The sequence below is a fragment of the Crinia signifera genome, chromosome 2 (genome assembly GCF_055691185.1).
Source record: "Crinia signifera chromosome 2, ASM5569118v1, whole genome shotgun sequence".
Taxonomy (NCBI): domain Eukaryota; kingdom Metazoa; phylum Chordata; class Amphibia; order Anura; family Myobatrachidae; genus Crinia; species Crinia signifera.
The window spans coordinates 213194582-213255222 of NC_139218.1; the positions used below are offsets into that span (position 1 = coordinate 213194582).

General features: G+C 44.2%; 1 protein-coding gene across 1 annotated transcript; it reads left to right on the forward strand.

Annotated features, from left to right (window-relative positions):
• The first annotated feature begins 914 nt into the window (after positions 1-914).
• On the forward strand, positions 915-56347 carry TINAGL1 (tubulointerstitial nephritis antigen like 1). Its single transcript, XM_083173683.1, has 12 exons — positions 915-1174; positions 15775-16111; positions 23624-23687; positions 31472-31564; positions 32256-32370; positions 35945-36065; positions 37583-37733; positions 39226-39409; positions 41964-42009; positions 43360-43483; positions 52668-52713; positions 54032-56347. Exons 2-12 carry the CDS (start codon positions 15799-15801, stop codon positions 54173-54175), a joined length of 1401 nt encoding a protein of 466 aa, XP_083029809.1. The 5' UTR covers positions 915-1174; positions 15775-15798; the 3' UTR covers positions 54176-56347.
• Positions 56348-60641: the final 4294 nt, after the last annotated feature.

The window sequence follows — 60641 nt, forward strand, 5'->3', positions numbered from 1 at the left end:
GATGTGTGGCCAGCATAAGTGTACCGACACCTTTTACATGGCTCACTGCAATTGCCAGGCTTCGGCCACTATTACATTATCCCTCTATGCCCACTGGGATGGTAAAGCAAGAACATGCAGAACCGAATTTCCCATTAGGCACGTGCCTAGGGGTGGCACATGTTTGGGGGCGGCACTTGGATGCCTGCGATAGTACTGTCAGCCCAATATGTACCAATAACTGCAAAATATCCACTGTACTATATTCCATCTTAAATAGAGTGTAAATGGACAGGACATGCAGATACTGCCCCTGTAAACTGTCCTACTTAGTAAATATGTATTCATAATTCAAAAGAACATGTCACAGTTAGTGGCTTTTTTTATAAATCCATTATATTGGCTATTATCAAATGAGGGCTCATAAGTAATCAATGTTGTGCCTAGAGGTGCCCTCATCCCTAAATCCGTCCCTGGGGGGGGGGGGGGGGGGTGTCAAAAATGAGGGGAGCGCTCAAAAATTGTGCCTAGGGGCGGCCTGACCCTTTAATTCACCCCTGAGAACATGTCAGTTTAAAAATAAAAATCATGAAATACTCATCTCAACACTTTGCCTGTCGACTAATAGTGGTCAAACTATTGGCTGTCAACCTTATTACTGTCAACCTAACGACCGGATCCCACTCACCTCACCCCTGTCACCATTTCCTCCTTCAGGATGCCAGCATCTTTAGTCTGACCGCCAGGCATCCCTATGTATGGGGCTGGACAGGCACACAACAAGGCATGAGGCTATGGGGGGCGAGGGGGGTTTCAATCTCACAAGAACAAAACTTTGCTTCACACAGCTCAACACACAAAAAGTTTACACGTATGAACGTTCACCAAACATGGCTGACGTATATCAGCATCGGACAAGTGCATGTCGGCTGTGTCGTTATTGCACCATCTTCACCTTACAGATATTCGTGCACAAGCACGAGAGCAGCAGCGGGCGGCAGGGCGATGAGTCAGGGAGGTGGGCACAGCTCACACGCAGCAGGACACCGGACAGGACAGTGGGAGTTACCGCCTGAGCCCACGCTGCCGCCTCGCTCGCTCGCTCTGTACATAAGGAGTGTCCCAGCTGCCAGTGAGTGCGCACACACAGCAGGAGCGCTGCGTATACCGGGCTGTACCCGCCTCTGACAGACAGGTAAGAGAAGGGCTTTTGCTATTTGTGTTATTGCAGTCTCTGCAGCAGCTGCCCTGTATGGCTAGTGTACTGTTAGGAATCCACTAGCTGTAGCTACAGGGGGTGAGAGCTGCGGGACTGCCACTTGTTAGGCAGCCTCTGTCACAGCAGGAGCACAGTGCCTGCTGCAGGTGATCTACCTCTGATCATCCCACCCTGTACGAGGCTACTTACAGAACGTGTCTAATGGGGTGTCTCTGGCCCAAACCTGCAATACTAATGGGGTTCTGTAAATAAGCAACAATAGCAGAAAGGGATTTATTAGACCCTTTCTTGGCAATTAAACCTTTATATTTTTATATCAGCCCTTGTTAGTATCAGGGCGATTTCCACCCACTTTACTGTAAACTACACCTTGTCCTAATACATAGAACAGGTCGGAATCTCCTACATGTATACATTATAGTTTGTATTGCTATTTTAATAATGCAGTGTTACCTTATTTTGCTGTGAGATAATATTTTTGTTTTTCTAAAGCACTGATTGAACTCTTTTACAATCTTGTTACCTGTGCTACTACAAGATGCTTTTAAATGCAATTAGTGCACTATGGCCCTTATTCTAGTTGAATCGGGCAGATGCGTATTTCGGACAGGCACTGAGTGATCTTAGCCCCACCTACTGTACAGGTTGCTCAAACCGCCCGACTGCGGTAAGACGCCGAGTGAATGGACCACGAGTGGATGTTTCATGCGAACACCTCCCCCATCTGTGGGAACCTCCCCCATTCTCCGATGGTCGCCGACCATCGAATGATGGACCGAGCGGTCACGCAGCACCGAGTGCTCCAGACCACTAGGACATTTTTCCGTATGAAAGCAGGGATATGGGCGGGCAGCTGACATCCGGCTATGTCAGATGTCCGCCCCCCACACAAGCTTCGCGGCCGGATTACCATACGTACGCCCAGCGTTTTCATGGGAACGCCCATGAAATGTGGGGGGGGGGGGGGGAGTAAGCATATTGTAATGAGCCCAAATATCCCTTCACGCCCCTCTCCACCCTCTGCTCGGATGGTTCCGACCGATCATTTTCAGCACGGATCTCACTCTGTGTTCGGACGTGCGAGGCGTTCGCACATGCGCAAATAACAAACATCGTCCGTACACGCAGCCATCCGACTCAATCAGAATAAGGGCCTATGTGCAGTGTAGTTGTGTTCAGTAGTTAAACAAGTGTGAAAAGCAAAAGTACATTATTTTCTCACTGAGAAAATACTTTTTGGTGGGTATGTAAATACTGAATGCAGAGGACAGTCATTGTTTTCTATCTGTGATGGCATTCCAATATATGATGCAAAGTGTCCTTAATGTACATTGAGCAATCATATTAGTAAAGTCTGCTATTATACTAACATAAGTTATTTACAAACAAATGTCAATGTACATACCTCCCAACTTGAGCAGAGTGGAAGGAGGGACAGAGGGATGCACACCGCAGGCGCGCCAAAAATTTAGGAGGCGTGGCCTAATCAAAGGGGCATGGCCTATACTCGTGGCTCTCCAGTGAGGCCACGCCCCCATTTTGCCGCTATGGGGGCATGACCCAGAGGCTCTGTGAGCCTCTAGCCATGCCCCCAGCCCCCTGGCTGCGGGAATAGATGCTGTGCGTGCGCACAGCATTTATTCCCTGCTGCTCAGCAGCCGACAGGGGGGACTCCCAACAGCCCCCCCCTCGCAGCGGGACACTGCTGGCAGAGAGAATGTCCCCAAAAACCGGGACATTCCCGTGGTAATCGGGACTGTTGGGAGGTATGAATGTATTATATCCTTTTTACCTGCTGGAAGTTTGGAATGTATAAAGTCCCTCATCCACTAATGTAAAGGTGCGTACACACGTACAGATTTTCTGTAACAAAATCCTGGAAATGTATGGGAGCATATGACAATCAAAAATTTCCAACCAAATGCAGGAAAACCCAAAAAAATATATGCTTTGATAAATTTGTTATATCAGAACGATTAAATAATTTTGTCTGACTGATCACTGTCTGTTTTCAAGCGTTTGGGAACAATTTTTTGATTGTCAGTTGCTCCCATACATTTCCAGGTTTTTGTTCCCACCAGATAGATCAGACAGAAAATCTGTACGTGTGTACGCACCTATTTGGCCACTTTTCATCCGATCCCGAGCTTCCAGAGCTGCCGGGTAAGTTGGAGAGGTATCTCATGCTATACATTGCGCTAGCGAATGGGGGCCTTACCTTTTTGGATAAAAGATGATTTAAGATTAGGGATGCCAATCCCGAGGCATTCTTTTACAATCCCGGGATTAAAAAAATGCTCAATCCCAGGATCCTAAAAAAAAAAACGCATCTTCAAAAGAAGCCTTGCCACACAGATTTACTTACACGTGCATCTTGAAGGGGTTGCCGCTGAAAGCGGGCACCTGCACAGCGAGCTCTACTGCACATCGTGGTCACGAGAGCCGTACGCCAGGGTCAGGATAGAAGGGCAGTGTCAGAGCGGGTGCTCAGACGCTGCCTGGCATTAGACTGAGCATGCATGAAATCCAATTTGGGGGCAGATCCCGCCGATCCTGTGATTGGCCACCCTACTTGATACTGTGACCCATTCTATCTAGTAGAAAACGTTTCTCTTCTTGACTTGTACTTACCAGTGATGAATAAATTAATTGCTGAAAATAGTAATTTTATACACTTTTATTAATTCAGCAAAGGTATTTACAGTAGAAGATTAATTGGAAAGGTTGGGAGCAAAACAATTGGTAGTGAGTGGAAGGAGTTATGTTGGAAAGTCTGTTATTATTATAATAATGATTAGAGGTTGTTTAGATGACCCTGAAGTTCTTGGTATGCAGTGCAAGGACTTGTAATTCTGAATCAGTTTCTGTTTTCAACAACAATCTCATTCTTTCTTTAACTGTCGATAAGAAATAAGAATTCAAAACATTGTCTATAGTCTGGACCATGATATTCGTTATATTGCTATAATATGTAGGCAATTCCCCCTTATGATCTGGTACGCTTCATGGACGCCTCAGGGTTAGGTCACAAACATAACAGAAATCCCTTTCTGTCCCTTTTCATGTAAATGTCACAGCTTCGCCCTACTGACGGGTTGGGATCGTTTGGTCTACAGCAAGTTTGTTGACAAGCGTTAGGTCGACATGGGTTTAGGTTGACAGGTCACTAGGTCGACACAAGCAATAGGTCGACAGAGTCTAGGTCGACAGTCAAAAGGTCGACATGGGGTTTTTCACAGGTTTTTTACCCGAATGTCAACACAGTCGACATGGACACAGTTTCCAAAGCACCGCTTCGCTCGCAGTGCTTCGGGCACACTATTTTATTCTCCCACCTAGTGGATGGTAGGGCATAAAATACCTCCTGTCGGCTCAAAATCCCATGCTGACCTTTTGACTTTCGACCTAGACCATGCCGACCTAATGCTTGTGTTGACCTTGACCAATGTTGATCTACACCCATGTCGACCTAACGGTGTTGACCAACTTGCTGTAGACCCAATGACTGTATCCCCTACTGATATAGGGTCTCATTTACTATTGGATTGCATGTACGATGTGATCTGGACGGAATCTACTGCCAAGGATCGCATTGCAATGTGGATTTATCTTCCTTCCAAAAAGAGCCCATTCCCTGCTGTGTGTGTGTGTGTTGTTTGTCTGTACAGCCTGACCATGAGTTACCCGTAGGATACAATGAGCTACTGCATTCTGGATATTGCCAACTCCTCCATCATAGGTTTCTATGGGGGAAGTGGCTGTGAGCAGGGCAGGAGGTATTGCAGCAGGTATCGGATATTCTTGCTGCGGTCCCTCCTACATACATTCTGAAGGTAACATTCCCCAACAACATGTGTTTTTGGGGAATTAGCTGCAAATATTCAATCGTAAATGGGCCCCAAGACATTGCATCTTTGCACACAGTGTCTTATAGTGTTCACTCTAGGATGGAGACCGAGCAGGGCGCTGGGGGCGGTCCCGGACCACCGGTGTCATGAAAGGGGCGTGCCCGGGCAGCCAGTGTCATGAAAGGGGGGGGGCCCATGCCCCTCCGAAGCCACTATGCTGCAGGGGAAGCGACGCTGGGCTTCCCCGTGAGGCTGTTTTAGCGGGGCGCTGCAAGAGGGGTAGGGTGCATTTTGCCCTTTAAAAATCGGGCAGGGCGCAGCGCCCCGCTAAAACAGCCTAGTGGGAACACTATCTTAAAATTTGCCCACTGACAATACCTTCGATGACAAGTAGGGGGTCCAATCCGGTCCATTTTTTTTTTTCCAATCCGAGGATTCAGGAATGAAAAAAAATCCCTGGATTGACTTGGTTGTGCAGCAGGACTCAGTGGCTGCACTCTCTCCCAATTTCAGGATTGGCCACCCTAGTCACAAAGGTTACTGAGGATGTCCAGCTAAGGCCAGTGCAGCTGCATCCTAGGATGCAGGGACTGGCTTTGTCAGGCCCAGAAAACAGGTAAAACCATGTTTCCTGTTTACGCCCCAATTACAGTAGCTGCAGCATGTTAATCATGATCTACAGCAAGAGGCAAGCCTATTTAACTCGGATTGCGGCTGTGTAATTACGGTTTCAGTCTGTTCACTATTGCCATCTTAGGATAGCAGTATATTTGAATAAAAAATGGTTCAAGATATTTTTTTTCATAACAAAATGTTATCCATATAATTTTTTTTTTACTAGTAAGTGCTTTCAGGTTTACTGCAAATATGTGATCAAGGTTAGGCATGCATTGATGTCTCAAGATTAGCCTAGTGCCGAATCACGCAGCTGCATCAGCAATTTGTACGCATCACTGATGCATACAAATATGCAGGAGCAAGACCTGTTCTACACATGTGCAAAGAAGTTCTTGCAATATTGCTTGCAGTCTCCTGTCCGTCGCAGCATGATTGACATGCTGCTGCATTGGGGGGCAGTACCGTTCTTCAAAACGGCGGGTACAGGTTTTCAGATCTGGCGGCCAACCTGAGTAAGTTGGTCAGTGGCCAGTGCTTAAAATTATGGTTTTAATGGCGACCTGAGGTTCCTCGGATACTGCACTCAGATCCTTGTTAATGCAAGCAGGAGGTGTCTATCTCCTACAGACGCCTCCTGCTGCATTTGCATTTTAATGACACGGAATTGCGATTCCTTAAGGTGGCCATACATCTACAGATCGATTGTCAGATCTGGCTGGTTGGAACAAAAACCTGGTTATGGATGAGTGACAGTTTTTGGCAGTTTTCCAGCATTTCAAAGCAAATGGTCAACTGTCATTTGCCCTCATCCATTACCAGGATTTTGTTCCAACCAGCCCGATCTGACAATCGATCTGTAGATGTATGGCCAGCTTTACAATCATGAATCCTGCCCATAATTCAAGCAAAGCCACAGCTGATAACAGCTGCCCATTAATTTTGTTTTGAATACAAGTATTTAGTCTAAACTCTAATACCCCTTTCACATCGCACTTTTAAAACGGTATATTGCCGTTTTTTTCCCTTTTTAAAACGTTTAAGGCTGCACTGTGAATGCACCACAGCCGATTTACCGTTTTAAGTTAACTGGCATTTCGAACCGTGTAAAAAGCAGAGTCCTACACGGTTCCTTGCCGTTTTTTCTGCAATGTGAATGTGTACAGTTTGTCTGAAACGGTATTTCAGGCAAACAACACAAGCACAAGCACTGATATCCTGTGTGATAACACTCACTCGGCACTTACTTCCCAGTGATGAACTGACTCCTGGAGGGGGAGCAGATCGGCTGCACATAGTAGTTCTCCAGCTTCCCTGCGCAGCTAATCTATCCAGTGTCGTCCTCGTTAGCCGCATTGCCTGTGCCCGTCGAGACTTGGCAGCAACAGCAGCCGGAGGTGAGAGGACACACTCCTTCTCCCAGCAGCAGCAAGGGGACAACCGCAGCCTGTGCCCGGCCAGCCTCCGCTCCCAGCTCTACCTGTGCCCGGCCAGCCTGCGCTCTAAGCTCAGCCTGTGCCTGAGCAACCCAGTCCTCCATCCAGGTGGGGTCCAGGGAGAGCCGGAGAGCCCTGCCCGCAGCCAGGCTCACCCCCCCGGCCGTCCAGCACAGCGAGTCTGGCCAGAGCCCTGCGCCCCGGAGCTCCCCGCAGATCCAGCAGCACAAGCCGGAGACTGTGACACTCTTCCTCCCCTCCGCGCTGCTGCCGAATCGCACATCCTCCCCCCGCCCCCCGTGAAGATACTCAGCGGCAGCAGCAGCACGGCCACCGGCAGCAAAAGGAGGTGAGTGTACACTCTCCTCCCCCCCCGTGCTGCCGCCGCCGCCACATCGCACATCCCCCCGCCACCCGTGGAGATACTGCCCATGGAGCAGGTGAGCGCCGGGGAGCCCCCCCCGCCCAGGGCGCTCCGGTGCTTAGCACCGGCCCTGCCCAGCACAGGTATCCGTAGGTCACATAATGACAGGCAATGGTCACACTCTGCCTTGAAACGTGTTCAGAATGAAACGTTTCAACTGCAATGTGACTGAAACCTGCATTTAAAACGGTAATCTGGCCACTATTAAGGCTCTGACCCGTTTTAATTACCGGTTTAAAATACCGGTTTTTAAAACGGGTCTGCGATGTGAAAGTGGTATAAAGAAGCCCGTGTCAACTGATTGTATAAAAGATTTATTTCTTAAACCCAATAAGTATTTGTTTGTGAAGGTAAGGCGGAGCACCATCACTTTCTGAAGTAAGCTTGTGCCTACAGCTTATCTCCGTAATTAACCCTTTCCTTACGGCTAATGTAACATTCTATAATATGTCATTTTGTCTTTGTTGCCCCAAAGCACAAATGGCTGAGAGTTTGTTTTTGGATACACAAACTCACTAATGCAGTTATGGATCTCTTAATTTAATTGAACATATTTGAAAATGAGAATGCGAAGAATGTAACCTTTACGATTGTCCATAGTGTTAATGTATAACTGGATCATGGGACAAGGCGTGCTCCTGTGTTGCTGTTTCCGATTCAGCAGTACTAGAATATTCTTGCAGTCTAGTCATTCAGTCACCAGGTGACAAAGGCTGTATGAAACTCCCAGTACCAATGATATGTACTGACTGCTTTTACAAGTCTATAAAATATCACATTATCAGACATGCATGTTTGTATGTTTGCATTGTTAATCCTAAAGTATTGCCTCAGGGGAATCTTCATATTCCCACATAACATATATGTGTTCTACATTACTTTCTTTCAATAGGAATGGTTGCTTATTTAAGACACCCACTCATGTCATAATAAAACATTTCTTACATACCTTTTTTTTTTTTTTACTGCAATCAGTTTCCTGGCAGAGATAGAATCAGTAAATGTTTGTACCTGCTGTAACATATCTCAGAACTATTTCCCAATGTGTGGTATGTTGGCCACTGGTGGCACTGAAGCTTTTTCTTGCTTGTGTGGTAAACATCAGTGGTCCTATAGTACTGCAGCTTGATCTTAAGCTGTTTCAGTGAGCAGCATGATGGGTGAACACAATTAAATATGTAAATTCTAGGAGTTCCAGTCATGTTGCAATTGGTCTCATTTATTTTTTTGGTACTTTTTTCCTAGCAGGGCGCCCAGTTTTCCTACGTATGCTACCATAGTGAAATGTTATCGCATCGCATGGGGCGTTTTAGTGCCATGCCATGCCATGCGATGTAATTTTTTAATGTAATTTATTCACTGCTCTGTTGGCCCCAGGGCATCGCATCGCACCTCCCGCAAAATCGCATTGGATTTTATAGGGTGCGATGCCATGCCATTAGCTATACACTTGTATGACATACAATGAGGTTTTACTGACCCCCCCACTATCCATGCCACCCTGAAGCGTGGCGAGCGGCGGCGGAATGCGTCTTCCTGACCTTTTCATACCCCCACTATCCATGTCGGTGTGGAGTTGAATTTATATAGTGTGGTGAGCGCAGCGAGCCACCGAGCCCAAAGAGTGTTGCGCGCCATGAGCCCAACGAGGGGCCACGGAATACATGTAAAATAATACGCGTCCCCTCATTGGGCTCGCTGCGCTCAGCAACGCTTGTGGCTTGCTTCGCTCGCCACACTATATAAAATCTGCTCCACACCGACGTGGATAGTGGGGGTATGGGCTTGTGGGGAGTGGATAGTGGTGGGAGGGGGGTGACTAAAACCTCATTGTATGTCATACAAGTGTATAGCTAAAGGCATGGCATCTCACCTTATAAAATCGCATGCGATCACATGCGATTTTGCAGGAGATGCGATGTGATCCCCTGGAGCAGTGAATAAATTACAAAAAAAATGCGATGCGATTTTGGTATGGAGAATAGCCCTGTACGCAAATAGCGTACTGGGCGCCCTGCTAGGAAACAAGTACCATTTCCCCCCCCCTATAAAATGTAAGCTCACCCAAGCAGGGTTATAGTGTGTACACAAGGTGAGATTACTTTGCTATTCGACTAATGGTGTGTACACACTGTACAATTTAGCCTTCGAATTTGACTATATAGTCAAAATCGAATGGGTATCGCATAGACATCGAATGATCGAACATGGTCTTTAAGCTTTCGTACCGATTCAATGCCGATGCGTGCTCCCGTTAAGCTGAAATCGAAAAGCCAAATAGACAGTTCCGCAATAACTATATAGTGCAAACTAATTCGGTATCCTGTCCCCAACAATCTCGATTTGCCATGTACTTGTCCTAAACTACCTTGTACTGTAAGTCATTTTCTTGATTTTGCTCATTTACATTTGATGCTGCGGAACCCTTGTGGCGTCATATAAATATAAGATAATCTAGTGCTCACTAAAAATAATGTTTCAGTGAGTGGCATTCACATCCACTGGTGCTCTGTCTGCTGCTTTAGGCAACACACTGGTAAAATTTAACCTAGTTGTAAACATGATTTTATGAAGTCATTTTAGGTCATAGTTCATTAACAGTCACAAGTTGCTGAAGGGAACTGCTTGACAGCTTAAGGCAACTTGTCGTACCTGTTAATGAACTACAATGTTCAGCATTCTCCAGTCAGCAGGGGCGTTTTGAGAGAGGGGGTGGCCTGTGTGCAGCCTTCTCTGTTCGGGCTTCCTCCTCTCTCCTGGTCGCACAGTAGAGTCTAGAGTAGAGTCGCTAGAGGGATCAAACTCTACTGTGCATGCGCAGACCTCTGAAAAAAATGGCACTGCGGCCATTTTGTTTTTCAGCTATTCCGGCTGCACTGCTGCCTTCTTCGCAAGACTCCTGAGGTGCAAGAAAAAATGGGTGCAGTGTGCACGTTGCACACAATATAACTATGCCACTGCCAGCCAGTGATGTTACTGAATTTTATCCTTTCAGTGCTAGCAGAGGGGATAGTTTTGTGTGAGACTTTTTGCGTGACCAGGAGGCACACTTTGGAATGTTCTTGTTGGATATTCTAAATTCTTCTACATCTTCTTGATGTGGCAATGAATTTGTTTAGACTAGATATTCAGGGGCGACAAAAAGCAGTATATCAAATATTATGGCAGTTATTCTGATTGTCTAACCTTTTCTAAAGATGCTACACATGAATTAGCACAATACTAACACCAGATATTGTGTCCGATCCATCTGTTATTCATAAATAAACAAGAGATAATGATGTGGCAGCTTAAAAACACAGTCCCACAGTAGGGTCTGGTCAACAGCGTAATGAGTACTTATTGTTTTAGCTTCAATTTCTGATTGTAAAAACTGTTAAGAGACATTTATTATTGAGATTTAGACCCCATAATTAAAATTACTAATTGCAGCAATAAGAAACTAAGGGGGTATTCAATGTCGGGTGCTATTTCCGACAGGGGAAATAGCGTCCGCCTCCTATTCATTGCTGCCGGTTCCGGCAGCATTAAAGGTAGATTTCAACAAAACAGATCCAACTTTAAAACAAGTCGGATCTGTTATGTCGTAAATGGCTGTAAATTATTGAATTCACAGCAGTTTCTCGACAATCCACAGTCGTTTTTGCCATTTCGCCCCCTTTTGCCTGTTGAGAGTCTGTCGAGCTGGGCAAAAACGGCCCGGGATTCGGCTGTCGTGATGTTCCGACATTTAGAATACCGGTTTAAATACCGCCCTATGTATTCATGTGAAATTAATTCATAAATACAGGGCTCAGATTGGAACCTCATTGCCAGGGAGTTCTTTCAGTAAATCTTAGGGAAAGTAGACTATAGGCTACAATGGCTGATGCCATCTCTAGATTGTGTTCTTTAATGGGGCCAAGGCAAAAATGTTAGCATCTGATTGGAGCTAAAGTCAAATTTGAAATCTGTGAATATTTTGACGAGCGATTAGAACTTCATTAGATTATGTCAGTTTAAAGCCGCGACAATCAAAAAATATCAACTAGTTGTGCATTAATAGAACTACTGTACATTAAATACATCGTTTTTTCATAACTTATAAAAATAAACCCCAGAATGAAGTATTGAAGTGGGGATCTGATTCATGGGAAGCAAAGTTCTAAATCCCCAAATCAGTTACTAGGACCTCTAGGGAAAGCCAGTGCAAATTACCAGGGCCCAGGCTTGTTGGGGGGGGGCAGCAGGGGCCCTGGTCCGTCCCCTCCCTTCCCCCTCCATCTCTCCCAGGCAGAAGCAGCAGCACACACCTTCAGCATGTGCTGTGCTGATAGCAGGTTCAGCATGAGCGTCTCACTGATAGCCTGCTGTCAGCACAGCACATGCTAGGTGTGTGCGGTACTTATGTAATATCTGGGCGCCCGATTTTTTTCATCGCATCGCATGCAATATAGTGGCATAGAATTCATGCGATGCGATTTTTCATTGTATAGTCACCCATGGGTGATTTCATACCCCCACTATCCAACTACGCATCCCCTCACTTCGGGCTCGGTGGCTCGCTGCGCTTGCCACACTATATAAAATCAACTCCATGCGTAGTTGGATAGTGAGGGTATGAAATCAGCCATGGTTGACTATACAATTAAAAATCGGGTCTTTACAATGAAAAATCTCATCGCATCGCCTGCCTTAAGTAGTGGCATGCAATGAAAAAATCGGGCGCCCAGATAATACATAAGTACCGTGTGTGCTGCTGCTGAATTTAGAGTTTTTAGAGTTTTCGTTCACCCCTGTAAACATTTTGGGGGCCTAAGAGAGGGAGGTGGCCACACCTCCCGCACTTAGGCCACGTTCCAACATTTTACCGGGGCCAGGCATTCCTCTTGGCTGCCCTGGGGATGGCGGGAGCTGTCGGTCGGTGACAGTGGTGCGGGTGTGCTGCCAGGAGCGGGCAGCAGAGGTGCAGCGTGCGCAGCGTGACCTATAAACAAGTCACGCTGCGCAGAGCCGCTCGCCAGGGTCGGGAACAGCCTGGCAGCATCTGAGTAGGTGATCAGACGCTGCCCGGCTTTAAACTGTGCATTGAAATCCTGGCAATTTTAAAGCCAAATCCCAGAATCCCGCCAATATCGATCCCAGGATTGGCCACCCTAGGTGAAAGAATGGCTAATGGCTGATTTTGACTAGATACACTGGAGAGTTTGACTGTTATTTTGTCTAACTAATGATAGTCTATGATTTAGTCAAAATTGCTTTGACTGCACAGTCTATCTATACTAAGAGATACTGACGTATTTACAGTATTGATATTGCTCATTATGTACTTTACACAAGCTGATTTGAGATAATTGGAGAATACAGTATGTGTTTTCTTCCTTTCATGTTGTGCATAGTACATACCTGTCTGTGTGCAGGGACCCTCTGAGTGGCCTGCACGTGCCACCTTTTACTGAGGAATCACTGCCCTGCAGCTGTTCACTGCCTAGTTGGAGCTACCTGTCATTCCTAACATTCTAAGCGCTCACCTGTACCTCCCAGATGTGACTATACACATTTTGTGTACAGTGGGCTAAGGCGCATTCTTTGTAAGCTTTTATACTAGCATGATAGCATTGCAGAATAAGCAAAGGGCCAGAAGCACAGACCATGATTTTTATTTAATGTTTTTTGTTTTTATAGGTGTATATTTTATTTGTTATAATAATTAATGTTTGCTGTCAAGTCTCAACATGCAATGTTATGCCCCCCAACAGATCCTACTGCTGGCGACAGGGACATGACCAGGAGAAAAAACAGGAAAGTGTAGCGACAGGGCAAGGATGACAGTAGGGGCAGAGATGAGGCAGGAATAGTTCACCACTAGTTCTGTAGGTGCCTAAATTCTCCTACTTCCACATTTAAAGGGACACACCCACTTCTTGGCCCTTGGCATCACTCCTGGAAAAGGCACCTGTGCCAAGTTGTGCAAATTTGTAGTTTCATTTGAAAATGGTGGAAACATTGGGGCAGATGTATTAAGCTTTAACTAGAGATAAATCCAAGGATGATAAGGAGAGATAAACTTCCAGCCAATCACCTGCTAACTGCCATGTTACAGGCTTGTTTGGAAAAAGTCAGTAAGGAGCTGATTGGCTAGACCAGGCATTCCCAACCACGGTCCTCAAGGCACACCAACAGTGCAGGTTTTGTAGATATCCAGCCTTGAGCACAGGTGACTTAATTAGTATCTGAGGGATTCTAATTAGACCATCTGTGCTGAAGCCTGGATATCGCTAAAACCACACTGCACACTGTTGGTGTGCCTTGAGGACCGTGGTTGGGAATGCCTAGGCTAGACATTTATCTCTCCTTATCACACTTATCTCTTGTTAAGGCTTAATACATCTGCCCCATTATGAGTAAAACATCTCATTCAACAAAAACAAGCATATGCAAAGTGCTAAATACTTGCCATGAAAATTACAGGGGGTGAATCAGAAGTAAACGTATTTGAAGTGGCAGCTACGATAAAGGAGAGTATTCAGGCCCTTATTCTAATTGAGTCAGACGGCTCCGATGTTTGACATTTGCAGAGATGTATCTACGCATGAGCGAACACCTCGCACGTCCGAACCCGGAGTAAGTTCCGTGCAGAAACCAATCATACGGAACCATCCGAGCAGGGGGTGGAGAGGGGTGTGAAGGGCTGTTTGAGCTCATTACCATATGCGTACGCCCCGCGTTTCATGGGCGTTCCCTTGAAAACGCTGGGCGTACGTATGGTAATGCGGCCGTGACGCACGTGTGGGGGGCGGACATCTGACATAGCCGGATGCCAGCTGCCCGCCCATATCCCTGCTTTCATACAGAAAAATGTCCGAGTGCTCTGGAGCACTTGGTGCTGCCTGACCGCTCGGTCCATCATTCGATGGTCGTCGACCATCGGAGGATAGGGGAGGTTCCCACAGATGGAGGAGGTGTTCACATGAAACATCCACTCGCGGTCCTTACGCTCAGCGTCTTACCGCATTCGGATTGGGTGAGCGATCCGTACGGTAGGCGGGGCTAAGAACACTTGGTTCCTGTCCGAAATACACATCTGTCCGAATCAACTAGAATAAGGGCCTCAGTTAATGCCGATTTATTTTTTATTTTTTTTCTTCGGGACAAACTTCTGCACCTTTATCCATTTTATAAGGTAAATGGGGATTTGCCATATTCAATTGCAGGGATGATGTTTTTTTATTTTAGCTTAGGCTAAAAATTTGGAACTGACGAAAAACATCTGGGCTGGCAAATCCTCTGCCGATCCACGTGTTTGTTTTTGCCACATTCCTGGTGAAATTGTCGTTGTTTTCACAACTTTTTAAAGGCATTTTATAACCTTGCATTTTCGCTTAAAAAGAAGAAAAAAGTGAAAAGGCTTTGGCGTAAAATGCCTTCAATAGTGTTGAAAACGGCCACAAATGAATAGTCGGGACAGATACATTTTTATTTTTTTTGCCTATGCAAAAAACTACACAAATTGAATACCCCCATAGACTTTATGCTAATGCCACGGTTGATGGGCATCCTACTAAGATGCTCACCGCCTACAGCAAGAATCTGATGATTTGTGCACAAAACAGCACCATTGATCTGATATCAGTGGCATAATGGACATTTGCCAGGAGTAGGATGACTGATCTGCAACATTCAAACTGAACAAGGCAAATTGTAATTTATGTAGTCACACATTGTAAAGGTGTGTGAGGACTCCTGTGACCACCCCACTGTGTGCTTAAGTACAGATGTAGCGCCTCTGTTCTTTGCCTAGCGCCCGCCAGATTCCTTTCAATTTTGTGCGCCGGTGATGGGGACTGGGACACGCGTCCAAATATTACGGCGGCTGGGCAGCGTCTCCCTGCCAGTCTCCGCCTTCAGGGAGAACCTAGCCAGTTCGGGGGGGGGGGGGGGCGGGGGCAGGGGGGACCGGCGGTGATGGCGGGGGAGGCGGCGGGGGGACCCCTGGCAGGCTTTGTTGCCACAGGGCGTGCAACCTTCTCGTGCGCGCGCGCGCCCCTGGCGGTAGCCGGCTGCTGGCGGGGCTGGAAAGATGAAAAGAGCTACATCTGTATGTGTATTAAGGCTAATACTGTAAAACTAGGTAATTATTTTGGACGTGGGTATAATTAAAATTGTAACCTACTGTATAGTCGTTTGCCTAATTGTGTAGCTGAAAATCCGTATGACTGTATCTTTACAGACAGTAACCTAGCACAACATCTCATGAATAATCTCTCTTTACAGGCAATTCAACAGCATTATTTGAGGATGAAGCCCATTCTCCTTGCCTCAGTTGTGCTATGCTTAGTGGCGATTGGAGAAGTGGCTGCCATGAGGTCTCGCACCCGACGAGAGCTAAGCCCTGGGCTTCACACCCTTGGGATCAGAGATGCCGGTGGATCATATTGCCAGCTGAATGGGGATTGTTGCAAAGGCAGAGATGATGCCTGTACCGTGCCGTATTTGGATACTATCTGCTACTGTGATCTGTTCTGCAATCGGACAGTATCAGATTGCTGTCCTGATTTCTGGGGATATTGTCTGGGCCTTGACCCTCCAGTGCCTAGTAACCTTAAGAAAGGTGAGTGTCACCATAAATAAACTGTGATGTGATTGCAGTTTAGGTGCATCAGGCTGCCTGTCGCAGGGTGGCTTGAGAGGCTAAGGTAACTGCACCTTGCGTCACTGTCCTTGGCCTGGGCACTCCCAGAAAAAGGGGCCACACCCCCTATTTCTGAAAAGCTGACTGCCCCTTCCTCCAAATGCCTCTGCCTGTTTGACCGGCAGATGCATTTTGTTATGTGCTGCGATTGCAGGACCTAATCTGCACATTCGCATCATCTGGAATAATGCAGGTCGGATAGCCTATGCGATCCAACCTTAATTAGCTCCATAGCCATCATGACATCATGTTAAGTAATTTATGTTATCTAATGGCCTACAGTACACTGAAGAATTATAAATAGAAATGTGTAAATTGAGTAAAAAAAAAGGTGAACAATATATAAGGAAAAATTAGAAGTAAAATAGCTAAACGTGTACATTTGCTCCTCCACAAACCATATTACAATGTACGGGCACCAATGCTTTTTTCTTATTTAGTCTTCAGCATTTGCTAGAGTTTGTTTTATTTTTATCCAGCACCTGCAATTATAGGCATGCAATCTGAGTGAAGGCCAGTGTACTGTACCAGTTTGCATACCTGTGCAGGACGTGTATATACATGCAGGTCATGGAGACATAACTCACTGACACAGACCTGGCAGGCTAAAGGCAGAAATGGACACTGGCATTCCTATTATGAGTGAAAAATAAATATCCTTAAATAGAAACACTCCGGAATGTACTCCTTTCCTGTATTACCTTTCAGCCCCTGTGACCTGAGCAAGACTATCTAAAAAAATTCCATTGGGGTTTTGGTTGAAATGATTAGTATTTGTTTCTAGAAATACTGTTTTAGACCCAAACACTTATCATCTGTGATTGTGGCTGTAAAATCGTTCATGTGACCACATCCCAATTGTTCTGGTCACTGAGACTAATTAAGGGCAAGGATGCATCTACGGTCTGTACAAGGATGGATTAATCTTTATGTATTGGTGAACTGCATGCATGCGTGGAAGCAGAGGCAGAACTCTGGGGGGCAATGGAGTCATCTGCCGCCGGGCTCCTGCTCCCAAGGGGGCACCTCTCCCCCCCTGCAAGTTTAAATCGGTTAATTAAAAGCCAACAATATCAATTCTGTGGCTGAGTTCTGAGAAATATGTATGTGCTCCCGCACACATCACATCACACAGCACAAAGTCTGTGCAGCCCGTGCTTTTAGTACTAGATTGCATCATATCTATTACAAAAAGCACGCTGCTGTAGCACATTGTATGCTTTTTGTAAGTGGGTACAATGCAGTGTAGTACAGAAAGTATGGAGTTCATCAATCCGTCTATGGGCACCTTCACTCAAAATCAGCCCTTGAGTGCCAAACCACCAAATAAGTCTAATTTGGAAAAACTGTACCCCTAGCAGATCACTTAGATCAATGGTTCTCAACCATGGTCGTCAAGTACCCACAACAGTGAACATTTTCCAGGTCCCCCTGCAGGTGCACAGGGGCACTCATTATTCACTGACACATTTTTAAAGATCACAGGTGGAGCTAAATATTTCACCTGTGATTCTGTGTGGAGATCTGGAGAATGTGCACTGTTGGGGGTACTTGAGGAACGAGGTTGAGAACCAGAAACTTATACCAAGAAACAGATCTACCCGTGTATGACATATTGAATTGGTAACCCATCTTTGTCTTTTGACTTTTCCATACATTCATCAGATTTATGAAGTTTTGAAATATTTGTTTTATGTCCCAATAATTAAATGTTTACCTTTTGATCGCACCTGCACATAGTTTACTGCAAAAAGTCCTCACTTGTGTAAAAGATCAGGAGTAAAACACCCTTCCATCCCAGCAGAATGTGTTTAGGTGCCAAAAAGTGTCACACTCGCCTAGCCCTTGGCTCCAGAAGGGGCGGACAGGGAGATGGAGCAGGGAAACGTCTGTCATTTTATCGGCATTTCCATGAAAACGCTGGGCATTCTCCTAGGAACGCAGGCAGCCCGAATACGTCGACGCTCGCCCCCCTTTTCCGCTAGCTCAGTCTGAAATAAGTCAGTTTCATGGACTTTTATTTCTGAAGGGGTGAAAAATAATTTGAATGGCGACCATCAAATATTTTCTTTCCCCTTCAGCCGCATGCGAGGGGATGTGTTCTCGTACACATTCCCATGCGGGGGATGCGGTCAAAATACCGACAGGGTCAAAATCCTGAATGGGTCATAATACCGACAAGGACAAAATCCCAACAAGGACAAAATCCTGACATTTAAAATCCCAACAAGGACAAAATCCTGACATTTAAAATCCCGACAAGGACAAAATCCTGACATTTAAAATCCCGACAAGGACAAAATCCTGACATTTAAAATCCCGACAAGGTCAAAATACCGACATATAGAATGTACAGGTGAAACAGTCAACATGACTTTGTGTTGACAGGTCACGAGCTCAACATGTTTTTTACACAGTTTTTTGACCCGACATGTGCCAACAGGCGGTATTTCATGCCCTACCATCCACTAGGGCGTGGCGGGAGAATAAAATAGTGTGCCGAGCGCGGTTCACTTCCAACTATGTCCAACTATTCGGGTAAAAAAAACCATGTCGACCTGTTGTGCCCGAAGCATTGCGAGCGATGCGAGGGGCAGCGGTTCACTTCCAACTATGTCCATGTCGACCGTGTCGACATTCGGGTAAAAAAAACTGTGGAAAAACCCATGTCGACTTGTCGACACAATGTCATGTTGACTGTTTCACCTGTACATTCTAAATGTCGGTATTTTGACCTTGTCAGGATTTTGGCCGTCGGGATTTCATACCGTATCCCCATGCAGGGGTTGGGTGTTCGGCAGGGCAGTAGGTGGCACTGAACTGTTGGCTAGGCTGCAAGTATATGCAGCCTAGCGAACAGGTCTGAATTGGACATTAGTTTGTATAGATTTCGATATATAACAATATATATTAGAATTTATCTATATCTTCCAGTAGGGGTTTGCAAATTCCAATTTAAAAGGTTGGAATAGAATTGTAATATGATATAAAACCTCCCCCTGATCTATTTCTTATTGACTAATCTTCACCCATATGTGACCATCATGAAATTGCTTGGAAGACCTACCCTAGAGGCAGCTTAGATGAAGAGGAGTGGTCTGAGGTTGGGACTATGCAATCTCTTGCTCAATTTGTGTCAGAAGTAAAGAGAACATGTACCCACTTTAATGCGGATGGCATTATGTGCCCTTCTGACTGGGTAAAATGCACCCCAACATATCTACCGTATATACTCGAGTATAAGCCGACCCGAATATAAGCCGAGGCACCTAATTTTACCTAAAAAAACTGGGAAAACTTATTGACCCGAATATAAGCCTAGGATGGAAAATGCACAGAGCAGTTACTAATACACTGGCCACAGGGAGATATAATGGTAGCTCAGGTCTCATTCTAGGGGCATAAGATAAAACCCATGACACTGAAGTGTCCCAATCACCAGATCATTGGGGTTCCACAGGCAGGAGTCTGTGGTACATAGTCAACTATGACCTCTAAGAGGGAAGGGGAGGAAGGTCTGGGGCAGAGGAGGGAAGGAGATAGGCCCCAACAGGGACACTAGTACTCACAGTGACCTGGTTGCTCACTCCGGATCCTGCAGCTTCATAGTGCTGGTGGCTGCTGCCCTGTTTCTCCACAAGTCTTGGCTGTCCCCTCCTCAGGGTGGCCCTGTCGGCATTGCAGGGTGGCCCGGCCCCCAGAGCACCAGTACTAGTGTGGTACTAGATAGGGAGGCAAAGCTGCTTCTTATGCAGATATCGGCAGTGTAGGTGAGCTTCCATTAGCGGTGCTGGGGCTGCAGGATTGACGGATGTGGCACTGTGTACGCACAGTCAGTCAGCGTTTATCAGCCGCGCAGCTCCGGCACCGCTAATTCAGGCTCACCTACACTGTCAGAATCTGCAGAAGCAGCTTCTTCCTCCTCCCTACGTGTAAGCAGGCGGCTGTGACTTTATTTCCTGCCCCGCTCCCCGCACTCCTTCCTGGCGCACGCACCGAGCTGTGAGAGGGCAGGAGAGACACTTGCAGGCTCTAACCCCGGCACGGCAGCACTGATTTCAAACAAACTACCGTATACACCTGAGTATAAGCCGAGGAGGTGCTTTTTCAGCATAAAAAATGTGCTGAAAAAGTCGGCTTATACTCGAGTATATACGGTAATAGGTATTACAGAAGTTGCGTCTCTTCGAACACAAAGATCTTGAATCTTAGGTGGAAGGTCACCGGTCTTATTTTGCAAATCTTTCAAATCTCTATTGCGTGTGACCCAAAATATTTACTCCTCCTTCTGGATCCTCCTATGATCTCAAAATAAATTTCAGTGATATATAGTTAATGCTACTACTTTCCAATTAGCCACTGATTAGAAACAGCTTGCTCCATCCTTGAAAGCTATCATATCTCTTTTATGGTACATATACCATAAGAGCATATGACCAGCATTCTGATCTATCTCCAGCATCCCAGTGTCTCCAGTTCTCTTCTGTTTCTCTAGCCATCCATTGTATGTCCAGCTCTAGCCCTCTACATTCCCTGGCTCCAACCCACACTTATGATGTGTCTTCTGGCTGCCGTAGCTCCTCTATATTTCAGTGGGGAAACAGGACCCCCTCTGCCTCTATATTTAACTATATAACTAACCTCACAAGGGAAATGAACACTCTCACCAGGGACGCTATTGCTCATTTGTGAACCCTACATTATTGGCAGTATTCCTAGAAATGGATGCAAATGATTATCAATGTGATTGACAGAGGTGCATTGTGCAAAATATGTTTTTATAAGAAATATTAAATGTCCATTTTTTTTTATTCTTCTTGTGAGTTTTAGTTCCCCTCATGCTGGGTCTTGTAGTTCTACTGCAAAACCCAATATCCTCCTTTTAACACTTTCAATAAAAAAACAACAACAATCACCCCACGGGTGCTGGGGACAGCCACAGGCTTCCGCCTGGGCTGGGGTGCCTTGGTGGAGGTAAACCCTTTATTGCGGGGTCCTCACACCCCTAGGGACCCTGCCAGGGCTGACCAGCCAGGGTGTCATGTTTTTGCCGGGGAAACGTATATAAAAAGTTTCCCCCAGCTGTGGCATTACACCATTGGCTTTTGGAGCCCAGTGCTAGTTATAGAAATATGGAGGAACCCTTTTTTTTGCCCCCCCCTCAAAGAGCTTGTGACTAGTTATACTCATGGGTAGACCCCACACAGTTTTGTTTATTTATTTATAAAATTCTTTGCCCACAGAAGCCTGCACTGATCTAACTATACTTGTGCAGGTTTCATCAAAACCTGGATGTATAATGAGGAGTGTGGACGGTGTAATGGTTAGCATTACTGCCTCACAGCACTGAGGTCATGGGATCAATCCCCACCATGGCCCTAACTGTGCAGAGTTTGTATATTCTCCCCGTGTTTGCGTGGGTTTCCTCCGGGTACTCCGGGTTCCTCCCACAATCCAAAAATATACTGGTAGGCTAATTGGCTTCCAACAACATTAACCCTAGAATGTCTGTGTGTGCGTGTACATGTGGTAGGGAATATAGAGTGTAAGCTCCACTGGGGCAGGGACCGATGTGAATGTTCAAATATTCTCTGTAAAGCGGTGCTGAATATGTGTGCGCTATATAAGAAACTTTAAATAAATACATATTTTCTGCTGAATTTGTAGCCAAATGAAGCAGTATAAATGATGATAAATGTTCCCAAGTGATAGAACTCTATGGCCATATACAGTTGAGTTCTATCTATGGTGTATTCATTCATACAGCTGAATTCGGCTCAAGTTGCCATTCGTAAAAATGTCAAATCGGCTGAATTGAGCTGTTGGTAAATTAGCCGGACACCGGGTCCTCAACGTATTTTAGATTGCATGGGTACAAATGGGTGCATTTGTACCCATTCAAACTTCATAAATTTACCCTGTAGTCTGGACATGTTTACCCCTCCTTAAAGATAATAAGCAAACAGGCAAAAATTTCAGACCAGAATTATAATGTCATCACTACATATTTGTTAGGTAATCTAGTAATAGTTTTACAGTTTGCAACAAAATCATAGGTCCCCACAGAATTCTGTGTCCATTATAGTAACAATTAGTCAGAAACGTTATTGCCGTATATAGTCACAGAACTACTTTGTGACTTCTGATATGCTTATAGTTTTCCCTAGGGGGGGGGGGGGGGGCACATAATCCCATTTGCTAAATGCATGAAAGGCTTAACAATTTAAAACTCTTCTTTGAGAAATATTTTCCTAATCGGTGAAAGTTAAAGAAACTGATGTGTTGTAAAATGAGGTGAATACCCTAAATAAGGAAACACTGAGAAGCCAATTATGGCTCATTTACAATCTGCAGATGTAACACAAGAGCTGAAGTATCTTATTTGCTATTTTTACTTAATGACCCGCGTAAGGAAGCTGATTGATGTGTGAACTGAGGTATGCTATAGTTGTAATTACGTGGGGGAAAATGTTTGCTTGACACAAGGTGAAAAAAAAGTAGTAGATATGCATGATATGTAAATTAACTAAAAAGAGTTCACTTCGTAGTAAATTGCTTCAATAAATTGGTGCAGGAAGCATTGCATGAACTTTAATCTAGACTAGTGGTGTTCTCTAGACTACATGGATTCTCACAAGTACTGTAGGTCAAAATCCTAGTCCAGCAAAGGGATGAAAGTCAAAAGGTTGACACAGGAAAAGGTTGACATGCATTAGGTCGACATGGTCAAAAGGTTGACCCAATCAATAGGTCATCATGGAAAAGGTCGACATGAGGTTTTATTTTTTTCATTTTTTTTTAAGTGTTTTTTCATACCTAACTATCTAACTAACTATAGAGGGAGAATATAAAGTGGGCCATGTGATAGGACATGGTCCACAACCCACATAGAGGTAGAAAATAACCTGTGGCAAGGTGCACCAAGCCTGCGGCGTGGCAAGCTCTGAGAGCCCGCAAGGGGCTTTGTAACACATTTAGCATAATAATAGCAGCGTAATATGGATAAGGTGAAATCAGGGAGATTGCTAGACTCTTCAGGGAGATTGCTATTATTTCAGGTAGTCTCCTGCAGAATAAAGGAGGGTTGGCAACTATGATGTGGGTAATGTATTTTGACCCATCTGCTAAGATCTTTCCATTACATCGTGCAGTCTTCTTTTCTTGGCCCCAGATCCATATGAAAAATGCTGGTGCATTCAAACAAAGGGGAACAGAACCACACATTGATGTATCTATGTTAAGTTTTTAATACACTGTATTTATATTAATGTTGGCAAGACTATCTCATCTAGTTTGAAACATTGTCAAGGAGAAATCTCATGACACAAATCATTTGCATATTCTCTGCAGTCTGAATTTCTTTATAGATGACTTGCCAGTACATTGTTTAAATGTCTATGTCATCACATAATCAAAATCTCATTTTTCCAGCATGCGTTAAACATGGTCAGCACTATCCAAATGGGGCTACATACCAAGATAACTGCAATCGATGGTAAGTACATTTTATACATAGTTTTCTCAAATATATTTCTAGATCTTTCTATAATCTTTTATCGGATGCGATTTTCTGGCAATTTTGCATGCTATTCTATCCTTGCACACGCCCACTATCCAAGTCAGCCCGAAGCCTGGCGAACGGACACGGTAAGCGTCCTCCCGACTTGTTCATACCCCCACTATCCACGTTGACGTGGAGTTTATTTTATAAAGCGTGGCAAGCGTAGCGAGCCACCGAGCAAGAAGGGGGTGACGCGGAAAACGATACCAAAGCGTGGCCAGCGGACATGGATTACTTCACGTATATTCTGTGTCCCCTCGCGGGGCTCGCCTCGCTTCGGGATGGTTTTCCACGTACGCTTGCCACGCTTCGGGCTTGGTGGCTTGCTGCGCTCGCCACGCTTTATAAGATCAACTCCACGCCAACGTGTATAATGGGGGTATGAACATGTCGGGAGGGCGTGTACCGCGTCCGCTCGCCATGCTTTGGGCTGACTTAGATCGTGGGGGTGTGCAAGGATGGAATAGCATGCAAATCGGCAGGAAATAGCTGAAAATCGGCAGCTAAATCGCATCGCGGATCAAATCGTCCACTAAATCGTATGCGATATTGTATGCGATTTAGTTTAAATCGGGCACCATGATAATACACAAGTACCACAATGCTTAGCCCCAAATAGCGGGACTATCTGTGACTTAACCATGTCAAAGTACACCAATTCTTTGTACACTATGGCCCTTATTCTGATTGAGTTGGACGGCTGCATGTTCGGTCGGACGGCTGATGTATTGTGTTTGCGCATGTGCAGAGGCGTTTCTGCGCATGTGCGAATGCCTCACGCGTCCGAACACAGTGCGAGGTCCGTGCAGAAAAGGATCGTACGGACCCATCCGAGCAGGGGGTGGAGAGGGGCGTGAAGGGCTGTTTGGGCTCATTACCATATGCGTACGCCCCGCGTTTCATGGGCGTTCCCATGAAAACACTGGGCGTACCTATGGTAATGCAGCCGTGACACACACGCTTGGGGCGCGGACAGCTGACATATCCGTATGTCAAGAAAAAGGAGTGAGTGGTGCGCTATCAACAGCGGCTGGCACTGGGTTGTCAGACCCAAATGGTGTATATGGAAGAAAAAAGTAGTGTGCCAGCGCTGGCTGAATAATTAGAAAGACCAGACGGTATCTCAAAAATAATACAAATTTAGGTACTTGTGAGTTATCTGGACGCCCGATTTTTTGATTGTATGCCTTAAGTTAAGGCATACAATCAGATGCGATGCGATATCGCATCGCATCGCATCGCATGCGACCATCGGATGCGATGACCCGATTTTTCCATAGGAATCAATGTTAAAATGATTCCTATGGAAAAAGGGGTCCTTTTCATACCCCTACTATCCAAGTGGGCATGGAGTTGGATATAAACCTGTGGCGAGCGTAGCGAGCCACCGAGCCCGAAGCGTGGCGAGCGAAGCGAGCCCCGCGAGGGGACGGTATTCCGTGTCCCCTCGCGGGGCTCGCTACGCTCGCCACGCTTCGGGCTCGGTGGCTCGCTACGCTCGCCACAGGTTTATATCCAACTCCATGCCCACTTGGATAGTAGGGGTATGAAAAGGACCCCTTTTTCCCATTGAATTCCATGTTAAAATGGACTCAGTCCATTTTAACATTGATTCCTATGGAAAAATCGGGGCATCGCATCGCATCCGATGGTCGCATGCGATGCGATGCGATGTGCCCGATCCGACCCGATTTTGAAATCGGGCGTCCGGATAACTCACAAGTACCCAAATTTAATTTACACATATATAGAAACAATCAAGAAAAATAATAAACACATAAAATAATGATAAAAATAGGGTTATAAAATGAGCACAGGATGCTTGATGAGTATTGCGGAGCTCCACACTTGTGGAATAAGAAATACAAGTTAGTAATATTACCATCTGTAGGTTGAGGTGTGTTGGATGGAAACACCAGAAGGATAGTGATGAAAAAGTCCCATTGAAGATGACCTGAATGAGAATGCAGGTGGAATTCTCCCTATTTGGCGTCTTCTCCTTATGTAGACTGGATGATTAGGAACTGGCTGAAGTCCCAAAAGCAATTTGTAATCCAATAGAAGGTTTTAGGAGATGATGGACGTCTGTGGGAGATAGGGCATCACTTGGAGAGATGGAAGATGGAGATTAAATGCAGCTCAACGCGTTTCCCCGGATGTTTGCTGTCCGGCTTCCTCAGGAGCAAGTGTGGACTTCAGCCAGTTCCTAATCATCCAGTCTACATAAGGAGAAGACGCCAAATAGGGAGAATTCCACCTGCATTCTCATTCAGGTCATCTTCAATGGGACTTTTTCATCACTATCCTTCTGGTGTTTCCATCCAACACACCTCAACCTACAGATGGTAATATTACTAACTTGTATTTCTTATTCCACAAGTGTGGAGCTCCGCAATATCCGTATGTCAGCTGGCCGTCCATATCGCTGCTTTCACACGGAAAAATGTCCAAGTGGTCTGGAGCACTCGGGGCTGCCTGACCGCTCGGCCCATCATTCGATGGTCGGCAACCATCGGAGAATGGGGGAGGTTCCCACAGATGGGGGAGGTGTCCACATGAAACGATCACTCGTGGTCCGTACGCTCGGCGTCTTACCACATTCGGACAGTTTGTATGATCCGTACGGTAGGTGGAGCTAAGAACACTCGGTGGCCATCTGAAATACGCATCCGACAGAGTCAACTAGAATAAGGACCTATGTGCCTAATTCAGATTTGTAAACAGATGTACAAAATATCAGATTGCAATCGCAGAGGGGGGGCGGAGGTGCAATGTTGCGGACACATGTTTTCCTGGTAGCTCCCAGAAAATACTAAGTGTGTCTGGGCCACTCCGAGGGTGGGTCGCAGTGCCTGTTTGATGTCACACTCAGCCTCTGCGACATGAAACATGGCCGGCCTGCGCCTGGCTTCACAGCTAGGCTGCGCAGCCCAGGAGCTGCTGGTCATGAGTGTGCGTGCGCTTTGTTGTTTAGCATAGAGGGACTTGGCAAGCGGGGTTGCCTTGCCTGATGCTGGCCTGCCTCCCCCGCAGAATATTGCTGAAGGTTGCAGTTTTCCAAAATTTGCATAGTTGCAACCAGCTCTGAATTTTGAGAATTTGACATAATAAATACAAATTTTTCTAAAATGTTATCTAGTGTGTACCGCTTTATTTATGTTTTTGTTTTTTCTGTGTGCCACAATTCTGGGGATTTTGTGTAAACTTAAGTATTTTCAAGGTAATGTTCTCAGTGTGCCCTTATCATGTAATGTCACCTGGAAGATCCTGTAAACTGGATGTTTAGTAATCATTTTGAGGCTGTGTAAAAGTGGAAGCCTGAGAATGGATTGAAACAAGAGGTTCGCAGTATGTTTCCTTTGCTAAACTTAGACTTCTGTTTGCAGCCTTAAAAGGAAGTTTAAAGTCTTGAAACACATAGCAACGAACAACTTATAATCCTATAACCCTGGAGTTTGTCTGCTGCATAACCGTCTGCATGCAAACTCAACATGCAGTGTATGCCTTCTTCACATTCATTAGCACGCACCTCAATGCCTTGTACATCAATCACCCATAATGTCAGGGTATATATGTATGCATGTTAAATACCAAGACAATCACGCTCTACACTGGAATCGCTGCCTATTCTGTGCACTGTTTGCATATATGGCCTGCTGTAAAGCACAGTATAATATCCATACACTTTATGTTTACTGTACATACACTTTGAAATATGTTACCTGTATTTGTAGCCAACTTTCCAAGCATGTAATGCTGCTATTTCATTATATGTTGAGCAGTCCTTTTCTTATTTGGCTTTTGCCTCTCCCTTCAGCAAACAGTCACAAAAGGTTTATAGATCAACTTGACCGAGTCACTCCAAGTTTCCTGTTAGTGTCTTTCCACCTTTTCAGCCGGGTGCCGGACAGTTTCCCGACAGTCGGGATCCCGACAGTCATTACCCCGATGTGTAGATCCCGACAGTCAAAACCCGACACTCAGGGTCCCAACAGCCACCAGCTATTCTCCATCGTGGGCAGCGTGGCGAGCGCAGCGAGTCCGCAAGGGGCTTTGTCACGCTTGCCCCACTGTCTGAGTCCGGCCAGTCGGGCTAATGACTGTCGGGATACTGACTGTCGGGACCATATACCACACCCTTTCAGCCTCCTGATGGTTTGTATGTAATGGTAGTTCAGATTTCAAATTACACTACAGCCAGATTGTATGAGGAAATTTGCCACAATTAAATTTAAATAAGTAAAATATCTACCCCTTGAAAATGGATCCAAGGACCAGTGCTCATTGCGTAAGTAATTTTTTTTTTTTTGAATCACGTCACCTTGGGGTCTCAGGATATTTTTTTTTTCATCGATTGCAGAAAATATATATGAAAGTAAATTGAGTTTATGTCACTATTAGGTTCTGTTATGTGGTGATGGACAGGCTTCACTTCTGTTTGTCCCCATATTTTATGATTGACAGCCTCAATTACTGGTTTAAGCTATTACAATTAACATAAATAATTTGAATTGGTCCTTGTCCACCAACCCAAGGCACCTCTGCAAGCGGCACTCCACCGCATTGGACTCATTATTAAAATGCTGATTTCCAAGAAAAAATAATATTACCACATAATCTACTTGGTATAGGTGTTGGAAGGGGCTTTAGCAATTTCAGCAGGACCACAACAAGGGTAAGCAGTCTGTTATTTATCCCATGCCCTGCTCTACCCCCCCCCCCCCCCCCCCATTTATACATGTTATGTAGGACACAAAGCCACAATTATGCACAGAGATTTCATATTATGGCTGCATTCGCATGGCTGTCTTCATTCCTAAAACCACAGAAGAAGAATCAGGTTAGAAAATGGTGTTTATGAACTAGCATGTGATGTCTGTTGAGCAGGTGTGGGCACCTGCGGGAGAATCTGGCAATCAAAAGGGAGCTGGGAAGGATGAATCACATGAGGCAGAAGCTGGTGGACAGGAGAAGACATGCATGTGAGAAATTAGTGGAGCCCACTGCATTTTGCCGCAAGCCTCGCCGTTTTGGTGGCCGCACACGTGCCGGGGGGTCAGTTGAATACTGACCCACGAGCTATCAGCACTGCTTGCCGTTACAGCTCGCTAAAGAGCATTGAATATACCCCCATTATGTGTATGTAAGGATAAAGCTGGTTGGCAGAAATGTGAGGAAGGTGTTGGTAGGGAAGAGTAGTAAGTGAGGAAAAAATTGATGGGTGGGAGGAGGTACAGTATGTAAAGGCTACATGTGATGTAAAGCTGGTAGGCAAGAGTTAGCATGTGAGGGTGAAGCTGGTAGGCAGTAGGGGCCATGTGATTGATGGAAACTAGTGGGTGGGTTATGTGAGTAGGGTTACCACTCATCCAGGATCACTCTGGACAGTCTGGTATTTAAGAGCAGCGTCTGGAGGGGTGGTGTTTCCGGGCTATAGAATGTCCCAGAGTATTCCCAGACATTGGGCCTGAATCAGGTTGGCTTACTAGGCAGCATATATTCGCTGCCTAGTGAGCACCTTATGGCTGCCCAGCCGAACAACCCCCTCCCCCCCCCCAGCAGCCGAATCCCTTCACTGCCATTCCGGAGGGGTTCACTAACCCATCCCTTTGCATGCCCCCGTTAGCAGGAGAAATCGTTTGAATGATTTCTCCTGCCTTCACTGACTTTTTTTAAATTCCTCCGCAGATCGTCGAAAAGGGGGGGGGGGGGGCAGGCGCTGATGTCTTGTGACATTAGCCACCCACCCCACGCAGTCATAGGCCCATCTGCATTCCCAGGGGAAAGCCCAGTGCTTTTTCATGAGAATGCCCATGAAACGCTGGGCGTTTCCCCTATTGCTGCCCCTGCCCGCCCCCATCTGGAGCGAAGGCCTGGTGAGTGTGATTCGTGCATGCACATTCGCAGACCCTGACTATCAAGGAAGGGGCTGAATTCTGACCCGAAAAAACAGGTCTGAATCGGCCCCATTGTATAGTCCAGAAATGCCACCCCTCTGCATTGTCTGGTGTAATCCCAGACAGGTGGGGGTCACCCTATATATGAGAAATAAGCTGGTGGGCAGGGCAGGCGGGCATGTGACAGAGAAGCTGCTGGGAAGAACAGTGCATGTACAGGAGAAGCTAGGGTCAGGAGAGGGTGAGAGTGAGGGAGGGAGAAGCTACTAGGCAAAGCCAAGTAGGTAGGCATGTAATAAAGGAGCTGATGAGTTAGAAGATGCATGAAAGATCTGATGATCAAGAGTGAGAATGTGATAGAGAAGCTGGTAGGACAAGAGGGAGCGTGTGTGAGATAAGCTGGTGGGCAGGATAGTATACATTTTTACGTTGACGAATCAGCGCACCAGTATTGATTTACAAAAAGTAGTTCACTGATAAGGCATCATACTTCTCTTCAATTTTGTAATTAGAGCAGGAGGGTATGTAAGGGAAAATTTGGTGTCCAGAAGTAGGACATGTGCGGCAGAGAAGATTTTGATGTGGCTTATCAGGGAGAAAAAGATGGGTCAGAGGGGCATGTGAAGCAGAATTTGGTGGCTAGTAGTGGGAAATGGGAGGCAGAGAATGTGGTGGGCAGGATGGGGCATGTGATTTAGAATGTTGTTGGCAGGATCGGGCATGTGAAAGAAAAGTTGATGTGCAAGGCTAGGCATGGGATAGAGAAGCTGTTTGAGGTGTGTACTTGAGATGCCTTTGGGTAGGAGGGGCATGTGAGGCAGAGGTGGTGGGCAGGAGGGGCATGTGAGGGAGAATTTTGTTGGCAGTAGTGAGCAAGTAGGGTAGTGGCATATATTGCTATAGTGTAGTACTTTTATGTTTTGCTGCAGTGTGGTCACCACTGTAAATACATGTGCCTATATTCACCCCCGGAATTTAAACAAAAATGTCTGCTTCCATCATATTTTTTTTTTTCTCCTAGAGGAGATCCACAATGTTTGGTAAGATTCAATTCACCTATTCCAAACCCACCATTTCATCAAAACTTACCATTCTGGATAACCTTGTATTTCCATATCCCTCCTGCCTCTTGCTTACTTCCTGGCTTCAAGCCATCCTGCTTGTGCCTCTAGCCTCCCCCCCCCCCCCCCCCCCCCCTCCGTCTTCTCCCCTCCCTCTAGATTGCAAACTTCTAGGAGCAGGGCCCTTTTCCCTCAAACTTTAATTACAGCCCTCTCCTACTCAGCGACCTTCTATACCTGCATCTTTTCCCACTCATAAGCATTAATCTCTTCCAACAACAAGCCACCCCTGGTAGTACATGGACAACTACTTTACTTCCTTACATCTCAACCAAATTGTGGTGCTAAATTTTACCTGGGCTTTGTTTCAATTTTCCATTTCTTTAATGTTAAGTTTTGTGTACCCTGCATTGTTCTAATGTGTGCCACATGTACGACACTGCAGACCACTTGTGCCGCCTTCTAAATAAAACAGTTTGGATCACTTTTTTTTTTTTTATTTATTATTTTTATTTAAAGCTTTTGGAAGCTTTAAAAAGAAAATTATCATCATCATCATTGGTCTCATTTGAATATGCCGCAATTAAACTACACTTTGGGGCATATTTATCAGGAATTGGTCCTGATCATCATAATAGCTTATCACTGCTTATATGGCAAAAAAATAATTAAGGATTGTTGAAATTTTTAACATTTATTCCCTTTCATTTACCGATGTGAAATACATTATGTAATTCCATTGACTCTTCTCTCTCCCCAGCACATGTACCACTGATGGTAACTGGCATTGTGAGAAGAACCCATGCCTCATTAACCCTCAAATCATTGAAGCTGTAAACCAAGGCTCCTATGGGTAAGATAATTAAGACTTTCCAATCATTCATATTTCCTTCTTGCAAATAATCAGGGATTCCAATCACAAAATAATTTTGTAATCCCAGGATTTTTTTGGTCCTATCTCTGGATTCCAGGATTAATCCAAATTTTCTGATTAAGGGAAAAAGGGGGAATAAAAGCATTAGATTTTTTAAATCTTATGCCATCCATCACTCCCCTCCTGTACTCCATGCTACATGCTATTGTTACCCCCTCTGTCATCTGCTGTCCTCTCTTTCTTCTTCTATCCTTCTTTGTTCCCCTAAGGCATTCCTCCCGTTACCTTATTTAATTAGTGGTGCTAAAATGGGGGTTCTCTTGCCAGAGTCCTCTCCTAGGCCCAGTGGCAGTAGAAGAGCTGAAGCCCTGTGATGCTGCTGCTACAGTCACTGGATGGGAGTATGCCATTCAATGATTATGTCACCATGCATCACTCTCCCAGCCGAACAATGACTGAGACTATGGGACTCCTCTATTCTACAGGCAGCTGGAACATGAGAGGACCAAATAATGCTACTTAAATGGGGAGTCTCCGTGGCCCAATCCACATTGTGTTTTAAATCCCATAATACTCAGTATTTAGAAAATATAATCACTATAAGTTATCTTAATAAATAAAATGATAGTCTTCCAGTTGATTGCATGCTTTTTGGTTCCTTTTGTTATAGTTGGACAGCTGGTAATTATAGCCAACTTTGGGGTATGACACTGGACGAGGGAATCAGTCATCGACTGGGAACAATTAAACCCCCCTCTTCAGTCATGAACATGAATGAGTTGCATGTGAGTACACTGTGGAATGGCAGGAGTAATAGTGTACACCCGGTTCAATATCATCTATTTTTCTACTCAATTTTGCTTATATAAGCAAAATCTAATCGAAATCTAATGTTTTCAATTTGATCCCGATGCAGGCAAGACTATATAGTACAGATCTGTACTACATAGTCTAAATTGAATTTGTACATCACACCGTGTGAGTCGATCCAGATTCACAGTAAATTCCACCGTGTGTACACCCCTTTAGAAAGAAATGAAAGAGGAACCGTGAGGGGGCAGTTGGTTAAAAATAGTCAGACTTTAAAAAAGAAAAGGACATTAGGCAGTGATTAGGAAGATGGGTTTAGATCGTTCCTGGTGAACCTATAGGTGTAGAAAGCTGTCAGAAAAAATACATATATAATGCCAAGAGATGTACTATATCTGGAAGATTTACACATTTGGGTCTACAAGAGTGTATTTAAAATGTGAAGCAAGGGGCAAAAGTAATAAGTTAAAAAGGCAAGTACATTCTACTAAGCGCTAGTGGAATGTGTTACTCACATGATGCCAAGGTTAATAACATGTTAACATGCTACTGGAATGCACAAATTCTCCCTTCTCCAGTCACAGCTACTTCCTGTGTTTGGGGTCAGTGTGTGATTTTTGGCAGACCCCAAGAGGAAAGTACAATACAAGTGTGATTAAACCAGCTTTTTCAAGCAACTTCCACTCAGGAAGTCCGGAGCCTATTCCACTCCAAATGGGTGGTAATGAAAAAAAAAAAAAAAAAACATTGCTGGCTACTGTTGAGTGAACACCCTTCTCTTTGCCATCCTGTCTGAGGAGGAAAAACGGGGGAGATTCTACCCAGGGACAAGGACTGGAAAATTACTTCAGCTGGGACAAGTGAGGTCATGCAAGACCCATAGGATTAGACCCGATAACTCCCTAAACAGTCTGTCTGTTTAGGAATTCCTTGTTCGTATCCCAGCATATACGTCAGTGTTAAATACTTTAAATTTTATTGAGACAAGAGCAAATCTATTTTTGTTTGCAATGTTTTGGAATGTGAAGTTTCAAAGACATTTCCTTTTACACACCGCATTTTATAGTGACTCTTATGCAGTTGTACCTGCATTTGCACATGATATAGTTACATGCACATCCCAAAGAGCATTTCAATTGTCCTTTTACGAAGAATATATTCTAATTATATAATGATACTTATCATTGCTCTTCCTTTGTTACCCTTACAATATGTGTGATGACCAGCATTTGCCAAATAAAATATATTTATCAGTTGTAGACAAAGAAACCCATTATCACATCTCGCAGCAAAACAAATGCTGAGTATAGCCCCATACACACTGGGTGACGGGTGCAGGGAGGCTGAGCAACGTGCTTAAGCACGATCACTCAGCATGTATCGTGGTATGCCCGTGATGCACACTGCGATCTGAGCTTTGCCTATTGTTTATAAAACCCTGCAATCTAGCAGGAAAGACAGCGCAAGCACAGCCTTTCCTTGCGGGCGATGGCAGTACTGCAAAGTGCGATCAGTGCTCCAATTCTGGTCAGATCACTTAGAAATGGGGTGAAAATCACATATGACTGATTTTTAGAAACCAATAAACCATCAAAAAATTATAAACAGGAAAAAGGACAACAAAAGAGATAGAAAGCAACATAGACACTGAGACCAGTCCTAGAGAATAGACCTCCTGGAATCCACACACATTAATTTGTTCACCTGAACAACCTGAAGCAGGATATTCCATAATCATGGACTGGACCCTTTTGTGTATTAGGCCAATTGTATCCATTGACCACCCACTGACATTTTCTTGTCCTTTCCCACCATTCTAGTTCTATTATTTTGTTAAGTTCTAATAGTCTTATAGTGGCTATCACATATTGGGCTCAATTCAGATCTGGTCCGAATTGTTATGCTGGCCGATTACCTGGCTACTGCGCATTGGTTGCAATGCATGTGCGCGGCGCCCAGCTGCATTTGGCTTCAGCAAATATTTCTATTTGTAAGCTGAATGCAGGGTAATAGACAGAGAGTGGGGGTGGGTTATTTGGCGTTTCATGGGCATGGCCGTCAAAATGGTTGGTGTGCCCAACGAAATGCTTGGAGTGTCAGGGAAAACATAGGCCTGCTTAAGCCTGCTAGCGGAGGGAGGATGACATCAGCAACAGGCTGGAAGTGCCTTTCTTGATCACAGCTGCCAAGTAAGTCCTGGGCTACATGGCCTCTGCGAAGACCAGGGACCAGAGGAACAATAACTTGATGGTAAATGTAAATCTAATGATTTGGCCTATAGCCGCACGTATGTGAATAGATACCCTTACACATACATTCGCAACCCCATTTAAACCATTCACAAGGCAGGATATCGTAATGGCAGAAACAAACCTGTACACACAGTTGCCAAATTCAGGCCCATAGGGTGTTATTCAAACCTGATCATAGGGCTTCTAAAAAGCGTGGTCCGGCAACCATATAACCGCCACCCCACTAAAGTAACATCCCAGCCCATGTGAATAGCTGCAAATCCATATGCAAACCTACTCAGTACAGACAGACAGGCTGTTCAGAGCCAGAGCTGACATCGGAGGCCCTTCCTGAAAATGCCAGGACACGCCTGCTTTTTCTCTTACACTCCCAGTAAATGGCCAGGTGTCGCCTCCAAATGCAGCCCCCTTGTTAATCAACTTGCATACATCCAGTGAATTTAACAATTGCTGGATTTTACTGCTGAATAGCATGCGCATGCACGGTATGTTCCGTGTGCATGAGCAGTCAATCGATAATTAGATGGCCTGCAAATTTGCTGCTGTCAGATGAGATTTGAATAACCCCCATAGTTATCAGACCCAGTAGTCTTGCTGGTACTTTGGTGCCTACCTCCTTTTGTCTAAAACACCACATCTGTTGAGTCCAGTAACAGCATGGGGAAAAGTCAGAGGCCAGGATAAGTTTGGGGAAGGCAAGTAATAGGATTAGACATAGTACATGGGGGAAAATACCCAGTCCAACAGTACTGGGCACCCTGTTAAAGTAAAGGACTCTAGATAAAACCCTTCTCCATTTCTGTTCAATATGATGAAATCACACATCATCATGGAGGCTGTGAGGGAGCCCAGAGCAGGAACTCTGACCCAGAGGCAAGGCTGAAGTCATTTGTGAGAATTTCCCATGTGTCTGGCAGCTGTGGGCCCAGGGGTTATAATTTGTGGGTTGCTCAGTAAGGTAGCATCTCCATCTCCACCCACAACCAGTTCCACTTGTGAGTACCATCTTGTCCAACTGGTATTTATGTACTTTATTAACAGTTCAACCAGAAACCTAACATAGGCATAGCATAAAGTACTCCTTCAATTTGTGTAGATACCAATCGTCACCTGTTAGTGCTCCACCATATGGCAGAAAATGCTACAAGGGATATGTCGTAAAATCACTCCTCTCCACCAAACACAGTGAATGATTGGTCCCACTACAGTGGTCTGGCTTTTCACAAACGCTGAAGTTGTTTTTATCATCGCGTTTCAATACTATATGGTACTGACTTCTAGCCTCCTCCCTGTATAGGTGAACATGAACAATGATTTGCTTCCTTCCTATTTTAATGCTGCAGACAAGTGGCCAGGAATGATCCTGGAGCCACTTGATCAAGGCAACTGTGCTGGTTCCTGGGCGTTCTCCACAGCAGGTAAGCAAACCAACCAACCATTATCACAACACAGGCAAGTACATTTTCTTTAAAAATATTCTGTAGTTTCTAAGCAGCGAATGACCGCTCCTTAGTGAGCGGTGCTGAATAGGGGCCCAAGTGCATAAGATGTCCTGTCCTGATTGTTTCTATGTGCTGTACTTTTCTTGTTATGTGATGCTAGATTTGATACAATAAATATGCTTAGTCGTGACAATAATACTGTTTTTTCTTCTTTTTTAAATGTCACTTTAAAAGATATTAAGATGTATAATTTCTTCTCGCCTGTCTTTTATTTTCATCTCTTGGGAGTACACCATGCTATTTCAGTAAAATGTATTTACTATTAATTAGTCTCAATAGATTGTAAAAGCTACTTTTAGATCATGATCTTTAGTCCATGTGAGTCTGAGGTATTATTTTTTTTTTTATTTTTTTTAAAGATCAGATATTGGCAGGTGACATATTTGGTATATTAGACTAAAAAATAAGAACGGGATGAAGTAGGGCAGCCACAGGTTCCAGTTGATAGATCTGCAGTGTCTAGATCAGGGGTGGGCAATTCATTTCTATATGGGGCCACATGAAAAATCTGAACTGTGTTGGAGTTGATGATATGATAATTTGAACTTAATTACGCTCAATATTATTTTTCTCTTATGTCCACTGTCTCTTATGTCTCAGGTCCACTGCCGTTTTCGGCAAAACGGACCCGACTGGTTTTAAAGTTCTGTTGAGCTGCCTCAATAACAACATTATTGACTAGGCGCCTGCCACTATTTCCCTGTCGGAAATAGTGGCGGGTATTGAATACCACCTAAGTGTGCCAAGCAAGGCACCAGGCCCGAAGCATGGCGAGCCATATGAGGGTACACGTTACGGACCCATGTCCACATAGACACAATCCGGGGTTCTGACTATTGGAACATCCCGACAGTCTGAATCAAGGGACGTTTTTGTCTGATCCAACAGTAACTTGACAGTCGGTATTCAATGTTCCCAGTGTCAGAAATTCTGTGGCTTGGCAATAACTGCTGTGGATTGTCGAAAAGCGGCTGTGAATCTGCAGCCATTTTCGACAACACAGATCCGGCTTTAACAAAAAAATCAGATCTGTCTGCCTTCAATGCTGTCAGTAATAGCAGCATTAAATAGGCGAGTGCTATTTTTTCCACCGGTGGAAATAGCGGCACAGATTGAATACCTCCCTGTCTATATACCAACCCACACCCAACAGCCACTGTCCAGAACTACTATGATCGGAGCCAGGGCACTAGCATAAATGTCATTTATTGGCATTTTATCAGCATTCTCTACACTTTAACAACATGTGCAGATACTAATCATGCCTTGTATCTACTGTTTATAAAGATGTCTATGCCCAAGCTTGTCTGCAGGCTTATTAACGAATACAGAATACTAGAATAAAAGGCAGCAATTCCATAAAATGTAGTCTGATATTAAAAACAATGCTATTAAATATGCTCACATTCTGAGTCATTTGTTTCTTTTTCCAGCGGTTGCCTCGGACAGGCTCTCCATTCAGTCTATGGGTCACATGACTCCTGCTCTGTCCCCACAGAATCTACTTTCATGTGACACCAAAAACCAGCAGGGATGCAGAGGGGGGCGTGTAGATGGAGCGTGGTGGTATCTAAGAAGGAGAGGGTATGTAAACCACGTCATTTTCGGTCTCTATATTTGGGTGGTGCATGTTTAATGCATTTTCAAAATAGAAGACAAAACAATTGTGCGTGTGTGTATCTTTACTGGATGTCCAGCTTTAGAGGGCAGTACTTTATTAGTGGGCAGAATCTTACATACATAGTAACATAGTTTGTGAGGTTGAAAAAAGACATTAGCCCATCAAGTTCAACCTATAACTGATTACACACTTGCGGTGCAAATGACCCGGTTAAGGCTACTGTCTTTCATTATAAGCCAGAGTCCCCGATGACCTAAAGTGGCTGTCTATCTGAGTACACTATAGTACATTATAATTAATGATTATATTCCCCTGGATAAAAAAAATTCTGTTAAAAATTTGTCTAACCCATTTTTAAACATCTCAAATTAATCTGCCATCACAACCATCTCTGGCAGAGTATTCCATATCTTACCTTCCCTTACTGTGAAGAAACCCTTCCTACGCTGGGAGAGAAACTTCCTCTATTCTTTTTTACGCAATCAGTTATTATTAAAGCAAACCTACAGTGTGATGTAAATCCATTGGAACAGCAAGAAATATCAAGGATATCAAAACAGGATAAACAAATACATAAACATCACAAAATTATAAGGCATTGTAATTTGTTGCATAAGTAATACACAAAAAAAAACAAATCCTATTAACAGAATGTAAAAGAAGAGGGTAAGGTATAGAGTAGGAATTAATCCTGAAAAAAAGAAAGAAAAGAACAGGAAAGATTCTCCAGCACTTAATAGTAGGACCCAGTGTGGAATGTAAAATACAGGGTCATTTATTAATCCAGGGGAGGATGTATGACCGGAAAATAGTTGCATAATTTAAAATACAGAACCATTGTTTAGTAGCAGGGACTCTGGACATCTCTACTATTCTAGCCACATGCACCACATAGTAGTAATTTAAAGAATGAGGAAGTTGTAGGCCTCCACTAGTTCAGCTTTAAATAAATTACAGTCGTATGGGAAAGTCGAGCTTTGAGAAAATTCCTCTATGCTAATTTTAGGGGGTGACTGTGTGTCCTGTGCACAGTCCTTCTGGTAAATTAAATATGAGAAACACAAAGAAAATGTTGCGTTGCGATCAACAAATTTAAGACAAAATATTGCTCTACAAACATCCAATTGCCATAGCAAACATGGTTGTGCTACTATATTTAGCACACCCAACCAGTCAGTATGTATTGGAACTTTAGTTGTGGTTTTGCAAATGCTGTTATTTATCAAACATATTTTTGCATCATGTTTCCAATCTGCATGATATGGTTGGGGAATTGCATGACTAAAGATGCAGTCTACATAATATAGTCAGCATCTGCAGGGGAGCATATCAAACCTACTTGTTATTTTTGGCTTCTTCACATATTTTGTTACCAGCATTTTTTTGTTATGGTTTGTCTGATCATGTGTAATAAATAATGGATATATAGTGTGGCTGTTCTTTCTTTTACTTCAGGGTTGTAACAGAAGAATGTTATCCATTTGTGGATCTTAAGGAAAATGGATCTCCACCACCCTGCATGATGCACAGCCGATCAACTGGGCGAGGGAAAAGACAAGCCACTGCTCAATGCCCAAACCCATTTTCATCATCCAATGACATCTACCAGTCCACACCAGCCTACCGTTTGGCATCCAATGTTAGTTATTTTTACAGCTGCTACTGGCAATTATCTTCAGTCCCACCTCTATGAAACAGGCCAACTTTCAATACATAGTCACATCAGAGCTACAGATCCTCCTGCTATTCAGGTTGGACAAAATTACACTGCAGAGATTGGCCATGGGCCTGGATTCTAGGGGTGTGGCCAATTAGGGGATGTGTGAGCGTGCCCCTTTAAACAAAACTAGTAATCAATATTAGAATTAAGTGTATATAGAATTGAGTGTATACTGACTACATGCACTTGGAACTCTAAGCCTACATGCAAATGCCTAGTTGCCAGCCAGTTACATACATCCAGCAGCAGTGGCGTTGCATGTGTGCCGCTCAAACATACAATATCTGCAGTGCAGGAAACCAAAGGATCTATCCATAAAACAGGCTTGTGAGACACTCTGAATCAGATCAACAGTGTTTTTCTCATCTCGGTGCAGATCACATTATATTTTTGAGATTCTAAATATTTCAAATATAGTTATTGTTTGATCACCATGGTTAAAGGATATACAATATATATGGTCTCGTATGTATAGAGCATGGGAATTTGGCAGAGTTGTAAAGTTCCAGACATAAAATCTATGAAGCATTCTATTTAATGGGAATTTTGCACTCTGGTGGTGATTCAGATGTGTTTGGAAGGAACATTGCTAAACCAGCAATCAGGTGCTCCATACATTCAGAAGGATGCAGTATCACTCCGTCATAGTGTCATGGATTTCACACACAAAAAAATAATCTATCTCCATATGTTACATCTGCCCCACCTGCAGTGCACATGGTTTTTTCCATTTTCCAAACAAATTTGTACTGCAATCAGATCTGAATAAAGGCCATAGTGAAGTACAGCAAAATTTAATAACCTACAAAAACATACAAGAATTGCGCTTTGCAATAAAAAAGGTGCACAAGTTACACATAAAGTGCGCTTTACAGTCCATGAATCGCATTGCATATAGCAAAAACCAGCATCAGCGGTGGGTAATTACCAAATCATTTAGTTCGCACAGGGGAGCGATATTTTGCGACTGCGCATACGCATCAACATTTATGTGCATGTGCAGCCACCTGATGCAAGCGGCCATGGCGAATTGATTATTCACCAGTCTCTCGCGGGTGGGGGGGGGGGGCCCGTGGTCGCGTCCATTGGAACGTCCAGTGTTTCATGGGAGTTCTCATGAAAACCCTGGGTGTTCCCATGAAAATTTACCTGTCGCCTATGCAAAACATCCATTCGCATGTGTGCGAGTGCAATCTGCGGGGGGACCTTCGTGTGGGCGGCATTTAGAGGACCAACAAAGCTGCGTATTTCACAGCTTTGCGGGTAAACCAGAATCACTGCCTTCGTCCATTCTAAATAAATGTGGGTATCTAACCAAGGTCCTGGTCATCTCAATAGGCTCAGCCTGGGGTGTAGCACTTGGATCAAAGCTTAGATTCTCCACCGTTCATCTGGGTAAGTTGCAAACTCTCACCAATGTGTTCATTCCCACTTCGGAGTACTTTATCAAGGTGCTTTTGGAAGGAACATTGCGGTTCTTAATTGGAAGTAGTAGCGTATGGCTTCTGGTATAAGTAGATGCCTCCGGCATGCATGGGTGATCCTTTAGTGTATCTCCAGATGAAGCATCCGATCACCATCACCAAGCTGAGCAACCACCGAGGTTATGCAGACCGACGGCCGCAGCAGCTCTGTCAGATGCCTCCAGTGGCACTGCCTCAAAATGGAGTCTACCTACTGAGGAGGCCCCCTCCCCACTCCCAAACAGCTGATGTCAATCAACTGATGTCTACAGCCATACTACATCTGTTGAAAAAATTGGGACAAACTTCCCATTGTCGACCTAATGCCTATGTCAACCTAAGCCCTGTCAACCTTTAGTGATCAGCCTACTGTATGTCGACCTTCATACAGTTGACCCTATGACCCATACCGCCAGCAACATATATATGGTAGACTAGTGATTTTTCTGTTCAGCACAGCTTTCTGTGCAAATAGTACAGTAGTGTATATAGGAGAGGTTCACTCTATAATCTGGGATGCATGTTACACAAAGGTCCTGTTAGCGGAGGCTGACCACTGCAGTAACCAGTCCCGAAGAAAAGGCTGAGTCAACAAGGTAGCAATAATGATGGTGCAGTATCGTTATTTAGTGACACAGATAAAACATGGCAAATGTACTCAATATTGTCATGGCTATAGTAGTAATGTGCCCCCAGAAAAAGGAGAGTGCCTTTCCCTTTTTTTTTTTCAAATGGAAATTTCTGCAGTGATATATAAACCGAAAAATGCATCTACAGTGATTGCCATGGTAACCCTTACACATTATTCACAAACCTTGGTGAAAATCTGTATACAAATTAGCTCCCTGACCTACTGTAGCTGAAGGGGGTGATTCCTCCCCTGGAGCTTCTGTTGCACTGAGATGTAAATACTGAAGACATGCTGTACTGCCTGATGCATTCATGAAAGGAACAGTACTTGAGTGGAAGATGTCAAGTCCATCAGTGATTATTTTCTTTTTATTTGGCAGGAAAAAGAAATAATGAAAGAAATATTTGAAAACGGTCCAGTGCAAGGTAGGTTGTACAGAAGCACAGACTTACTACTGTATGTACAGTACATCAAACAAACTGGGATGCAAAGTCCTTCTTCCTGGGGTAAATGTAATAGGGTGCCAAAAGCCGGAAGTGTGTGTGTTTGAAGGGAAATCAGGATAAACTCTGCACCTCCCATCCTCTTACCTTTACAATCCTATCTCAAGCTAGGGCCCATTTACTATTAAATATGTGTGGCTAGGGTTACCACCCATCAAGGATTATTGCGGACAGTCCGGGAATTAAAGAGTCCAAAGGGGTGGCGTTCCTGGACTATACAGTGTATAGTATAGTCTAGGAATGCCACACCTCCGGACTTAATTACCAGAGTGTCTGGAGTAATCGCAGACGGGTGGTGGTAACTTGATTTAGCCGCAAATACTAAAATATTAAGTACCCCCACATGTATCACATAGGGACCACAGCAGCAATCTCCGATCCGTGCTGCAATCCCTCCTGCCCCGCTAGCACCCATATCCCCCATAGGTTTCTATATCTGGATGTATCCATATCGGGCAGCATCACCTAAGGTCCCTGGGTTACCGCCATTTTAAGATGGCTGTAGCAAGAAAAACAAAAAAGACTGCGCTGTCTGCGGATTTCCATGAGGTAGCTGCTAAGATCTTTTAGGTGTACTACAGATAACACCTATAGAAACTGATAGTAATAAGCTTATTACTAAGATGGCTGTATCCTATGTGCTACATACCGCACTACCGGTGGGACAGTGTGGTCAGCAGGGGGTCAGTGCTAACCGCGCATGTGCAGATCCCATGGCACCCAGCGAAGTAGATCTCAGGGACGGGTTCCATTCTTATGCCCGTCCCTGCATCTGCAGGGACATACATTGGCCTGAAAGGATTGCATATTGCAATGCGATCCTGGGCGGTAGATCCCTCCCAGATGGCATTGCATATATGATCCAATAATAAATGAACCCCTCTGACTTTCCAGTTAAGTAATAGATTTGCTCAAATCTCTTGAAAGAAAAAACTAGAGGCATTGCTCATAACCTTCAGATTCTACTTAACATTTATCTTGTATATTCTCGAAAATGATAGCTAGAAACATATTGGTTTCTATGGGCAACATGATCATGTATCCTTTTTTAGACCTTTTGTTATATCTAGCCATAACTGTGCTAAGATGAATTCCATTTTGGCATTGGTCTTTTGCCTTTTGAGGAGTAACTATTTAATCTTGTATATTAAAAGAAAGCAGAGCAATTAACAAGAGACTGTAGATACAGTATAATGTATCTTTTATATAGTTGATAGCTGCTGTCTGCTGTCTTCTCCCCTTCTCATTGTGACTACATTTTCTTTATTACAGCCATCATGGAGGTGCATGAAGACTTCTTCATGTACCATAGTGGGATCTATAGGCACACACCGGTGATGGCAGGGGATTTGGAGCAATACCGCCGCCATGGCACGCATTCTGTAAAGATCACTGGGTAAGAATGCCTTGTTGGTAGTGTAGTGGAACGGTGTCCTGCTATTACTTGAATATTAAACCTATTTTATGTACCTTGAAAAGCATTGTTCAGCCACATGAGCACATTATTTCAAAAGTGAATGGCCATAGAAAAATTGTAAAGGGAAATAATAAGACTGTGCACAAGGACACATTTTCTCTGGATTGGGGGCAGATGTACTAAGCCTTGGGGAGGGATGAGGTACCAATCAATCCACTCCTGTCATTTTTCACACCGCCTGAAACATGACATTAGCTGATTTGCTGGTACTCTCCAAGGCTTAGTACAACTGCCCCAAGGTCATGTTAATTATTGCTACTTAACTTGATTTTAACTTGACATTATCCTATAACATGTCTATGAAAGCCAATTGGGGCCAATGAGAAAGTTTTCTACAGGTAGAGCAAGTAACCGTGCACCTGGACAATGCAAATGGATAAATACTAAATGCTTTGGCATGTAGCCCAGAAATGCTGGATATTGTAGCTTCATTTTTATACTGTAATTTAAATTTCAGTTTGGATACCCACATCTAAAATCTCTGCACATTACATCTGCAACACCTGCAATGCAATATGTTTTTGCCCTGGTGCAGGGGTTGCCTACTCCAGTCCTCGAGAGCCACCAACAGTTCACCTCACAGGTACACAGGTGCACTCATTACTGACTGACACATATTAAAAGATTCACAGGTGGAGCTAATTACTTCACTTGGGATTCTGGGGTACATTTATTATAGCGGCGCCTCATTAGCGAGGCGAAGCAGGAGGGGACACCGACAAGATCTATTAAGATCTTGCCGCCGGAGTGGGGGAGCGCGAACTCCCCCCTCCGGCGATGTCCCTCCTGGAGACAGCGCATCAGTTAATACTGATGCGCCGCCTCCTTCCCCCCCCCCCCCCCCCCGGCCGGCTCACTGCGCATGCGCGGGATCTCGCTAGTCTCGCGAGATCTCAGCGCCAGCAGCAGGGACAGCGCTGTCCCTGCTGTTAGGTATAGGGCATCGTCGCCTGCAGCTGGCGAAGTCAACAGCTGCAGGCGGCGGAACGGTCAGCGATGCTGACCGTTCATAAATCTGGCAGGAGGCAGGGGCGCAGTGCAAAATATCGCCCCTGCGCTATGCCTCCTGCCCCACACAGCCGGCGTTAGAGTAAACGCTCGGCGGGTGTGATAGATCAGGGGAAGCGCTATCCCCTGCTATAACGCACGGGGATAGCACAGATTCCCCTGATCGCCTAGTAATAAATCTACCTCTCTGTGAGGAGATCTGGAAAACGTTAACTGTTGGTAGCTCTCGAGGACTGGAGTTGGCTTCCCCTGCTGTGCTCGGCACACTATTTTATTCTCCTGCCACACCATAGTGGATGGTAGGGCATGTCGGACCAAGAAAACGTGAAAAACTTGTGTCTACCATTCAGTGGTGTTGACCTACTGACTGTCAAACAGTGTGTCGACCTAATCAACCTTGTACATATTGACCTGTTGGTGTTGCTTTTTTGAAGGTCAACCCTCACACTGTCAACCATTTATACTATCTATCTATCTATCTATCTATCTATCTATCTATCTATCTATCTATCTATCTCCTAGTTGCTTACCCTCTGCATTCTGCAGGAAACTCCCTAAAATAATAGCATTCTCCCTGAAGAGTAGCAAACTCATTGGTTGCCCCTTACCTACTTACCTACTGTATAATATGCAGTTGTACCATTTTTTTTTAAAAAGGAGAAGAAAAGAAATCCGAGATATATAAATTCAAATCCCCAGTGTCATTTCTCTGCATTGGTTATAAGGTTATAATGCATAGTGATCCATATGGTTACATGCATTTTAAATAAGGTTTCTTGTGGCCACTTATATGAAACCACTTTTAAAACACCAAACATGAACAAGCTGACACATATCAGTGTCTTTTTTTTCCTAACAAGTACATATCTTCCTGACTACATTTGTATGTAATTCATTGTACAACGCGCCTCTTAGATGTAGCCGCCGTGCATGTCCACGCTTCTAGGTGCCACCTTCACAATCCCCCTGACATGCTTTTTCAAAAGTAGGCCTGTTCTATCCATCTATAGTCAATGTCTATATTTCCTTCCTTGCCTTCTCTTTAGCATCATATTCACATTTTAAATCTGCCTCAGAAAAAGTACTTGGAGGATACAAGTATATTGCTAGTGTCCCTGATATCAGAGGAAGAGAATCACAGGATGCATCAGATAGATTTCCCAGGGGGCAAGGGGACAAGCTGGGCCTTGCTCTAAAAACCATCTCCACCCAAATGAGATTCCCAACATATCCTGTATAACCCTGTCTGTGCTGGATCAGACTATTGCAGGGTGTGCAGTCTGTCACTAGGAATAGTAGTAGCACTGTAGGTCAAGTAAGGTGAACAGAAACAAGTGCAGGACAAGACTTGTAGTGAAGAACACTGTGTGGGGTATCAGTAAATATATATGGGTGTCTATTAGCAGATGTGTGGATGTGTCTTGGCTGCAGTTATCATACAAATAATACGTTAGACTTGATCTAGAATTGCGCTGCTAATTTGCAGCTTTTCCGTAAATTCCACACACTGATTGCCCAGGAATGTGCATCATTAATCTGTAGTGTACTGTAATTTTACCTCTGGCCCAGATCTTCGTTACCTCAAACTGTGCATGTTACCATGACAATATAGTGACCTATGTAAGCAGCTGCCACCTTCTGGCACAACAGAATCCTTTTCCACAGCAATAGTTTGATTACAAATCAGACCGGTATTCAGAATAGTTTTGAGCAAGGTTAGATCAAAATGAAAACATGTAATACAGCGGAGCATGGCAGGGCTGTGTGCCTGGATTGATATCTATCTACACTATGTTAATATATAAATCACAGAGGCTCTGCACTCACCATAATAAACCATGGGTATTTAAATAATTAATTCTGCAATGGTCGCATAAGAGATCCCCTCCGCAGTTTCCTAATGTTTGGGAATCTGCACAGGACCCATTCTGTGCATCGCTATAATGCAAACGCCTTTGCCTGTTTGAGAGGCAGAGACATTTACAGGGAGGGGCAGAGGTGGCATATAGGAAAGCGGAGGCATGGTGAGGGACAAGGACTGTGGACAAGGACTGTGTCGTGAACAGTTTTCTAGGTCTCGCAAGCCGCCCTGCTACAGCAAGTCAGAGGAAGGTGAGACTAACTCAGGTTGCAGTCACATAGGAACATTGTGACTGATGTCTCATATACCTTCGTACTATACAGCTATCCTTTTGTTCGTCGGGAGGCTTGCCACCTAGCAACAGCTGGTGGGTTATGGTGTAAGCCTCCCGACATACGCTGGAATGGTATAGTGAAATAAAATTTTCACTTACCTTACCACAGCCAGGGGAGTAGGGAGCTTAGCTGCTGATGCATGACATGTGCACAGGCAGTGCACATATACTGCAGGTCATGCAGGTGCACTCTAGTCACATGCACCTGCTGTATATAAGGCTAAGCTCCGCCCCCTGAGGTCAGATTTTACCTCAGCGCTGAAGGAAGGAGGAAGCTGTGTCTGTGTCTGCTACAGACAGACTAATAAAATCCCCATCCTTCAGCAAAACAAACGGCCCTCCAAACATTACATGGCTGTGGCTGCTTATACCTCCTCTTCCTCACAGAATGAGGTATTATTTAAGAGGAGAAAGTTATTTAACCCTGTCAGGTCGGAAGACAGCAGGGAAGTTTCTGTGGAGAAAGGAGAGCCCAGTCAGGCAGAGTTTCTTCAAGAGATGCCTGTTCAGGCAATAACATCTCTTTACCAGGTATTGCCTGCAGTAGGAATACCTGAGAGGTCTGTAAAAGGAGAAAGGAGAGCCCAGACAGGCAGAGTCTCCTCCTCCCCTTGCCTATTCTCACAGTGTTGTGGAAAGGCACAAAAATAAACAAACAACAGTACATGTTTCTTCAAGAGATGCCTGTTCAGGCAATAACATCTCTTTACCAGGTATTGCCTGCAGTAGGAATACCTGAGAGGTCTGTAACAGACCACCCTCTCTTGCCCATGGCTAGCACATTTGCCTGCCTGTCACTGGCAGTATGCTCAACAACAAGCTCATAACAGGGACTAGTGCTCAGAAAAGGGACTAGTCACCACAGTACACAGTCCCCAGCTAACTCACAGGGAGTGGCTTGGGAGTTGGAGGGTGTAACAAGATCCAGTGAATCCTCTCACAGGGGTGAATATAGTGATTTGCAAATGACCTGAGTGGCATTGGCAAGTGAAATGCCCCATTTATGCTATACACAGCACACTCTGCCCTGAACAAGTGCTTGAGGTGTAGTAATTCACCCAGCTGGCTTTTGCAGCCCCTCATTAAGGAGGACAGATTGTTCTCTGTAACACCAGGGCATTCCTGAAATCCCTGCCCTTTTTACCCTAGAGATTGACTCTGCTTTCTCAGCACAAGTGGGGGGAAAAGTGCTGCAAAAAATAAATAAATAAAAATAAATAAAGTTCATAGTAACTGACACTGTGGGCCAGTATTATTTGCCCTGGATAAGGCAGAGTAAAAAGGGTTCCAGCGAACTCCCTAGATTCCCTGCTTCCAAATGGCCCTATTGAAAGCTGTTAATAGAGCTACCCTGATGATTGGCCAGGCCTTTAATTCTATTTCAAATGCCTGCAGAACTGCCAGCAAGCAAGTGCAGATCTCAGTAATGTAGCTCCTGCATCAGTGGATGTCCCAAACCTAATTCTGATCTTTCAGTCCTGACTTTATACACAAGGTTAAGTTCTGCTAAAGTCCCCAGCCCTTCAAGGGGCCTGTTTGCTAGGAGGGTCATTCTGTTAGAGCCAGCAGTTTGAACCTAGAGCAATGTGACAGCCACAGAGTGCTCAGAGGAGGCTTCTCCCAGACACAGGTCACGAGAGGTGAAGTGAATATCATCCTAATAAAGACAGAGGATTCCTCCCTGTCTTTCCAGAGCATTGGCCTCCTGTAGGCGGACTACCATGTACAGGTGGGAGGAGGGGCATATTCCCCTTGTTCCTTTTCCTAACCAGATATGCTCCCATCCAGGGAACACTAGTTCTGGATGCTGGATAAATAATGTCCCTGGCCCTTTAACAGGGCTAGATCGAGTCGGCAGACAATTGCAAATAGGTTGGGTCAGCTACCATTTCCCTGTAAGGAAACAGGACCTTTCATATAGGCCAGTACTGAATATATATGAAACCTTGGTCTTTCCATATGGAGGGTTTAGCAGATATACCCTTTTGTCTGGTCCAAGCTAAACATTGTAGCTAAACAGACCCGAAGGAGGCATTGAACATGATACTGGAACATCCAAATCATAGGAGGCTGCTAAGTTCCCTGTGGAGAGACGTTCCATGCAACTGGACTGTAATGGATTTCGGACTGTCCAATGCCCCTTACATACTCATATGCATCATGAAGGCAGCAATTACACACCTCAGACAGTAAAGGGTTCACTGTTATTATCTACCTAGGTAATCTACTGGTAGTGCATGCAGAACAATTGTCCCCCTTTTCTCCCAGGTATCTTATCCTGTCGCTCCTCTGGCATCTAGGTTTTCATAAGAACCTTAAGAAATTTGTATTAATACCTTCCCAATCTGTTGTCTTTCTGGGGTTTTTGATAGATTCCTCTTCTTTATCAATAGCGGTTCCCTCAGACAAGTGGAACGCCATACAAGTCTGTTTCTTAGGTGCTCAGTTTTCACTGGGAGACTTGGCTAGGCTGATAAGGAAAATGAGAGCCTCAGATCCTGGGTTTTCTCCACGTACCTCTCATATGCAGACAATTCCAGAACCTCCTATCATCCCTTATTTGACAGGATTAGGACAGACAAAATGATACTATCTCCCATAGTCCACAGGGAGATTCACAGTTGGAAAACATTTCCTATTCCAGATCTCCCCTACCTCCTACTCCAGACATAGTCATCACATCAGATGCATCCCTCATGGGCTGGGGGGCATTCACCCAGTGCAATACAGTAGGAGGGAAGTGGACCGCTTGAGATTCTAAAGCTCATATCAATCTCAGAGCTAAGAGCTGCCAGATTGGCTATATCCTCTGTATTTCCCTCAGACCCACGGGATAATTCAGTTCAGCTCTGTCTGGACAACAAAACCACTGTTTATCTACCTCAAAAGAATAATAGGCACTTGATCTTGCATTCTCTGTCAGCAGGCAATAAATGCCTGGAAGTGGGCAGTACAGCGGTCCATTCTCCTGTTTGCTACATGCATACAAGAAGAGTTAAACAAGATAGCCATTTCCTTATACATAACCAGTCATACTGTGGATTGAGCGACTCTCCAGTTCCTTCGGAGGTGTAGATTTAGATCCCACTGCTGCCATAACACACCAGAGATCTTTCTCAGAATTGCAAAGACCTTGGGTCACCCACAAGTGGATACGTTTGCAACACCATCAAACGTACAAGTTCTGACATTCATATCCAAATATCAAGGGACTCTCCACATGGATGCTATGTCCTTTTTCGCGGGCTGACATTACACTTTCATATGCCTTTTTCCCTCTGGCTCTGCGGTTGTGGGTCATCCACAAAATCAAAACAGACGTGTCCAAAATACCCAAATATTTCTGGCATACTCTGTCTGGCCCTCCAGAGTTTTGTTCCCTTTATCAACCTTTTTCACAAGGTTCCGGGCTTCCTCTAGGTTCATCTACAGACTGCTTCCAGGGCAGCACAGACCTACTGAAACATCTTCCACATTGTATGTGGATTGCAACATTACTAGGTTGCAGACCATTCCCAACCTCTCTGCCTTTTCCACGCCTTGCCTGTTTTAGGCCTAGAATAAGATCCAGATATCAATCCATAATTGAATTTCTAGCCTTACAGTCCTCTAACCTGCCTTCTTCAGGCCCCCTTTTCCGAGCCTAGCATAACTCTGGACTTCCTTGCCACCACATTCGAAACAGGTTTGGCTTATGCCAAGATATGCTCATATGGCTTGACTCTAGCTCTCCTTATCCCAGGCCTCAGAGAATAAGAATACTTAAAGGATTCTTTCTAGCTAGCCCACCATGCTATGGCATTCTACCTGGTGGGACATTAATCCCTTTTTGTACTTCTTGGCCACTATACCACCATCTGCAGATATCTTTCGCCTTTCAAAGAAGTTAGCTTCACTGTTAGCCCCCGCCTTTGCAGCCAGAGGGGCTGAGTTTTCGTCAAACCACATATCTGAACCTGGATGACCCCTACGCCAATGGGTTTCCTTATTATTCTACGGGGACACACAAAAACAAGTTCCATGCACACACCTCTGGTGGAATGTGATCTGGTCAGAGACCAGTCAGATCTAGATCTTTGTATAGTTGATTGCCAATCCACTTACTTACCCCTCACAGTACCTGTAAGGAGAGACATCAAACAAACTTCTCTCTCACATGCCAGAATATTTTTCATCCTGCCAGACCTTTTTATGACCAGGGAGTGTATAGTTTTCACCATACAGAGTTCTGGAATAGACACTCCACTTCAGAGGCCATCCCCTTCACTGTGACGCAGTTAATTCAATGGCTGCTAGAGGCATACCATTTCAGCCTGTATTGCAAGCTGCACATTGTTCATCCGCTTGGACTTTCTTTAGACATTGCTGGAGGCCTTCTGGTTCTCAAAGAATTGCGTTCCTTAGAGCAACCACCAGGTGTGTGGTAGTCTACCCACCAGCTGTTGCTAGGTGGCAAGCCTCCCGACGAACAAACACTAGTTTGCAGGAATCTATGATCTGCAAACTCTCTTTGTTCTAGGGAATAGGATTGCCACCTAGCAACAGCTCCCACCCTTCCCACCCAGTACCTTGCTAGGTCTGCTGCTTGTTCTCTCTAAGGTTCGGTTATATACCTAACTTATCCTTTGATTCAAGGCACTCCAAAGGCCTAGAAGAAGCAACAAGTGCAGTCACCTAAAGATCAGAAATTAATTATTTCCTCTTCTCTGCTATACTCACAAGTTTGCCTCAGTTTATAACATGCCTGGCTACAATACAGCATGGCAGTTATTTCAGTTGTTGGTTCCTAGTCCAACCCAGTTTCATTCTTACTCCTTCCAGTAGAGTTTCTCAGATCTGATCTATGTTCGTTATAAATGTTCTAGTTAACATTTATTTTTGCATACAATGGTCTTTGCATACAATGGTATTTCTCTCTTGTTCCACTTTAGGATTGCCATCTGTAAGCTTCTGTAAAATCTGACCTCAGGGGGCGGAGCTTAGCCTTATATACAGCAGGTGCATGTGACTAGAGTGCACCTGCATGACCTGCAGTATATGTGCACTGCCTGTGCACATGTCATGCATCAGCAGCTAAGCTCCCTACTCCCCTGGCTGTGGTAAGGTAAGTGAAAATTTTATTTCACTATACCATTCCAGCGTATGTCGGGAGGCTTACACCATAACCCACCAGCTGTTGCTAGGTGGCAATCCTATTCCCTAGAACAAAGAGAGTTTGCAGATCATAGATTCCTGCAAACTAGTGTGTTGCATACCTCCCAACATGACACATTGCTCTGCTCCTGCACTTCCCTGGTAATGTATGATTGCCATCACCTGTGTTGAAACACTTTTCTTATCAATTAACCTGTTCAACACAGGTGATGGTAATCATGCATTAAAAAGAAAGTGCAGGACCATAGCATTGTGTCCCTCCTGGAGAGAGTCATGTTGGGAGGTATGTTGTTGTTATATAGTGACATGTATGCCATGACATGCATGCACATTGGTGTGTGTCTTGGTTGCACCAGCGGCCCATTAGAACTGCATTAGCCTGCAGCCTGGCATGATGACTTGCCATTGTGATCTGTATGTGCAGACGGGGCCACATCACAGCCACAATGACAGTGGCTACATCTGTATGTCACTCTACTCTATAGACATTATACAGCATTTTGTGGCAGTATGTGGTTTGCATTCCTTCTCATCGAGAGTTGCAATAAGAAATTCAATATAAAGACATTGTTGTTATTAAGAGGTAGCAATATCCAACTGACAAACGATGGCAGCTGGCTGACCTACAGTAGTAGTCCTATGTGACAAAGTGATGTCTTTAGATATATAATTGGGACATTTCTTGATCATTGTGCAAAAAATCTACAGTATTCATTTCCTTTCATTATTTTTGTTTTTTCCACTAGGTGGGGAGAGGAGAGAGGAGCCAGTGGACAGATACAGAAATACTGGGTAATCAAAATGTTAAAGAAAAGTCATTTAATTAATTCCATGTCTGCGCCATTCTGTTTTTGGCAGCTAACCAGAGGAGAGTTTGATGTCCCTTTCACACCGCACCTCGGACCTGGGTAATTGCCGGGTTGGTAACATGCAGTGTGAAAGCACCAAAGCTTATAATACATGTCGACCAACCCGGCAATTCGACCTGGGTTATAAGAATGTTTAAACCCAGGTCACCCTCTGTATAACGGGTGACCTGGGTTTAATGTGAAACCTTGGGTCCGACCCGGCATTCCAATGTGAAAAGAGATGTACTAAAGCATCTAAATGTGAAAAGTTATGGTGTTGCTTAAAGCAACCAATCAGACTGTAATGGTCATTTTTTTTTTTTTTTGCATCCTAGAAAATGATTTGCTGTGGGCAACACCACTACTTGTCTGTTTTAAAAGCTTTAGAACATCTACCACAGAATCTCACCATATCGGTACAACGCATCCCCTCGCCATGCTTCGGGCACGCTATTTTTTTCCGCGCCCTAATGGATGGTAGGGCATGAAATACCTCCTGTCGGCAAATGCCAGCTCAAAAGAGAAGTAGAATAGATTCCTAGAATTCATGTGTTATTGAGAAATAGCATAGTATCTACTAAAGTTTATTTACTTACAGCGTTCTCTTTCTATGGTCATGGAATTCCTTCAGTATTAAATCCATTGTGTAGGTCTCTCTTGTGTCACGAAAACAGTAGATTTACCCCAATACCTCACTGGGTCAGAGCTAAAATGGGAGTTCTACTGAAGATGGTATGTTGCCCATAGCAACCAATCAGATTATAATTCTCATTTAGCACCTTCTAGAAGATCAATAGGATTTGATTGTTTGCTATAGACAAAATCCCATCTTCAGTAGAACTCCCATCTTAGTAAATTTACCTCATGGACTCTACAAGACCTCTCCAGTTGTCCTGTGGTATCTGGTCCGAAGGTATTAGCAACCGATTAAGTCCTGGAAGTTGCTAGGTAGTGCCTCCATGGCTCTGACTTGTTTCCCCAGCACATCCCACAGACTCTGGATTTGCTGTATCTGGGTTATCTATCCAATCTGGATGTCAAATCAACACCTTGAATGCTTTGTCATGTTATTCCATTCCATTGAATGTCTGGTAACAATGTTCTGGCTGATGGTTATTTATTGTTATAAAATAAATACTGTACATCATTCTCCATAGCAAGTAGTAATAGTAATTACTATGTAAAAAAATAGTAATATGTAGGACTACACTGAGCATATCAGATATTGCCTTTTAACCTATTCTCTTTGTTTTTACCTGTAGTTGGCTGCTAATTCATGGGGAAAAGATTGGGGAGAGAGAGGCTATTTCCGGATTGCCCGTGGTGAAAACGAGTGTGAAATTGAAACCTTTGTAGTTGGAGTTTGGGGCAGAGTCAGCATGGAGGACCTTTCCCATAGGAAATGAGGGAATTCCCAAGATGCAGGACTATGTGAATTTATAATATGCAGACAGTGTGTTGTATCCTACTCTTAACCTCCAGATATTTACACTGCCAGACAGCTGGATCCTGAGGTCTGAGGTAGTGGGGGTGTCCACTGTAGGGGGAAAAAGAGACATTTATGGCTTGGGGTGCGGGATCTCATTACGTGACTTTTTACCCCACACACTGAGAGATCTCCAACTTACTCGAGCCATTCATATTCCTAGTATATGAGCACTAGCCACTCCTACCAGTACAGTGCTACTGACAGTATTGGGAGTGTTAGCAACGCCATTGCTTTATGATGGCCCTGACTATTTAAATGCTATCACATCAAAGTGCTTGCATGGACAGTAGTCTGGAACGCATCCCTTACCAACCCGAGTTCTAGGTTTTCACAAGCACATTCTCTGTTCTTATGATGTCCTACATATACCTGACCTGCTTAAAAACCCCATCATAATGTTTTAAGTATTCTAGAGCTAAAATACAGCATTGCCTAAATGCCACAAATCGGGAAGAGGACAGGATGCTAGAGGTCCTTAGTAAAATGAAGCTGATCCTGTGGTGCTGACACAGGGGAGATTCACAGCCTGTGGCTTTAGATGGGATAATAGTGCACATAATCCTATAATCTCTACAGGGATCAAAGGAGTATTGTTTGGGGCTATATGCGAGGGGCACTCTGCCTGTGAACCTGTCATAGACAGACATTGCCCTCCGGCCAGATATTGCGGGAGTAATGGTAGGCATCCATGTAGAAGTCACTTCCACCTAGGACCAAAGTGAGCCAATATGTATAATGGGATATAGGAGTATATCTTAAAGTCCAGTTATATATTAAGACTGCTCTGTTTATACATTTGTAAAGCATCTATCCATCTCTGATGGTTGCACAATGTAAAGGGTAATCTAAGCCCACATACCTACGATTTCCTTCACTGTCTCAGCCTCCTACATCTGTACTGGCATTTCAATGACCCAGCATACTTTACTATAAATTAAGCACCAACCTTTATTAAAACCTTACCATGAAATGTTTTATTACACGAAAATGTGAAATATGCTGAACTATTTATTGAATTGTTTATATATTGAAACTGTTTATATTGTTTGAATAATCTATTATCATCATGCACAACAATAAATACTGCCCCCCTCTCATATACTGGGTTCCACCATCATACTAGATTGGGTGTCACGATCCATTAATCATTAAAAATGATGACCATAACAAACATTCCAATTTGAATAAATAAAAATGTTTTTCACCAAAGGGTTTTTTTGCTGTTAAAATGTTACATTTTGAAAATCTATTTCTTTATTAATCTGCAAACAAACAAGGGGTGCAATCCTTTTCCCCACACTATAGTAAGGGCCAGCTGTTTGGATAGATTTATTTGCACTTCTTTGTAATACAGAAATACTACTTCTCGAATCCAAACCTTAGTCATGTAGAATTCGACAGTCCTGACCAGGTTTTACCCCATTCATAACCTATTTAATATTTGCTGTTCATAAGCACAACATACATGAGGATTACTATGTATGTTAGACCTCAGCACTGGTGTGTGAAATATCTACCTTACTTCATGAAGAAATGGTCACTTTGATGAGTAACCTCTGTGTTTGGTGTTAGAACACCCTGAAGGTCACATACTACCTCTGTGCCAACACTCAGCCCAGCGTGGCACTCATTTGTGCCTCTCTATTCAGTCTGTTTTGCTGTACCAGCATTTAACCTTCTCCAAGCCATGTATCTCAGTATACAGCTTATTATCTGGGAGCACAGCACCCTCACACATCCATGACAAAGACAAGCAGAGCCATTTTCTGCAAACTACCTTGAATTCCTGCCATATTGTTCTCCACTGTGCAGCAGGGAGGGTGCTTGTCGCCATTATTTATTATACTGCAACATGATTTATGCTAACAACATAAGCCCGTGGCAGACTTTTGCTGAATATACAAAGACTGTCTTTTGTGTGAGTTAACGAGGGGATATTCTGGAAAGTGCCGGCAATGGTTTATTACTGTAAACAATAAAGGTCTCCTTTTTCTTCAAACAGATTAATGAGCTGTTTCCCCAACTTTTTACAAAATCTAGTGGAAAATAATAAAACAAAATGGAATTTTATTAGTTTCAACACTTAATATCATTTGCGGACTCATTTAATGTTTAAAAATTTAACTTTTAAGAGTACCCTCTGTGATTGAAACATGCTCGGTGGAATAAGTATTCCATGGTAATAAGGTTTTTCAGCTGATTATATCATTGCTTCAACTTCATCAATACTCCCGGGACTGAAACCCAAAAGTAGCATGTCCAGCACTGATAACATAACATAAGTAATATTGCATGTGGTTGGATGTACTGCCATTGGTTAGTTAGCCCATCGCGTTTTCAGAATGTCTATTTATAAATTTGGAAACAGAAAGGTAATAGAAAAAAGGTACAATCACCTTCCCAAAAAATGTATTGGAGCTTGATTATGTTTCCAGTCTGTGGCCCAAGATTACTGACTTTTGATAGAATTTACAAATTAGATAATTATTCAAATACATCAACACGGAAGAAGGAAGCAAGACGTGCAAAAGTTTCCACACCTGGATAGTTGTGTTTCCTTCACTTAGCTAAGCTTTGTACTAATGTTTTTTACTCCCATAATTAGAAACCTGATTCTGGTTCACTTACAAAAGCAATTTCTCTAATGGACAAAACCATATGCACTGCAGGTGGGGCAGATGTAACATGTGCAGAGAGACTTAGATTTGGGTGGGGTTTGTACTTGAAAGTGATATCTGTATTGCAGTGTAAAAAAATATAGCAGACAATATTTACCATGCACAGAAACAAAATAAAACCCGAATCTAACTCTCTGCACATGTTACATCTGCCCCAACCGCAGTGCACATGGTTTTATCTATGAGGGAGATTTCACTTTTGCGAGTGAACCAGAATCAGGTCCTAGATGAGGTAGGGGCACTACCTAAGAGATATTTGATGCAACTGGCCTGTTTCAGAGATACAGACAAATGGTGTCGCAGCTGTGATTTTAGTATGAAAATATGCTAATGTCACATCCACTGGTTTGTATTGAGACACCCAAAGCAGGCACGCTATCCATCACTCAGTTTGCAAAACCATTGCAACACGTGACTGACACGGGCAGATCCAGGATAAAATCACAGGGGGGGCACCATGATAAAAGAGGGTTTAGGTGGGGGAGGGCCAGTGTTAGTGGTGCCAGTGTACATGCTAAGAGAGCGGCAGAGAGAGGGTGGCAATGGGATTAAAAATAGGCCCACCATGGCAACAAAAGTGAAGGATGTAGTTGTGCGCGCGCCTAAGGCGCGCTCTGGAAAAGGGGGTGTGGCCACTCAACAGGGGGCATGTCCTTGAGTGTAGTGTACAACACCATATACAACTTCTACACATTATGCTACAAAATACTAGACCCCATAATACTTGCCCCTTACACATGATGCCAAATGGAATGAGCCAAAATTCAAACAATGCCTCATGGATTGTGTCAAAATTCACATAATGCCACACGGATTGAGCCAAAATTTACATAATAACACACGGATTGAGCCAAAATTCACAAAATGCCAAATGGATTGAGCCAAAATTCACATAATGCCAAATGGATTGATCCAAAATTCACATAATGCCACATGGATTGTGTCGAAATTCACATAATGTCACACGGATTGAGCCAAATTCATAAAATGCCATATGGATTGAGCCAAAATTCACATAATGCCACATGGATTGAGCCAAAATTCACATAATGCCACACGTATTGAGACAAAATTCACATAATGCCACACGGATTGAGCCAGAATTCACATAATGCCACACAGATTAAGACAAAATTCACAATACGCTTCATAAACAGGGACATTGTCCACCAAGGCGAATTTAAACATTTACACCATAATGTCCATTGCACGTTAAGTTACACGGCATGATGTCCATTATGTATTATGCCAAACACCATAATGCCTATTAGAAATTATGCTACATACAGTAAGTGCTGCTTATCTACATGCTCATTGCCAAGGGTTCCATGCTCATTGCCAGAGGTTCCATGCTCGTTGCCATGTGGGATTACATGCTCATTACCAACGGGGAATACATGCTCGTGGTAAATGGGGGACAGCCGCCACCAGGCAGAAGTGATAGCCACTGACAGTGGCAGAGCCTGGCTGTATTCCGAGCACTGCAGGTCCCAGCTATTTGAAATAATACCCATTTCACACCAGAAAATGCATTCCAAGGTGTGCCCCTTTTACACCAGCCTAGTCCCTGCATTTTCTGGTGTGATGGGGAGAGAAAACCAACCCTTTAACCAGTTATCTCATTTAACCGGCTATATCTTTGGAACTAACTGACCCATTTACATGAGACAAGTATCATATTGAAGAACTTTTGAGTGGGCTTTGAATGATTTTGGTCCAGTGAAACTGGAACGTTTGGTTCCAGAGAAATCTGCCCTCAAAGAACATGAACAGCCATGAAATTACATTTCAAAAATAAAAAAATCGATTTACATGCTATATCTCTGGAAGTGATTGACGGATATGGACCATCCTGGTATCATATTAAAGGCCCGGCGATTTGGAATTGAATGACATTAACCACAAGCTCCTGTGATTCCAGGGGGGGGGGGAACTGGCAGCCGTCTGAACCGGGTGGGGGTCGGAATTGACGGGTCCCATATTATCCTATGGGGAAAAAAATGTTATAGTTTTGCCAGGCCATATCTCCGGTTCCCGGGGGGCTAGAGACATGGGGCTGGGCTCGTTGGAAAGCTCTGGTCCTCATCTACAAAATAAATGACAGGGGGGCACGTGCCCGGGTGCCCCCTCCCTGAATCCGCCACTGGTGACTGATATATGTGCAGGGACATATATATGAGAGAGATCAATCCAAAGTGAACAACAGACATTGGGGGAATAGCACTGGGAGGGAGCTCCCATTGCTATTGTAATCCAAGCACTGCTGCCTGTTAGGCACCAGGGTCCAGTGGTGCTTCCGCCAGTAGCAGCGTGGGACATTCGCAGGGAGATGCAGGAGCATCTATGCCATTGCTAGGCAGCAGTAATATGCTCGACGCGTCAGAGAGTGCGGGTGGCTGACATCACCAGCAGGGGGGACTCCTGAATGGGCAGTGGGAGGTTATCTTGGCCTGTGTCCAAGGGAGAGATGCCGGTTATACTTCTCATCCAGCCTGTTTAAGCCTGTGTTCCTGGTCTCCCACTGTCTGCCGCTGGCCCTGACGCTGGGGGTCCTGTCCAAGTCCTGCTCCTTGGTCCCGGCTTCTGTTTCCCCAGACCCTGCCTGAACAGAGATAAGTGCTCTTTACCATCTTAGACATTGTCTCTGTTGTCTTTCTTGAGGTGTATCTGTGTAGAGTTATATTGTCTCTTGCACACTTTCAGGTTATCTTTAGCACTTCGTAGGTAGTTTTCTCTGATGATTATTATTAATATCTTCCTGCATTGTTGCATCTATGTTGCATTGTATGCATCTAGCGTTAACATTATTGTGTACATATTTAACACCTTCATGCATTGTTGCATTACGGTAGTTTGGAACTGTATCACTATTCCCTACTTCTCTACCTTCCTGTAAAGACCTGCTTAGGGGTCACCTTGTTAGTACATGTGTACATTGGACTGCTGGAGGATTCCTTCCCGTGGAGGACAGTTGTGCCACATTTTGTTTTGTTTCCCCTTTTTACGGGTTTTTAGTTAGTCTTCCTCTTGTCTGCTCTGGAGGTGTTGGGCAGCTTGTCTCCCTGCAAGGCCTTGTGGCACTGGAGTTGGGGTGCCCCTTCAAATGTGGCTATTATAGGTAAAGTGTTAATTCTAGAAGGTGCCTATAACCTCTGGGGGGATTAACAGAGTCAGGGTTGAGATTGTTGTCCTGTACACCAGTAACCTCACTAGGGGTCCTCTCAGAGTCATAACTGCCACTGGCAAGTGAATTTCTGCATGCACCCTTCCTGGGTTTGGGGCTGAAATCTGACAAAACTAAGGGGACAATGTTGTTCTTGAGTCCAAGCATGGTGCAAACTCCACCACCACCACCACAGAGCACTTAAGTTGGAAAAATTCCAGTACTCGCAACTACCTGTGAGTACCCGCATTCTCCAACTTAGCAGCGCTGATCAGAATAGCTCTCAACGCTATTTACATCATTTTGAATAGAATCAGACTCTGTATGAACTACAAACTACTGTATGAAGCACAGAGGTAGAGTCTGGTGTTAAACATTTACAAAAATGTAGGGTAATGTGTTAAAAATGAAAGTAAGTCTACCTGTACACATTGTAACAGTTATCATATTTTACAAAATGACTCCATGACTAGATTTGGTACTGTGCAATGTGCAACTGGACAGTACAAATCAACAACTATCATGGTGAGGAGTGGCTTTGG

Excerpts from the sequence above, each read along its gene's own strand:
- TINAGL1 (XM_083173683.1), top strand. The coding sequence starts at position 15,799 with ATGAAGCCCATTCTCCTTGCCTCAGTTGTGCTATGCTTAGTGGCGATT. Across the intron at positions 32,371-35,944 it reads TGAACATGAATGAGTTGCAT|GTGAACATGAACAATGATTT; the intron begins GTGAGTACACTG and ends CTCCCTGTATAG. Across the intron at positions 42,010-43,359 it reads TGAAAACGGTCCAGTGCAAG|CCATCATGGAGGTGCATGAA; the intron begins GTAGGTTGTACA and ends TCTTTATTACAG.